This window comes from Phascolarctos cinereus, unplaced genomic scaffold (genome assembly GCF_003287225.1).
Source record: "Phascolarctos cinereus isolate Bilbo 61053 unplaced genomic scaffold, phaCin_HiC Scaffold_4;HRSCAF=312, whole genome shotgun sequence".
NCBI lineage: Eukaryota > Metazoa > Chordata > Mammalia > Diprotodontia > Phascolarctidae > Phascolarctos > Phascolarctos cinereus.
The window spans coordinates 677,478,469-677,532,932 of NW_027555847.1; the positions used below are offsets into that span (position 1 = coordinate 677,478,469).

The 54,464-nt window shown below is 43.7% G+C and overlaps 2 protein-coding genes across 8 annotated transcripts; one reads left to right on the forward strand and one right to left on the reverse strand.

Moving 5' to 3' along the window:
• Positions 1-562: 562 nt before the first annotated feature.
• On the reverse strand, positions 563-22,010 carry ARMC6 (armadillo repeat containing 6). 4 transcript variants are annotated; one of them, XM_021008813.2, is made up of 8 exons: positions 21,879-22,010; positions 19,655-19,812; positions 13,869-13,951; positions 8,930-9,503; positions 7,767-7,912; positions 5,723-5,854; positions 5,029-5,166; positions 563-1,817 (listed from the first exon to the last, which is right to left on the reverse strand). In XM_021008813.2, exons 2-8 carry the CDS (start codon positions 19,770-19,772, stop codon positions 1,605-1,607), a joined length of 1,404 nt encoding a protein of 467 aa, XP_020864472.1. In that variant the 5' UTR covers positions 19,773-19,812; positions 21,879-22,010; the 3' UTR covers positions 563-1,604. The 4 variants fall into 4 exon arrangements, with proteins under 4 accessions (XP_020864472.1, XP_078010265.1, XP_078010266.1 ...); XM_078154139.1 differs by having other exon boundaries at positions 19,655-19,851; XM_078154140.1 differs by lacking the exon at positions 21,879-22,010 and adding an exon at positions 19,918-20,390.
• Positions 22,011-22,041: 31 nt separating this feature from the next.
• SUGP2 (SURP and G-patch domain containing 2) lies at positions 22,042-48,679 on the forward strand. Of its 4 annotated transcripts, none has more exons than XM_021008811.2 (11): positions 22,042-22,132; positions 23,892-24,024; positions 26,300-27,961; positions 30,509-30,626; positions 33,245-33,744; positions 35,607-35,718; positions 38,103-38,605; positions 40,355-40,416; positions 43,490-43,626; positions 45,015-45,135; positions 45,336-48,679. In XM_021008811.2, exons 2-10 carry the CDS (start codon positions 23,901-23,903, stop codon positions 45,133-45,135), a joined length of 3,339 nt encoding a protein of 1,112 aa, XP_020864470.1. In that variant the 5' UTR covers positions 22,042-22,132; positions 23,892-23,900; the 3' UTR covers positions 45,336-48,679. The 4 variants fall into 4 exon arrangements, with proteins under 4 accessions (XP_020864470.1, XP_020864468.1, XP_020864471.1 ...); XM_021008809.2 differs by lacking the exon at positions 22,042-22,132 and adding an exon at positions 22,303-22,472; XM_021008812.2 differs by lacking the exon at positions 22,042-22,132 and adding an exon at positions 22,303-22,472 and having other exon boundaries at positions 48,434-48,679.
• The last annotated feature ends 5,785 nt before the right edge of the window (positions 48,680-54,464 follow it).

The following is a 54,464-nucleotide window of genomic DNA, read 5'->3' on the forward strand; positions in this document are numbered from 1 at the left end:
GATAGGGGTTAAGTGACTTGCCCATGGTCACCCAGCTAGTGCCTTGAGGCTAGATTTGAACTTGGGTCTTCCTGACTCCAGACCAGTGCTCTATTCACAGTGGCACCTAGCTACCTTGACACTTTTCTACATAACTTATTATTATGTACTTTTGTTTGTCCTGTGAATCAAACTCCAGTAGACCAGTCCGACAACCAGATTTGAAGAACAATTCCTTAGTGCTAAACAAATGTGCTGAGGTTTAGAACTGCCACAAATGAGTTGGCATTTGCTTTTGATGCCATTATTAACCAGTAGGCAGAGAGAGTAGGGCACAAGGACAGGACAAGTGGGGTGGGAAGGCTAGAGAGACCAGGTCATCAGTAGGACAGCCGGGCTGGGAGTTCAGAGGTACTTGGGGGAAGGGAAAGGAAAACCAGAGAAGCAGACTTCCCCAGCTCTAGAATGCATGACAGCGCCGTCAGAGAGTAAGCCTAGCACCTGGCGCGGGGGCTGCTCTCACAAGCTACCTGGCATCCCCAAGCTTGGGATGTAGGACATAACCAAATACCCAGCCTGGACAGGCAGTCAATTAACATTTATTAAGCACCTATTATGTGCCCCAGGCACTGTGCTAATTTCTGGGAATACAAGGAAGGGCAAAAGAGGAGCTCACAAGTTAATATGGATGATGACAAGCAAACAGGTAGTTACAAACAAGCTCTATATCGGATAAATAGGAAATAATGTACAGAGGGAAGGCACCAGGATTAGAAAGGGTTGGGGAAGGCTTCCAGTGAAAGATTGACTTTTAGCTGGGAATTAAAGGAGCTGCAGATGAGGAGAGAGAGTGCATTTCATGCATGAGGGGACGGCCAGAGAAAATGCCTGCAGTGTTTGTTTGAGGAGCCACAAAGTTGGGCTTATGGAAGATTATGTAACATAAATGTACAGTCAGCACAGTTTTATGATTTTCTCCACCTTCATTCCCCAGCAAGGTAGAGGATGAAGGGAGGGATCCAAGATGGAGGGCTGGCAGGGCGAGACCTGATGTGATCAGGGGCAAGTGACTGGAAAAGAGGCCAGCCACGGGGTGATTCTGCAGTCTCAGGAGAATGAATGGGGAGGCAGGCTTTTACTGGTTAGCCTTCAGTATCTAAGAAGCATTTCTCAGACATCATTCTTTACCCTGTTTTAAGCAAGTGGAGGTTGAGTCGAAGTGATAAGGTGGTCTACTGACTGGCTCTGGCTGTCCACCTTCACAGGAACATGCATCTTGGCCTAAAGCAGAAGACACACAAGGCCACCAAGAGACTGTCATATTAAAACAAACAAGACACGGAATGGCCAAAATCACTCCAGGAGGAAGGGGGCCCCGCTGTATCCAAACCAATCTGCTCTCAACTATGGCCTTCAGAAATGAGCAGGATAGAGGTGGTACCAAAACCACATAGAGGGGGCCAGGGTGTTCCCTCTGGAGCCAGAGGTAGAGAAGACTGTACTTCTGGGCCACTGGAAGGTAACAGACTCTTCCATGAGGCCTCTGAGCAGCACTGTACCCTTGCAGCCTCAAGTTCCCAGGTGAGATGTGGAATGTTCTGAAGCCTGCTGGTGCAGGCGGGGCCTCAGAGAGCCAGGTCTCCCTTCTCGCCTGTCCAGAGCTCCCGAAGCTCCACCTTGCAGCCCAGGTCCCGAAGGGCAGCCTTGGCCACATCATCACATTCCCGGTGTGTGGCTCGGGCTTCCATGATGAGCCTCTCTGCCCCCATGTCCAGGATGGGTTGGGAGAAGGCCTGTGTGCGGGCTACGAGGTTACGAATCAGCAAGCAAGCCTGTTTCTAGAGAAAGAACAAAAGTTATTGCCAGAGAGCACAGAGATATGTCAGAAACTAGAAGGGGAGGAGGAAGATGGGAAGGAAAAGCCTAGCCCTTTTGTTCTCATCTACTTCTCAAAACATCAGACTCATTGCCCCAGCTATCCAAGGCAGGACAGATAGTAAGCACTATGAGTTATAAGGTATCTTGGTTTGGGGAGTTCAGAAGAGGCAAAGATCTATGACTAGTGGGTAGAGATGAGTGAGGGATCTTGAAAGGTTTCATGGAAGAGGTGGATTTATTCTACCTAGATCTAGAAAGATGTGTAGAATTTCCAACAGGTAGAGAAGGGGGTATGGAGGGCATTCTGAGGCTGAAGGAATGACATAAGCAAAGATATTCGGGCCACCACTGGGAAAATCGGGGGCTCTCTCCCTATTTCTTCTCACTTCAATGCTGTTGCCTGTCCTGGCCCAATTACTGTATAGGGTTTTTTTGGTTTGTTTTTGTTTGTTTTTTTTCCCGCTTTTTGGTGAGGCAATCGGGGTTAAGTGACTTGCCCAGGGTCACATAGCTAATAAGTGCTGGGTGTCTGAGGTGGGATTTGAACTCAGGTCCTCCTGACTCTAAGGCCAGAGCTCTATCCACTGTACCACCTAACTGTCTCCCTTATAGTTTTTAAAAGTTTTACTGATGCCTGTTTATTATTATATTCATTTCCCAATGCACTCTTGGTCCCTCATTTTCTTGCACCCTGCACTAACCCTAACAGTAATCCAGCCTCTGCTCTGCCACTGTCTCCTGAGGTCTTCTAGGTCCTATCAGCCTCCCTGTCTCTATGACCTCTGGGCTTTGCCATCTGCCCTGCGGTGGCTGCCCTCTCTTTTACATGCTGTCCCCCTCTTTAGAGTGTGAGCTCACCAAAAGCAAGGACTTTCTTCTTCTCTTTGTACTTAGTACAGTGCTTGGCATAAATTAAGCACTGAATTCATTCATTTACACTTTACAAGGCAGTCCATTCAACTTCTACACAATTTTTTAAAATCACATTCATCTTTAAAAATTACTTATTTTTTTAAGAGCACAACTATATTTATTTTTCTGTTCCAAATTCTCTTCCTCTCCCTACTCTTTAGACAATCCTAAAATATTATTAGGAAGTTTGTCCTTAAGTACTGAGCCAAAAATCCACTGTGGTCTACCATTCAACTTTCCTTGAGTTACTTCTAGGGCTGCTCTTTGTGGCTAGCCTCCCACAAGAGCCTCTTTGGTATGTGAAGAGAACCACCATGGCCCTTTTCCCCTGGAAAGCTTCCTCTTCTTCAGGCCCAGCCTCCCCAATCCCTTCGGTCATCCTCTCCTGGCACAGCTTTCTGGCCCCCCACCATTCTGGGTCCCTTCTTCTGGCTGAGCTCCAGTCAGTCAACGGCCTTCCCAGGACTCCAGAGGGGTCTGGCCAGGGTAGGGACAGCCAAGCTTTCACCTCTTTCCCTCTGGGCATTAGGCCTCTCTGAAAGCAGCCTCAAACCATGGCAGCTCTCATAGGCACTCACCTTGTCATGCCTTCCCCAGCCTGCACTTGGTTCATTTGGTTTTTTGATCAAAGTCTATGACTTGACCTCTATACCTAATTACATTCCCTCTTATTAGCCCGGGTTCATTATTCTGGCCTGTAAAGATCAAAAGGACTGGTGTCCTACGTACTAACAGTGACCCCTGAAAACAGCTGGGCCTGCCCATCCTTGGCCCCTTGGCTAAGGTTCTGCAGCTTTTTCGATGCTGAGTGCTTCCTTTCTCCAAGTCTCTTCCTTCTCCAGTTCATCTTCATATTGCTTCTGGAGTGATATGATTAGAGCAGTCCATTAAGATTAAGTTTCAAAACAAAACTGAACAAAAAACCACCTCAGGAGCTCTTCATTGGCAGCTACTGGACAAAGTAAGCACTCCTGGCCTAGCATCCAAGGCCCTCCAGCATCTGGCTCGAATCTACACCTCCAGCCTTATCTCCCGTGCCTCCCTTTCACATACTCTTGAGTTCCAGCCGAACTGTATGACTCACTGTTTTCCTCTGGCACTTCCCCATCTCTGCACGTTTGCTCATGTCCATCCCCACCCTCCATCTCTGCCAGTTCGAAGCCCTTTCACCACGGCCTGGCTCAGGGGCCTCCTGCCTCCTCCCTAGCTCTCTCTCCTCTAATCTCACCTACCAGTTTGTCCTAGGTCCTCCTTTACACAAATGCCCTGTGGACATGTGTGCCTCCGTGATCACAAGCTCCTTCAAGGCAGCTTATCATTTCTTTCATCTTGGCAGTACCAGCACCAAACACGTATGAAACGCTCAGATTTTGCTGAGAAGCTGTGGTGAGGTCAGATGGCTGGCTGGCCTAGAGTCGTAAAGACCTGAGCTCAAATCCTGCCTTTGTACATCCTGGTTCTGTGACCTCAGGCAGGTTACTAGACCTCTCATGTAGACATGCTACTGATCTGCATTGGTTGTCAGACTTTCATACCAGAAGTTCAAACAAGCAACGAAATTCCAGATCCCAACAAAATGTTACTACACTTGAAGAGACAGCAGGCTGCTGTCTCTGTGGCAGGAAGGGGTGAGGGAGAAAAGCCCCAAGAGGCTGACCCAGAGCTGACCACATAGCTCCATCAGGCAGAAGTAACAAGCAAGCCTGAGGCTGAATGCAGCTAGAGGGATGTGAACATTGAGATAGTTTAGGCCCGGGCTTCTTAAACTTCTTCCACTCACAACCCCTTCAGCACTTCTTAAGCTGTGGATTTCAACCCCACAGTTTAAGAAGCACTGGTCTAGGCCACAATGAAGTAGACACGCGACTTTGGACTACCAGTGTGGATACCATGGAGCCTAGGGTAGGGCTGGCAGGGCAAAGCTCCATTCCTGAGAATGTTGAAAAACTCAGTCCCTATCAGAGACCACTAGACTCACAGCCTTTTTGCTGCCACATTCCCCAGGTCTTGGCTCTGTCTGTTGGCAGCAGTATGGGTGTAGAAGTGGGAGAGGTGAAACTGGAGGAGGGAGACTCCTTTCCCTACATGTGGTGGTGGTATTTTCAAGTCAGGAATATCATTATCCTAAGCAAAAAGGGGCCACCCCTATGCCTACAGTTCCATGGGGAAAGAAAGAGACAGAGGTCAGCATCATTGCCCCTTTTCCTGCAAAACCACATAATCCACTGGCGGCTGTGGGAGCAGGAGCTGGCTGCCTACCTGCACGCTGACTTCCTTCGGGTGGGTTTTCATGGCCTGCAGGGCTGCCAAGGCGCCCCCACCCTCAACAATCACCTGGCTATTGGCCGGCTTGCGCAGGGCCAGCATGCACAGGGCTGCACAGCTCTGCTCACAGATCTGCAGGGATCAGACACAGGACAAAGGAGGCAGTGTTTCATCGAGCTACACAAACCAGACCGATGACGACACACACACACAAACACACGTCCTGGGAAATGCAGACTTTTGCTTCTAGTTCTCACAACATCGCAGTGAGGAGGGGAGTCCCCAGATGATTCTCTCCCTCTGACAGATGAGGGAGGATTCTGACCTCGGTCTTCAGATTTCCAGCTCTGCACTCTCCTCACCCTACCACAATGGCAGCCTGGCCTTTTCTGGCACCTGGTGTTCTTGTGTTCCCTTTCTAACTCCTGGCTCTTGCATCCTGACCCCAGGGGGTTCAGCCTCATGCCTCACCGAGACCTTGAGCTTGGGAGACAAGGCATAGGTGAGGCCCAGGGTCACAAGATTATCCCAGGCCAGAGCCCAAGATTTCACCATTCATTAATCCCTTTATGGGCCATTTACACATAATGTCCTTTCTTTGGGACCATCCAGGTCAAATTTTGGCTGCCTAAGCACTGAAGAAAGCCCAAGAAGATGCGACAAAGAGCTCAGCTGTCACGGTTGGTACCTGGGGACTGGAGAGATGCCGGGTCATCGCCATCACAATAAAGTCTGTTCCACCTGCACTGACGATGGCATCCTTTACATCATCATTGCCAGCGATGGCTCGGAGAGTGCCCAGCACCTGCCGTACCAGCTCCTGTGTGTGGTCATCAAAATAAGCACATCAGAGGTAGAGAGCACTGTGTTCAAGGTGGCCACCAAAGCACAGCAGTTAAATTCAGCTCCAGAAACTATTTTGATGTTCTTGATCTCAGAATCCTAAATATTTAATCAATCGCCATATCCCACCCTGCTTACCCCCCACCCTGGCCATTTTACAGATAAGGAAAACTGAGGCCCAGAATGGCAAAATAACTTAACTTGCTCGAGATCCTATAGTTAGTAAACAGCAGAGTTGGGACTAGAACTCGGGGCCTTTTCAGAATATTTCATTATCGCATAGCTTAGGCCCCTCCTCCATCGGAGCAGACTGCCTTGATAAAGATGTCTTCTAGAATTGATGAAGCCCTCCCTCCCTAAGCGTAGATCTAGAAGTGGAAGGGATCTCTGTGGTTATGCAGAATGATCTCATTTTACAGAGGAGGTAGCTGACAGGTCCGGCGTGACTCCTGCCAGGGCCAGGGCCTTCCCACCACCTCTGATGGCTGTCTAGGCCCATGCCTAGACCTAAGCCTTTCCTCCTTGTTAGGACTTCCCAGAGCTGCTTCTGCTGTTGTGGCCTTTGAGAACTGACAGAAGCATCTTTCAAGAAAATCTGATTTTCGTTGCTGTCTTTCTTTTTTGTATCACCTTTATTTCTGGGTACATTTTTCTTGCCTCCTATAGACAAGCCATGTCACACCACAAGAAGATCCCAGTTCCTTCCAATGCCTTTTAGCAAATAGATAATTGGAAGGGGGAACATGTGATTTCATCAGTGCAGATGAACTGGTGAGGGCACTTCCTCCACCCATGCGTATCAGTAACAAGAGACTCTCCTGGGGCAATCTGCCTAGGGCCATGAGGCAGCATGTGGCAGAGGTGACGTGGAACCTCCATCTTCCTCACTCCCAGACTACCTCCTTACTGGCTCTGCCAGACTAAACCCTGGAAACAGGGACTCGATGACTCTCGTTTGACTTGGGGCTCACGAAGCACAACAGCCTTGTGCGCTTGGCAGTGCCCTCTTTTACAGAGGAACTTGTGTACCCAGAAGGTGAGATGCCCTGTCCGAGGTCCCATAGCTGGACTCCAGTGGAGGTCTGCCGACCAGAATCCCAGGGCTCTGGCCACAGTAATGGGCACACGAAGGGAACTCTTGTAAAGTGGAGATGGTTTAGCGAGTTGGCCAGTCTGAGAGTCACCTGAAGGGGGTTCAAGGTGGAGTTTGCTCCTGACCCTGGCCTACTCTTCCCTCAGGGGTCAGTGGGAAAGGACAGAAAAGGTCTAAACAGCACAGCAGGCTCTCTGTAAAGAAGGACTGCTTCGTCACATGCCCAGATGCTGCTGCCCAATATCTTGACACCAGCAAGTGGTCCTTGGGCGAATTATTGTTTTTATTTTTTGTTTTGGCCATCTTGTCATTATGATTAACATGGAAAAGGAGTGAACAGACATTGTTGTCCAGATAGTTGAGACCCTCAAACCTAGCACTGCTTCACATCTCAGAATCTGAAGCATACATGTGCATGGTTCACATTTCATTTCACACCTTTCCCATCATTCTCCAGGCGGTGATGAGGTCATGCCTATTGCCCCACCTGCAATAAGGGACAGAAGCTGGACCTTGACATCATTACAACCCAAAGTGAGGAAACTCCCAGTGCCCAGGCTGGTCTTCCCCTTCTCTGCAAGGACATTCTTAGAGTCCTTGTGGGTCACTAGTGACCTACCTACTCAGAGTTACTCAGCCAGATGTATATCAGAGATAGGCTGTGAACCCAGTTCTTTCTAAAACTATGAAACCAGCTCTCCTGCACTACGTGACACTGCCTCTCCTTGTTCAAACTTCCAAGGCCAGATGGACAAAATGTGCAAGGTCCCCGAGAGACCACCTTGGGACCACTCACCTGGTGGTCGATGCAGTCAGCCAGAAGGGCCACCATGATGTTGAGGCCCCCTAGATCGACGATCTCCTGACAGAATTCATTCCGAACAGCCAGGCGGGACAAAGTACCACACAGCTCACCGAGAAGAGTCGGATTGTCTGGGAATGCTGCCAGAGCAACGAGAGATGAATGCTTCTGTGCTCAGGAATGAAGACCATTCAGAGCAGTCTCTCCCCAAACTGAGGGGATGTGGCCTTGGCTTAGCATCACAAGGGGCAGGTACTCTTAAGGAAAAGCTACAGTTTCTCTTTCCCAGGGTCCCTTCTAATGAAAAATAGCACAGGGGCTGTGGGATCCACTCAGAACTACCACTGACCCCCTGCTTAGCCTCACGAATGGATTTTTAATCAGTGCCTTTAATTCAAGTGTGAAAAAGGATTCATTCTCCCACTCAGGCTAGCCAAGAGTCAGCTCCTAGGCACATTCCTCATTATTCTGGCTGAGGCAAATACCTGCCATGGGGCAATGTCTGAAATCCATTATCCCCAGAGCAAATTCCTCCAGCAAACTGACTGACACTGGATGAGCCTCCAGCTTCCTCCCACAATTCCACAGTCCCACTCGGAGAGGACTGAGCCACTTTTGTCTGATACCCATCGTAGGGAACCACAGAGAGCCAAACTCATGCAGGGAAAGGAGGAGTGAGCCTGTTCCCACAGAGGTGTGGTAGGAACCTGAATCTCGGGCCTCAGCTCCCCCTGCTGGCTATGAGAGGTCTCCTGCACTCCCAAAGCAACAGGCCAGTTAGGATGAGCACTGTGACCTGTGGGCTTCACCCCTCTCCCAAATGCAGGGGCTTCCACAGTTTCTACTACGTGGAGGCTGGAACCTGCTGTTCACTGATCTGTTGTAGTTGTTCAGTTGGGTCTGACTCTTTGTGACCCCATTTGAGGTTTTCTTGCCAAAGATACTAGAGGGGTTTGTCATTTCCTTCTCTAGCTCATTTTACAGATGAGAAAATGGAGACAAACAGGGTTAAAGTGATTTGCCCATGGTCACACAGCTAGTAAGAGTCTGAGGCAGGACGTGAACTCAGGTCTTCTTGACTCCAGGCTCAGCGCTCTATCCACTGTGCCACCTAGCTGCCCTGTTTACTGATACCAAGAAGCAAACTGTCTTCCTACCTTTGGCGGCTTCTATGAGAATCTTTAAGCCCTTATTCTCTTGCACTATCATCTTGGCATGGTCGTGGGCATGGCCGAAGGGCACTCGGACGTCATCATCAAACGTCATGATTCTCAGAGCGGAGCAGGCCTCCTTGACCACGTTGGCCCTGCAGCTGTGCCTCTCAATGGCCCCGGTTAGCAGAGGCAGGATGCCCGCTCTCACCAAGTTCTGCCGGTTCTGCTCGTGCTTGAGACAGACGTGCCGAACGCAGCGGAGCCCAGAGCACGTCACTTCAGCCACCCCCGAACGCTCCTTCAGTGTGGCCACTAACAGCTGTAGGCCCCTGGAATCCAGCAGGTCTGGCTGGCCTTCAGTCAGGGCAGCCAAGGCATTCAGGGCCTTTACCAAGAAGTCTTGGTCTTCCGTCACAGCTCGCTGGCAGGCCGAGAACACAACAGGGTATGCGCCCTTCTGGGCAGCCAGGTAGCGGCTGGCAACCTGCCCCCGACATTGCTCACTGAAGCTCACGAGGTGTTCCACCACCACCTGGGAGGCTGCAGAGTCGACAGACTTCTGGAGAGCCTCCAGCGTCTGTGAAGCACAAGGGGAGACAAGTGGACGTGATGTTACCGTCCTTCTGCACTCGGGCCTCCAGATCCCCTCTTGGAATGCCTCTGTACTATTCTTTATAGACCCTGTGTTTGCTTCCTGGCATAGATTCATTTCCCAATCCCCATTAGAATATAAACCCCCTAAAGGCAAGAACGGTTTTGTCTTTGTGTCCCCAGCACCTTGCCCAATGGCTAACAAATTGTAGGCACTTAATAAAGGTTTTCTTAAACCAAAGACTAGACAGGCCTAGAGTAATTTTCATTCTTCCATATTTGATTTGTTACTTTATGAGCAAAGGATACTTTGCCCAAATTTATCCATCCAAGAACAGAAGCCTGTACAAGGCAGTGCGCTGAGGGCTGAGACACAGATACCCTTCAGGTATGTCCTAGAGTCAGTCACCTATCTTCATAAATCCAATATACGTTGAGAGATATACAATGTGCTATTAGACCAGAAGTGACCTTAGCTTCTCACTCAACAACTTTATGGAGAAATGAGGCCTCTGAGGCCCAAAGAGACTCCCTACCCAAAGTGGTTTGGCACGTCCTAGTCGTCCCTGAAGCCAGAAATACAAAGAGAACTTCCCAAGCTCAGAGAGGCATCAGGTGCCCAACTCAGATGCCTAAAAAATGTGAGTTTGTTGCCAACTTTTCCCCCTAAAGACATTCCAGCAGATATCAATGTTTACTTCCAACTGCTGATTCAAAGACGAATAAAGAACTCACTAAAATCTACAAATCTTCTGGCTAAAAACATACTCAAGAATGCTAGAGACAGATGAATGAAGAGAAAGTGGATTTATATCCCACAATGCCAGAGGAGAGAGGCAGTGGCCAAGCCCCATCTCCAACTGCCTGCTGAAAGGACTCGGCATCATCAGGGTGTGCCGGAACAAGGGGAGAGGTTAGCCTGCCCCTCCACCCCAGCCAGGCAGGGCAGCTCTGTCCCCAGCAAGATGGGTACATAGACTTCTTTTTCCATGGAAAATTCAAGTCAGTTCAAGGCTTTACTGGACTAGGTGTGTTCAGTCCTACCCTAGATACTATGGAAGAGCCAAGAAATAAGACCACTCAATGCCTCTTTACTGTTTTTCTTTTTCAGGAGCGGGAGGAGCACTTGTACAATCTCATAGTGATCTGTATTGGCGTCTTCTCATCCTTCTAGTAGACCAGAAGAGGACTGTCTTAGCTTCACTTTGTATAATGGCCATGACTCAGTGCTCCAAAAGTGGTGTGTGCTTAAAAAATGTGTGCTCAGTTGTCAAATCACTTACAACTGCCTATCATGGAAGGCTTTCAGAGGAGGTGGTGTTTACATTGTGTCTGGAAGAGATGGGAGGAAATGCATTCTGGGCATAGGGAACTATGTGAGCAAAGGCCCAGAGAAAGGAAAAGGTGTTTGAGGGATGGCAAGGAACCCAGTCCGGCTGTAGCACAAAGTGTGCGAAGATGTGTGAGCTAAGGCTGGGAACAGAAGTTGGTTCCAGGCTCTGGAAGTTCTTGAATGTCAGGCCATGGGTTTTAGATGTTCAGTTTCAAGGTCACCAATATTAACTACCTTCTTCCCTAGGGTCATTTCTTTTTTTAAACTTTAAAAAAAGGGGGAGAGGTGTCAGCTAATAAAAATTCATTTTCTCTTCCTTCCATCTCCCACTAAGGAAAGAAAAATAAAACCCTTCTAACAAACATGCATAGTCAAGCCTTCAAATTCCTATACTTGCAAAAAATTATGATTTGATCTATACCCCTGAGGTCATGTTTATGCCTTTAAAAACTACAGGATCAGGGTGGAGCCAAAATGGTGGAGAGAAGGCAAGGACTCACCTGAGCTCTCCTCCAGACCCCTCTAAAGACCTTTAAATGATGCCCTAAAACAAATCCTGGAGTGGCAGGACCCACAAAAGGATAAATGAAACAATTTTCCAGCCCAAGACAACTTAAAAGTTTGGCAGGAAAGATCTGTCGCACCAGGGTGAGAGCGTAGTGCAGTCTAATACAGGCCACACCAGCACAGACCAGGAGCAGGCCTTGGGAGTGAATGAATCAGCAGCTGCAGTAGCTGCTTCCAGAGCTCAGGAAAGGGAAATCATAAGGGATTCAATAAGGTTAAACTGTTCACATTCCTACATGGCAAGATGATACTTGTAACTCATATGAAGGAGTATATATAGACAGGGGGCACAGGTATGAGTTGAATATGATGGAATGATACCTTTAAAAATAAAATTAAGGATGAGAAAGAGAAATGCTCTGGGAGAAAGGGAAGAGGAGAGGCAGAATGGGGTAAATTACCTCACATAAAAGAGGCAAGAAAGAACTCTTACAGTGGAGGGGAAGGTGGGGGAGGTGGTGGGGGATGCTTAATCCTTACTCTCATCGGGATTGACTCAAGGAGAGAATGACATAAACATTCAGTTGGGTATAGAAATCTATCTTACCCTACAGGAAAGTAGGAGGAGAAGGGGAAAAGAGAAACGGGGGTGCTCATAGAAGGTAGGGTTGATTGAGGGAGGCAATAGTCAGAAGCAAAATACTTCTGAGCAGGGACAACGTGAAAGGAGAGAGGGAGAGGGAGAGAGAGAGAGAGAGAGAGAGAGAGAGAGAGAGAGAGAGAGAGAGAGAGAGAGAGAGAGAGAGAGAGAGAGAGAGAGAGAGGAATAAATGGGGGAAACAGGATAGAGGGAAATACAGTTAGCAATTTTTGAAGCAAGTTTCTCTGATAAAGGTCTCATCTCTCAAATATATAGAGAAATGAGTCAAATTTATAAAAATAAGAGCATTCCCCAATTGACAAATGATCAAAAAATATGAAATCAGTTTTCAGATGAAGTAATCAAAGCTATCTATAGCCATATGAAAAAATGCTTTAAATCACTACTGACTGGAGAAATGCAAATTAAAACAATACTTAGGTACTACCTCAGACCTATTAGATTGGCTAATGGGACAGAAAAGGAGAATGATAAATGTTGGAGGGGATGTGGGAAAATTGAGACACTAATGCACCATTGGTGGAGTTGTGAATTGATTCAACCACGATGTAGAGCAATTTGGAACTTTGCCCCAATATTTACAAGCAGCTTTTTTCTGGTGGCAAAGAACTGGAAATTGAGGGAATGCTCATCAGTTGGGGAATTGCTGAACAATTTGTGGTATGATTGTGCTGGAATACTATTGTGATAGAATGCCAGATGCTCTCAGAAAAACCTGGAGAGATTGACATGAACTGATGCAAAGTGAAATGAGTGGAACCAGCAGAACACTGTACACAGGAACAGAAAAAAACTGCGAATGACTTAGCTATTCTAAGCAATATGATGATCCAAGACAACTCTGAAGGACTTATCATGAAAAATGCTATCCATCCCCAGAGAAAGAACTGATGGAATTTGAATACAGATCAAAGCATACTTTTTAAGATATTTTTTCTTGGGTTTTTATTTTGGACTATATTTTCTTTTACAACATGACTAATATGGAAATGTTTTGCATGATTACACATGTATAACCTATATCAAACTGCAATGAGGGGGGTGGGGAAAGGAGGGAGAGAATTTAGAATTCAATTTTTTCAATGACTGTTGAAATTTGTTTTTACATGTGATTAGGGAAAAATAAAATATTAAATGAAAAGAAATGAATTGTTTGAGCCTGAAAAAATAAAAGTACAGGACTGGGGGAATAGCTAAGTAAACTGTGCTACATGAATACAATGAAGATTCACTACACTAAGAAATGCAAAATATGAAGAATTCAGAGAAGCACAGATTTACATAAATTGATAGAGCAAAGGAAGCAGAACCAGGAAAACAACAGTGCACAATGGGCTACAATGTCAGTGGAAGGAACAATAAAATGTAACTAAGTATCATGAAATGAAAATGACCAAACTTGTTCCCAGAGGAGAGCTGAGAAAATGTACTTCCTTCCCTCCACGGCAGAGCTGGGGAATATGGCTATGGAATATTGCATATACTGTCACATACAGTCAATACTGTTGATTTTGCTGAACTGTTTTTTTTTTCTTTTTCAATTTTTGTTACAAGGGAAGGTTTGCTGGACAGAGGAATGGGGATATGTTCAGAAACTAATATGATACAAATCTAAAAGGCATTCATAAAACAAAAAATAAAAGGGGCCAGCTTTGTCCTTTGGCTGTGTCCTGACGAGGCCAGCTCCGTGAATTCTCAGTTCCAGTCTTCTTGGAAAGCAAGAATTTAATACTGAAACTATTCAGCATCATCCTAGGCTGGACACCAAGGGAACTCTATCAATACTGTTATGGGCTGCTAAAAGCTGGCAATGATATTATCATTTCCTGCAACTATCAGTTGGCTCCTACCTGCAAAATTTCATGTTTTGGCCCTTGGTCACCACAAGCAGATGCTTTGGGTCTCGCTTTTACAATGTTGGTCAGATCAACCCCTACAGAAAAGAGGGAGAAACAAACACACAGGAGAGAGAAATGAGCTTCCAATTCAATTCCAACATTTATTAAATGCCTCCTTATCCGGGCATGGAGAGAGATACTTTAAATAAGGTCTCTGTCCTCATGGGACTCAGAGTCTAGTCACAGAAACAGAGCACAAACACAGATAATCACAACACACCATATTAAGTGATAAGTACATCAAAAGGATGCAGAAAAATAAATTTAAAAGAAGCATGCACAGTTTCAAGGGGATGGAGGTCATCACTTACTGAGGCAGGTATGGATTATTAGGGAAGGCTTTCTGGCATTTGAGATGGACTTCACCAATTGAGTAGAAATTCACCAGGAGAAAACAGAGTGAGGGCATTCCAGAACAGGTGAGCCAGACAACAAGTATTTATTAAGCACTTACTATGTGCCAGGCACTGGGCTAAGTTTAGGGATGCAAAGAAAGGCAAAAACAGTCCCTACCCCCCAGGAGCTCACAATCCAATGGAGGAGGCAACATGAAAATAATCAGGTATATACAAGATATATACAAAGGAGATAGAGGGTAAGAAGGCACTAGCAGTTGGAGGGACTGAAAAAGTTCCTTGCAGAAGACAGACTTTCTGTTTAGTCTTGAAGGAAGCAAAGTAAGTTAAGATGGGATGGAGCATTCCAGGCACGGGGACAACCAGTCCAAAGGCCCTCAGACTAGAGATGGAGGGTCATGTTCTAGGAACTATAAGTGTCCAGAGGAAAGTAAAGTGTGAGATGCCTGGAATGATAGGGAGAGACCAGGATATGCAGAGTTTTAAATACGCAACGGAGAACTGGATATGTGATTCTGAAGGTAATAAGGAGCCACTCGAGTTCCTCGAGCAGCAGGGTAAGTCAGACCTACCCTTTAGAAAAATCACCTTGCCAGCCAAGCAGAAGATGGAATGACGTGGAGAGAGACTTGAAGTAGGCTAAAGCAATAGTACCCGGGTGGGGACGGGGTGAGTGGAGAGAAGGGAATGTATGTGAGAAATGCGAAGGAAGGAACACCAAGACTTAGCAATGGATTTGGTATGTGGGGTGAGGGAGAAGAGGCAAGGATGACACCCAGCTTGAAAGCCTGAGCAACTTGGGGGGATGGCGGTGCCCTTGAGAGTACAGGGAAGTTCAGAAGAGAGGGCTCTGGGAGAAAGATAACGAGTTCTGTTTTGGACATGCTGAGCTTGAGCTGCCCATGGAACATCAGTAAAACATAGGACACCTACAAACACCTTGAGATGTCCAAGAGGCACCAAAGACTTGTGACTACAGCTCAGGAGAGAGACTATCGTTGGCTATATAGATCTGGGAGTCATCTGCATAGAGATGATCATTGAACTTTTGGGAGCTGATGAGATAATCAAATGATACAATAAGGACTGAAAAGAGAAGAGGGCCCAGGAAAAAGCCTTGGGGGACTCCCAAGGGTAGTGGGCATGACATGGATGAAGAGCCAATAAAGGAGACTGAGAAGTAGCAGTCAGACAGGAGGAGACCCAGGAAAGAGGAGGATCATGAAATCCCAGAGAGGAGAGCATCCAGAGGGAGGTGATCAAAAACGTCAGACGCTGCAGCGAGGTCAAGGAGGACCGGGACTGAGAAGAGGCCAATAGATTAGTGGTAACGTTGGAGGGAACAGTTTCGGTTGAATGATGAAGTCAGAAGCCAGACTGCAGAGGTTTAAAAGAGAGTGAGAGAAAGAAGCAGAGACACCAAGTGTAGGGGACTTTCTCAAGGAGTTTAGCAGTGAAGGAGAGGAGAAAGCTAGAAGACAGGATGGAATGGATCAAGGGCACATGCAGAGGGGCTGGCCTTGATAAGAAGGGCCACCTCTTAAGGTGAGATGTCTCGATGATATCTGAAATGGGAGCTCTTGGTGAATAGTCGCAATGTTTTCACTGATATATGAAGCAAGGTCTTTGGCTGACAGGATGGGGACAAAGGGGAACTGTGGGAGGCTTGAGGGAAAAGCAATAGCTGCTGCAGAAGGTGGGATTGGGAGTCAATTAGGAAGGGACGGGATATTTACTGTGCATCGGTGAGAGCCCCGGTGAGATTAGAGATTAGTGGGCTCAGTCAACAGTTTCATAATTTCCTCCAGCTCCTATATGGCAGATGTTACTAGGAGAAAAGGGGAGCTGCCAAGGGAAGGGGCTTGGCAACAGAACAAGAACTTTTTGAGGGTAGAGATGAGTTGATTCATGAAGAGGTGAAGATGGAGAAGAGAGGAGAGTGTATCCAGAAGAGGAGTGATGGCACAGGAAAGAAATGAGGGGTCAAGGGATGGGAGACCACCGTTAGGACAAAGAACAACAGGGTTAGAGGCTATAAGGCACAGGGAAGGATGGAATAAAAGATGATGATCAGATAAAAGAATCCCGAATTTGTCAACAAGGGAGTGGCAGGTCTGACTCAAAAGACTCTTCCCACTGTGCCACAATGCCTTATGGCATTAAGCCAGAGAAGATGTCTGAGTGAAACAATGGTATGACCAGATTTATCCATAAGAAAAATAATTTAGCAAGTGATACGAAGGACGGATTGGAGAGGGGAGAAAGTGGATGTAGGAAATCTTACTAAGAGGCTACTGCCATAATCTAGGCCAGTGGTGTCAACCTTAAAACACATAGAGATCCCAGCATAGTGACCCAGAAAATCACAAATTAACATTACCTACTGTATTTTTATTTATTTTATTAAATATTTCCCAATTACATTTTAATCTGGTTCAGTGGGAGTGAGTTTAGTATCTCTGTTCTAGGTAGCTGTTAACAAGAGCTTATACTAGAGGACTGGCCATGAAAATGGGGCAGGAGGGGACAGTGAGTGTCTTGGTGTAACTGGTCTGCCTAATTCATGTTTTCAAACTCAGCACGGGTAGATAGAAAGAGTTTTCCATCTCCTCACCTCTCCAAGGTTCTCTTTGGGCACAGAGGATCAAATAAGATAATGTATATGAATTATCTCAAGAATATGACCTATTATGATTATGATTCTGTAGCAAAGGCTTCCTCTTGGGCTACAGAAGGTGCCCAGGAAAGTTCTCTCTGCAGAAATGAAGAGGAAATCCAAGCGCAGTTGGGCAATAATGACCTGTAAGTACAGCCCTGGAGTGAGTGACTGAAGCCTTGGGAGAGTGACGAGCACTGGGCAAGGGTGAGGGCCTACCCTAGGTTCTTTTCTTGGTCAATTTGCTTTAATATTTCTTGTTGTCTTATGTAGTCATTGGCTTTTATTTGGTCCATTCTAATTTTCAAAGTTTGTTGCTTGGGTAAGCTTCTGTACTTCTTAAGATAAACTGTTAATTTCCTTTCTAATTCTTTCTCCCATAGCTTTCATTTCTTTTCTAACTTTTTTCCTCAAGTACTCTCATTTATAAAAATATTTTAATTTTTTTGTTTTCTAAATTCTTACTTTATCTCTTCTAGGAATTCTAGTTGAATCTGTGCCCAAGCCATGTTTTATTTTGAGGCCTTTGCTGTAGATTTTTGTAGTCAGGCTCTTCTGGGTTTGTGCCTTGAGCATCCCTGTCACAGTAATAGCTTTTTATGGGGAGATTCTTTTTTTATTTGCTTATTCTTCCAGCCTAATTCCCGACTTTAGACTTGATGCTAGCTACCCCAGGCTCACTTTCCCTTCTAGTGTCTTGTCGGTGAAAGAATGAGGTAGAACAATATGACTTCCAAGGCCCCTTATGGTTCTCCCAGTCTGTAATTCTGTGCAGTGGGTCTTTCCAATTGCCACCATCACTCACAAGACCTCGCTTCACATTTCCCTAAGAAAAGAGAAATGATTCACTATGGGCTTCCTCCCCTCAACAATTTCTCCATTATTCCATCCTTTACCCCAGGCTCTGATGAAGAAGTGACCCTTTTCCTCACCCAGGCCAGTTCCTCTACATGTATCTTGCCTCTCGCAGATTAATCCCACAGTCACTTCCTCTTCCATCTTTAATCTGTTTGTCTACTAGTTCTTTGTTGTTTACAAACATGTCCAAGCATCTCCTATCCTGAAAAAACCTTCACTAGATGCTACCATCCTCTCAAGGCTATTGCCAACCCCCTAGAAAAAGTAACATAGACTCACCGACACCACTTCCTTTCTTCAAGCTTTTCAACTCTTTGAATCTGGTTTCTGAACTCATCATCACTCAACCAGAACTGCTCTGCCAGCAATCTCTTCAAGGCCTTCTTTTCCTTTCTCATCCTTCCCAGTCCCTCTACAACAGCTAAGGCTGCTGACGAACATTTCGTCCTGAATCCTCTTTACTCTTGGAGTTTTCATGATACTCAACTTCTTTCTCAGTTTTTCTCCTACCTATGTGACCACTTCTCACTCTTATTTGCTGGTTCATCATTCATATTATATACTCTGTCTACTGGGGTTTCCCAAATTTTTGTTGCCTTCTTTCCCTCCCCATGTCTTATTTAGTGACTTCCTCAACAACCAGACTTAAATGATCATCTCTATGCACTGACATCCCAGTTCTCTACATTCATCCCAAGTTTCTCTCATGAGCCCCAGATATGCACATGCAATTGCTCATTAGACATTTCTAAACAGAGCTTGGCAGCCAAGCCACCTCTTCCACACAGCTTCCCTGTTTTGGTCAGAGGACCACAGTCTTTCCGGTCACTCAAATTTGTAGCTTTGAGATCACCTTCTTCCCTGCTCCCCACCCCTTTTATACCTGATCAGCTGCTGCATGGGGCCTCCCCAACATCTCTTCCCTTCTCTGTGGCAACAGCCAGTGCCCTAGACGAAGCCTTTAGCAATCTTCCCTACAACTACCCTCACCTCCTGATTGCTCTTCCTGCCTCTGTCCTCTAATCCATCTTCCTGACAGTAGTCAGAATGACTTTCTTAAAGTGCAGACCTGACCATGTCACTGCCCTAGTCCATAAACTCCCTTGTCTCCACATCGCCTCTAAGATTCCCTAGAAACGCCTCTGCTGGGCTTGTTTGAAAGGCTTCACAATCTAGCTGTTGTCATCACATGACTCTACTTCCTGCAGTCTCTAGTCCGGCCAGGCTGATCTTCTTGCTCCTCCCTACCTGAGACATTCCATCTTCCATTTCCTGTCTCCAGGCTTTGGTACAGGCTGATTCCCCTACCTGGAATGCACCCCTTCCTCCCCCTGCCAAGCAGAGACTCTCATTTCCTTCAAAGCTCAACCAGCACCGTCAGCATGGGGCCTTTTCTAACCTCCTCTCCCGCCAACTGCCAGTGCCCTTGCTCTGAAATTACCGCATATTTATTTTATGTGTCCATTTAGCTTTATGTGTCATCTCTCCTGATGGAATGGAAGCCTCTCCGGAGAAAGCAGAGACTGCTTTCCTTTTGTCTTTGTGTATCCAGTGCCTGCCCAGCACACAGTAGGTATTTAACAGATGTTTGCTGATGACTGACAAGTTAGATCTTGTATCTGAACCTGAGCAAAGGATGAGTCCTCTGGAGGCTTGGGTTCTTTGTGCCATTGAACATAAACTGACAGTGAAAGGCAACCCCTGAGTCAGGCACACAAGACAGTCTGTCTCCCACCACCCAAGGGGCACGGCTCCTCATGATACCAACTGCACTCACTGTATCAGGGAGGACAGGTGACACCTGGCATGGGCATCCACAGCAGGCCAGTCTAGACTCAGAGCCATCCACAAGAACAACAGGACAGTACCTTGAGATTCAAACTGCTGGATGGCTTCTTTCACAGCCTCCTCAGGGTCCATGTCAAATTCCATGATGTTTTCTTGTACCACGTCATCAAAGGTCTGTTGGCTGATGCGTTTGGCCATGTTGACTTTGGGCAGACTCCTGTGATTCCAGTCTCCAAAGCTAAAAATTCAATATAAACTATTGGATGACTGATTAAAGCTAAAGATAAAAGACAACATGTAAGAATCAAAAAGGTAGGCATCTTGGACTACATCAGAGACCTACCAGGTCTCAGTAGTGTATATTAAAGTCACCTGGAACATAATCCACTTGCCACCATTCACAGCTAGAACCCCACAACACCTTATCCAGCATATCCAGTGAGGCTGGGATCTACCTCTGATGCTTGAGTCCATTCTGTACATAACAAAACACAACTCACTTACTACCTGTGTGCCTGGCACATAAGTGCTTATGGACTTGACTTGTATGACCCAGAGAAAAATCACTTATATGACAAGATGACCTCTAAGGGCCCTTCCTGTTCTAAAGACAGGATCCTGTGATCTTACACATTTTCAAGTTTTATATCCATTAACTTCTCTCATTTAAGGATCATCAGCCGTATGAGGGAGGGAGGTCTTCTGGATATGGTCATTATACTTTGCTGGGAAGGGAGAGAAGCAACTCCAGGGGTGGGAGCCTGCGGCCACATGTGGCCTTTTAGGTCCTTGGGTGCGCCCTTTTGACTGAGTCCAAATTTTATAGAACAAGTCCTTTTATTAAGGGGATTTGTTCTGTGGAGTTTGGATTCAGTCAAAGGGCCACACTCGAGGACCTAGATGTCACATGTGGCCTCAAGGCCACAGGCTCCCCACCCCTGAACTAGACTTTGTTTTCACTGATAGAGAGAACTCTTAATGAAGAAACAAACCCCTTCTTCCATGCAGACCTGTACCTGCCTTACAGCCTTACTGGACACAGAGAGCCAGAGGGAGAATACCACCCCTTTGACAGATGAGAAAACTAAGGCATAGAGAAATGATAATGACTTGCCCACGGTCACTCAGCTAGTAAGACATCTGATTTGTACCCAGGACTTCCTGACTCTAAGCCTACACACTCTCTAGTCTGTTCTATAACTAGGGACAACTCACTCATTTTTTCCTCAGACCACTTGATAAAATGGGGCTAGTAATAGCTGCCTTGCCTTTTTCACACGGTTGCTATAAGGATCAAATGAAGTAATTTCTATCCATGACACCAATGTAAGGCATTGTTATCTTTACATTTCCCCCAGTGTCTAGCAGGAGCCTAGGTATACAGTCATAAGAAGAACTTAAGTTTATTCAGTTCAAATGCTGCCACCTTGCCTAAATTCTCCCAGCAGGAAGAGTCTGTGTGACAGTTTTATAGTCACAGAACTGGGAGTTAGTAAGGACCCTAGAGATCACCTTGTCATATTCTAATTGGTATTCTATTTCTTTGTACATGCCTCTTCTGGAAGTCAGGGAATATGTCTTAATTACCTCTTAATTTCCTCCTTCCACAGAGGAGGTGTCCTGTGTACCTTTGCAACACATTTCCCCTCTGAGACTCCTTCCAGTCTCTAGACCTAAGATCCTTGACTGTGAGGCTTAAGTCCTTTTAGAAATAAACAAATAATTCTATTAAAACAACGTGTGAATCTATTGAATGGAGAGGTTCCTCTTCCTTGCACTTTTACTGACCACATAAAGAATAAAAAAACGCATAAATAAACTATGGAGAGAACAAACATTTATTAAGGGGCCTACTATGTGCCAGGCACTGTGCTAAGCATTTTACAAATAGTACCTCCCTTCTCTAAGCCTCAGTTTCCCCATTTATAAAATGAGGCAGGGGTTCAAATCTTGGCCCTGACTTGCTAGAAGCATGGCCTTGGACAAGTCACTAAGTCTCTCTGTTTCCTCATCTGTAAGAATGAAGGGAGAGGAATGAACTAGCTTTCTAAAAATCTGTGATGCCACGTGTGGCTCGGTAACCTCTCAGCCTGGCGCTCTTTCTCTAGAACGGTCTCTTGCACTCGGGCTACTCCACCGGTCCCCATTTCCTCCACTGATAAACTGAGTCGGGGAAAAAGAGGATGAGCTGAGCAGGGTTTCCCTCCGGAGGCTGGCTCGTGCGTGGCTCAATTCCGGTCCTGGCCCTAAGCCAGCTTCTCCCCACCCCACCCCTCACCTCCGCGGTGACAGCTCCCGCCTCACCTGATCGCTTCCACAGACAAGGCCACCCACGCCCGGAGCCCGGCGGGCGCCTCTGACTCTTGGTGGCCACCGTAGCAGCTGGGCTGGCCCGCGCAGACGCACTAGCCTTCTTTTTCCCAAGCAGGAGTCAGGGGGGAAGAGGCAATGGCGCAAAAGAAGGACTAGGGAGTGTAAGGGCCGTCAGCTACATAGCTGCTACACCGCACGGCCTCTCACCCCGTGTTGTCAGCGCAGTAGAGGAAAGATTCGTCTTGGTGAGCTTTCCCAGAGAATAGATTCACTGAGGAACGGCTGGGGGATGCGTGGCGCATGCGCGACGAGTCGAGGCGGTGCTTGAGTCAGGGAAGGGTTGGGGAAACCGTTAGCTAATTTGCATGCTCCCGCCTCGTCTGGGTCACGTGGGTATCTAGGGGAGCGGTTTCCAGCGCATGCGCAATTCTGCACCTAAAAGACGGGGTGGGGGGGCTGGGGGTAACCCGGTGTCCGGAGCCACCGAAATCCGCTGGACCCCCGAGGCCTGTGACTGTGCCGCGCGGTGGTGGTTCCACACAAGGTCTGGCCCAGCCCAGCGAGCCGTCCGCTCTTTGCATCCTAGTGAGGGCCGGTAAAGGGCCTTGGGTGGGAGGAGGAGCAGGGCTGGGGGTGGGGGGGCTGTTTTTAGGGGGATGGGGGTGGGTGTGGGGGCTCGTTGGGAAGAGCCTTGGCCCGGAGCAGAAAGGAGCCAGGCCTGGGCCAGAGAGGAGTCCAAGAAGGCCGGGGCCCTTCCCCTCCCTCCCAAAATCTTGGGGAGATGCGGACCCCTCGCTCCTCTCCCCCTACCCCAGCAGTGGCACCTTGAGCCCTGGGGCTTCCTCCCCTTCGGGGTCCCCAGGCCTGGGAACCTGGGCCTCCGGAGTTCATCTTTCAATCCACTGATCTTGGCTTCAGGCCCCGGTACTCTGGTATCATTTGCTTTTGTCCCTCCCTCCTTCGCTTTCCCCTAGCCCAGCAGCCTGCACAGGGCCTTTAATAGAAGAGACCCTTAATACCTTTAGATTTCAAGGATCCATTTTTCATCAGTGCAGATGCTTCTTCCATTTAGACAATCCTCCTACAACTCAGCAGGCAGTGTTTGATAGTAGCTGTGGATCAGAAAATGCATTACCCTGTGGCCAGCCTAGTCATGAGCCTCATGCAGACCTCTTCCCCAAGCTAGTCTTTAGATGACAAGCCATGGCTGACATGTAGTGGACGCCATTTCAGCTCAGTAGGACGTGGGCACAGCATTTGAAAATTCAGGATAACCCTGGAAGTGTGATGAGACATTGGGCTACAGGTGGATGCCACCTGCCTTAATCTTTAAGCCCTGTGTGCCCACACCTGAAGGGAAAAAAAAAAGTCTTTTCAGAGGTGAGACCAAATTGTTTTGGCTCTGCTCTGTAAGGGTTTCAGCAAACATATATTAAGTACCTGCTGTGTGGCTGAAGTAATATACAAAGATGAAAGTGGTACAGTCGCTGACCTCAACAAGCTTCCAACATAGTATTAGTTAAGGACATGATACCTTGAAAAAACCAGACAAGTCATATAATACAAGGTAAAATGTGAAAAAGTCAAAGCTGAAATCTAGATTAGAGTTCTAAGAACATTGGAAGGAGATCATTTTTAACTAGGAGTATAAGTAAAGGCTTTATGGCAGAGGTAGTAGAGGGACTGTACTTTGAAGAGATAAAAGGATTCTAATAGGCTAAGGTAAGGGATCAGCTTCCAGAAGTGGGAATGTTTGCACAGAGTCAGGAGACTCTGGGGAAAACTCAACACTTTTTCCATTTTGTCATGTCCAGTGTGTTTTACAAAGAGGAATAATGTGAAATAAGGCTGAAAGGCTTGGTTTTCTCTTGTGTTAAATGTATGCCAGGTTAATACCGCACAGAAAATACAAGTGGTATGAATAAGCGTGAAGCTTCTGAAGCATTCAGCTAAAAGCACAATAGAATGTAGGATCTTTTGTGTTAACATGTCTCTTTCTTGTAGCTGGGGTGAATGATGGCATCTAGGCGAATCACTAGGGAAACTTTTGATGCTGTCATACAAGAAAAGGTTAAGAGATATCGCATGGACCACAGTGATGCCATAGAAGACACTCTCCATCAGTTTAAGTCTCAAGGTAAACTAAAAGAGGCTTTGGGGGATGGGAGGAACCAGAAGTTCACAAACAATAGCATACATTTCAGTAATATCAGAAGGTCAGAAGGTCACTTCTTTGCCATGACTTTGTGAGGTGATTAGTGCATGTATTGTCATGCTGGTTTGCAGGTGGAGGAAACTGAGGCTCGGTGACTAAGTGACCTGTCATAAAGCCAGAAGCAAAAGACCTAGACTTCAATTCTGGGCCTTCTCATTCCAAGTTCACTAGTCTTTTCTACCACACATGCTACCTTTCACTTGAAGGAAAACAAATTTGTTAGTTTTCAATTACAAGACATTCATATTGAAATTCTTAGTCACAAATCATTAATAATATGAAAGATTGCTCTAAATCACTAACAATAAGAGAAATCAAAACAACTGAAATTTCACCCCATACCTAGAAAACTGGAGAAGATGACAGAAGATGAGAATTGTCAGTGTTGGAGGGGCTGTGAAAAGACAAGCATGCTAATACGTTGCTAGTAGAGCTTGACACCCACCGTGCAGCCAGCATTTATTAAGGGCCTGTTAGTGACATTGCACTAGCTGCTGGGGAGATAACGGGACAAATGAAACCGACCCTGTCCTCAAGGAATTTATAGTCATTTTGGGGGGAAAGTACATAAGTATGTACCAAGTAAAGCTTTGGGGGGGCTATCGACAGCTAGGGAGATCATGAAAGCTCTCATGTGGAAGGAAACAGGATTCTAAGAGGGAAAAGTGAGGTGAGGGTCCATTTCAGGCATGGAGAATAGCCAGCCCAAAGCAATGAGAGGGAAGGGGGGGTTTGAGGACTAGCAAGAAGGCCAAGATGTCCGGACTATAGAGTCCCCATTGATTGGGGACTGGCTAAACAAATTGTGGTATGTGAATGTAATGGAAAATTAGTGCATCAGAGAAGCATGGGAAAACATACAAACTAGAGAAAGGCTAAACAGAACCTAGTGTATATACAGTGACTACAGCAATGTAGTGGAAAAAAATAATAAACAAAACCAAAACCAGACAAGGTTGGCCTGGAAGGAGAAAGAAGAAAATTCACTCCCTGCTTTGCAGAGGTAGGGTTGAGGAGGAGGAAACTTCTTGTAAAATAGTTTGTCTGCTGTCAGACTTGGTTGCTGTATTGGTTAGTTTGTCAGAAAATTGTCTCTTCCTCCACCCCCCCACCCCCGTTTCTTTTTTATTCTTAGTTACAGGTGATGTCTGTCTGAGTAGAGGAGGGGAAAGAGATATTTGGAAGTAAACGTGATATAAAAACAAAAACTAAAAATAAAATTTTATTTTTTAAGCCAACTCTGAAATTTCATCTAGCAAATTAGTAAAGACAACAAAAGATAATGTTGGAGAGGGTGGGAAAAAAACAAGCCCCTTAATACACTGTTGGTGGAGCTATGAATTGGTCCAACCATTGAAGAAAGCAGTTTGGATTTATGCTAAAAAAGTGACTAAAATGACCATATTCCTTGACCCAGGAATCAAACTGCTAGGTATATATTTCAATGACAAAGACAGCTACATATCAAAATACTTAATGCAGTGCTTTTTGTCATAGCAAAGAACTAGAAACAGCAGAATCCCATCTATGGGAATGGCTAAAGAAATTACAGTACGTATAGAATTTAAAGAAACATGGGAAGGCTTATATATACTGATGCAGAATGAAGTAAGCAGAACCATGAAACCATATTTACAATAATTAAGAGTATAAATGGAAAGAACAAAAAATAATCAAAACTGCAAGTTCTTTAAGTATAATGACCAAGTCTGGCCCTAGAGAAGAGATGGAAAAAATGCACCTCCCTCCTTTCTTTGCAGAGATGGGAACTATGAGTGTGGAATACTGAATATGTCAGATTTAGTTGGTATGCTGGTTAGTTTTGTTGAAGCTTCCCCCCTTTCCCTCCTCTTTTTCTCTCTCTTTTTTCCCTTTTTTACTAGGGGATGAATCCTTGGCAAGGGAATAGGATGGGATATATTTGGAAATGAAGGTGTAAAAACAAAAGATAACATGTTAAAACATTTTTAAGAAAAAAATGCTTGACAACATTTGCATGTTTCTGCTCAGGGTTTATAATAATAGTTTAATTCTTCACCTAGAGACCTATTCAATGATTATGCATTGTTAAACAAATAGAAACATATGTGAAACAAACATAGACATTCTGTTCCAGTATGGAAGTTGGTGAACAAAAAGTATTCCTTGAACCTAAAGTATAAAGCTTTACTGTTTCCTTTTCAATGGTTCATTTCAGGTCATTCAAGGTCAATCCCAAGATCAAGAGCAGACAGATATGAAGACAGTTTTCATGATGATGGAAGATACTCTCATGATCCAGTACATCCTCGTGACACTTGGAGAGAAGACCTCAGGGATGAGGTATTTCCTGGACCTTCATTTAGATCCAACAGTCCTCCCATGAGTGAAGAAAACTACTACCAGGAAGATTTTGGTCGGGATCGGGACTTTTCTCGTGCAGACTCTCAGGACAGGGACTTCAGCCGGGTTAGCGCCAGAGACCGGGACTTTGGCCACCTAGACTTTAGTCATTTTGGTTCTCAGGAACCAGAGTTTAGCCACTCAGAGTCTTGGGAGCATGACTTTGGCCACTCAAGTTCCCATGAACCTTCTTGGTCTCATGAGAGTGACTTTGGTCCTGAGGTTTTGGGTGACTTTCGATCACCTGGTCTTATGGAGGAAGAGTATGTGGACGTGGACAGTCAGGAGTATGAGTTGGACTTTTCAGGTGAGGGAGATTATGAATTCCAGCAGTCAGTGCCTAGGGGCAGGGGCCGGGTACGCAGCAGGGGCCGTGGTAGCCGGGGTGCTGTTGGCACTGCCGACCAGGGTGGCATTCTTCAAAGTAAGCGGGTGACCAGAGGTGCACTTAAAACAAAAGTCATTAAAGGGGATGTCAGGAAAATTCCCACCCTAAGAAAAATGAACACTAAAAAATTGCCCCCTATGGTTCCCTATCGAATTATTCCAAAAACTCGAGGTACTAATCGAATAAGAAAATCTATTCTGAGGCCTGATCTGAGTCCTGGGGTCACCCAAAGGACCGAAAATGTCCAGCGCCCTCTGCGAAAGACTCTGATGCGCCCCAATCAGAAGATTAGTAGGCTACCTAGAGGAGAAGTCAGTTTTGACCTAGTTGACAGTTCAGACATTTTTTCAACATTTGGGATAGAGATAATCAAATGGGCTGGATTTCATAAGATAAAGAATGATATGGAATTTTCACAGCTGTTTGCAGCGCTCTTTGAGTTAGAAACTGAAACCTGTGCGAAGATGCTGGCCTCCTTCAAATGTTCTCTGAAACCAGAGCACAGAGACTTCTGCTTCTTTACCATCAAGTGTCTGAAGCACTCTGCTTTGAAAACCCCCAAGGTTGACAATGAGTTCTTGAACATGCTTTTAGACAAAGGTGCTGTGAAAACCAAGAATTGTTTCTTTGAAATAATAAAACCATTTGACAAGTACATGATGAGGCTCCAAGACCGTCTTCTAAAAAGCGTTACTCCCCTGCTCATGGCTTGCAATGCATATGAGCTGAGTGTTAAGATGAAGGGTTTTAGTAACCCTGCAGAGATGGCAGGTGCCTTGGAGACGACCAATTCCCTCTGTCGTAAATCTTTGGCACTCTTGGGCCAAACGTTTTCCTTAGCTTCCACATTCCGACAAGAAAAAATATTAGAAGCTATTGGCCTCCAAGAAGTAGCTCCAATTCCAGCAGCCTTCCCTAATTTTGATGATTCAACATTGTTTGGAAGAGAGTATATAGAGCATCTAAAAGCCTGGCTGGAGAAAAGTGGCTATCCCATCCAAATGAAGAGGGTGGATACTGGTTCCACAGAAGGGGTGGCAAGTGTTCCTTCTCCAAGTTCAAATATGATAGCTGAGGCTCTAAATGGAGGTAAGTGAAGAGGCAAACACATTTGCGTATATGTTTAGTCTTTTCATTTTAAAAAATGTTTATTGTTTCCTATTTAGGAGATAGAAACATTGCTTGGGTTTTGTTTTTGTTAGCTTTATGTAAAACAGATCAAGACTGAACGTACAGTGATTAATGTTAATAATTCCCATTTCTATAGCAGTTTAAGGACTTACAAAAGACTCTTCACAACAGCCCTGTGAGGTAGGTTGTGCAGGTATTATTACCATCTCCATTTTTACAGATGAGGAAACTGAGGCTTGCCAGGCTTGCTTAAGGTTAAACAGCTATTGGGTAGCAGCCTTGATCTTCTGATTGCAAATCCTGGGCTCTTTCTGTTATACTATGCAGCCTCCTTACTACACTAAGATCAGGCCTGCCGGTGGTATAACCCCTGTCTTCACCCTCTGTTGCCTTATCAAGACTGGTGAAATTGTCGAATCCCAATCATACAATGCTTCCCTGTTCCAAAAGGCCGTTTTTATGTATGTACAAGGATTCCACTGATATAGCTCATAAGATCAAGAGCCAGAAAGGATTTGAGTGATAATCTAGCCCAGGGCCACATTTTGCAGGTAGGGAAGCCATAGCCCTGAGACTCAGTTGAAGTTACTTTGCCTAGAGTCACACAGGTAGTGAGGGGAGTGCTCTGGCCTCTTCAGTTCTCTTGGACTTGCTTTTCTAAACTTGAGGTTGGGTGAACCTTCCACCAGTGATGTTCTCTTCTGGTTTCCAGAGCGTTTGTGAGTCAGGATCTAAATCCAACTGTGGACTTCTTCATCAGCTCCCTGTTGTTCTAAGATAAAATACAAACTTCTTTGTGATTTCAAACCTTCACACTTTGTTTGCGCTTCACCTCTCCATGCTCCTTGCTTCCCTTCACTCAGTGTTCTGGACAGCTTGGTCTTTGTACTGCGTTCTGCCTTCTCTCTCCCTCCTCCATGCCTTTGCCCAAGATCTCCCTCATCCCTGCAATGTACTCCCTCATCATCTCTGCCTCTTAGAATTTTTTGCCTCCTTGAAGGCTCAGTGCAGCTACTACCTCCTATGAGAAACCTTCCCTGATCACCTGGTTATCAGTAATCTTGCCCTTCTCAAATAATTTTGTGTTTACATATCTGTTTATATGATGCATCCCTTAGTAGACTATAAGCTCCTTGAGGGCAGGAACTGCTTTTGACCTAGAGCTACTTTTAATAAATGCTAGTTAAAGTTAATTGGAGAAACAGTGAGGTTCTTGTTACATTCAGAGCTACAGATAACACAAAGATAAAGAACTGCCCCTGCCTTCAAGGAGCTTATCATCAAATAAGAAGGTTGAACATATACACAAATAACTATTAAGAAGTAAAATATAAGTGGGGAGTGTTAATCTATGGATGTGTATACACCGGACTTCTTAAGGTGATGGGTGATTTCACTGGTGTGGACATTCCCTTTACTGATGAGGATCCCAGCCCCTCCATGCCTTAACAGACCATCTCAGAAGTTGTGTGATCAGAATTCCATCTCTACTAGACATACTTAATGTCGATGCAGCTTTTACAAACCTTAGTTCATTTGGCCATTGGACAGCAGATACACAGCCCATGTCCTGGCCCGTTCCCTATGCCTTTTGAAAACACGTGGGTGTAGATGCTACAAGAGCTGGTGCTTTACTCTTGGTGTCATTTCCAGAATACCTGGGCTCACCTGGATGCTGTTGTGAGCATCAGAGGAGACCCTCTGAAGAGGCAGACACGAGGAAATGAAATCTGGTTTAAACCATGGTCAGCACATAAGAGGACGACAAAAGATTGAGAGGCCAGATGAAAAAAAAGATCACCTTTAGCTGGGCCGGATCAGGGAATGCTTCCTGGAGGAAGTGGCATTTTCTTGGTGACAGGATTAAAACTTTTTAAAAGCGAGTAAACACATTGAAAATTTCCCTGCTGAAAATCTTATTGCCCTCAATTCTGAATAGTCAAAAAATTAATCTATTTTTTTTGGAGGACAGATAATGAAACTTATCTCCCTCCTGAGAGAGAGAGAGAGGAAGGGGGTTAGTTGAGCAGAATGTTGCATACCTTGTCAAAACTGCAGCAGGTAATTGTGTGTGTGTGTGTGTGTGTGTGTGTGTGTGTGTGTGTGTGTGTGTGTATGTGTGTAACAAGTTTTCTTTGTTACAATAAAGGTTTCAATTTAGAGGGGAAGAGGGAATGTTTCCAGAAATGACTGATTTTATTTTAAGCAGCAGGAAAACATTTTAAAACAGTCATCTTATCCTTTAGTTTTGTGGCTTGTCCCTTAATAATTATGCTATTTAACTTGCCCTGGACATTCTAAGTTTTTGAATGTCCTCCTGCTGTTAAAATGCCAATCTCCAGTCCCAATCCTGTTTCAAATGTTAGGCTCTTAAGAATGAGAACATTAGTGGTTCAGACTAGCTGAACCTAGAGTTGCCTGGAAATCCTCGTCAGATAGCGTTGGTTTTATGCGACCTAAGCATTCCAGTGCCTCTGTCAAGCCCGTTCTGTTTGTCTATTACAGTTCCTCAGCGAGCAGACAGAAAGGTTGTTGAGACAATTGAAAAGTTTGTGAAGAGTGTAACTGAAGGCAACTTGTCCCCAAAAGAAAGAGCAGCACTAAAGAAGAGCCCTACTTATTGGTAGGTATTTAAGAAACGCTCAAGCACATGAGGACCTTCTATCACCCAAACACTAAGACATGAGAATTTCGAATAGAACTTTCTGAGGTTTGGTTAGGACCCTTCTTTTATATTGGAAAGATATTCCTCATGGGGAGCAAGGCCTTCAATAAAGGATATATATTCCTTTATTCTGCTCTGGATATTGTAATGAATGGAGAAGTAGAAGAATTCTTCCAAGTATCATCCAGGAAATTGCCCTTTCTCATTGAGTCATTTCATTCAGTGCCCACATTGTATAAGGTCCTGGGGTAGGTGCTGGAGAAGATATGAAAATGAATCAGATGGAACCCTGCTTTCAGAAGATTTACAGTCTAGGAGCTAAGAGAAAATGCACAAAATAGAATACAAAATTGAATTCAATAAGTATGTAAGGGAGGTATAAAGAATTTTAAAATTCATAGGAGGGAGAAATCATTTCCATTTGAAGGAATCAGGAAAGCTTCATATGGATGTGGCTTAGGGTCTGGGTTTTGGAAGCTAAAGAGTTTGAGGGGAGGGGTAGAAGGGGATGTTGTACATTCCAGAGGTTAGAGAAGCTTGTGAGCAAATGTACAGAGGTGAGAAAAGGTGGGATAGATTGGGGGAACTATATGGGATGCAGCTGGGGAGAGTAGTGTGAGAGAAGGCTGACTTAGAGATCATCTGGTCCAGCTCTGTGATTGTGCAGAAGAAAGTGAGGCCAATGGTGGGACGAAGTGACTTAGTCAAAGCCAGGTAGTGACTAATCCAGGCTTCGGACCCAAGCCCTGTGGTTCCACAGCGGCACTTTCCTCCCGTGCTGGGCTGCAGCCCTCTCACGGTCCTCGTGGGCTGGGAGGGAATCTAGTGAGGGCTGCCAGTGGCAGAGCAGGGCTCTTACGTCAGAGTTCCTGGTGCCAGGTCTAGTATTTTTCCCACTCCACCAGACTGCCTTGGGTTGCCTTTGCTGCCTCTACAAATGAGCAGGGTAGGTGTTGTATGCATTCTGCATCGGGCATTGCTGTTATGTTTCAAAAATGCAGTATTATACACAGGTAGAACCTATATCGAATTGCTTGCCTCTTCAATGAGGGGGATGAGGAGGGAGGGAGGAAGGGAGAGAATTTGGAACTCAAAGTTTTAAAAACAAATGTTAAAAATTGTTTTTATGTGTAACTGAGAAAAATAAAATACTAAACAAAAATGCAGTATTATTAGTAAACTAGACTCCATCTTAATGTCAGCACAGTTTTCACTCAGTTATTTTATGAAAGGAGGGTAAGATGTGAGAATTTAAAAAAAAACAATTTTCTGAGATTGGTTTTGCTGTGCAAAGTGTATCTATTAGACCATGAAATAATGCAAAGATTCCATAAAGGTGACCATAAAAGTATGTGCTGCCTCTTCTCATTTGTGGGATTTTGTACTCTGCCTAGTGTACAACTTCTGATCCGCACTCTGGTGTTTAAGCCTGTCAGTGTTTCATGAATCCAAGTCAGTTTTAGAAGAGTAATGTCTAATAAAAACATTTCCTAAGATAGAGGAAACAAAAATCAGTAGCAAAATTCTGGTGTAACATTTATAGGAGACTGTGGATCCAAGATTAATTTTTTTTTTAATTGAAAGAGCCTGCCTTTGGCAAGAGACTTAAAGGCAATTTGATGACTGACCTCAAATAACTGAAGGCTTATTGCACTGAAGAGGGTTTAGGCTTCCTGTGCTTGTACTCAGAAGGCACAGTTGGGACCAGTGGGGTGGAAGTTGCAGGGAATATTTCAGATCCACATCAAGAGAAATTTTTTAACAATTAGAGCTTTTCACAACTAATCTAGGTTTCCCCTAAATGTGGTTTCCCCTAAATTCTCCATCACCGGAGGTCTTCAAATCGAGGCAACCAGTAGTTGGAGATGGTGTGGAGGTTTATTTTTGACATGAGTTAAACTAAATGACCTCGAAGATCCCTTCCCAATCCTGAAGATTCTAAGCAATCTTGTCATTGACAGGCAATTTGTTATATTAATTTTGAGCATGATCTTAATGAACCCTCATTCAGTACCCATAAGTACCTACCGCGTGCAAAATATTGTCATATACTGGGAGAGTTACAAAAACAAGACATGGTCCCTACTCTCAGGGAGTTTTACAAAGTTTGTTGAAAGAAAGACTTGTAAGAAGTATATAGTAAGGCACAGATACGTGAAATTATAATAACATAAGTGTTCTGTGCAACTGCCAGACGAGATTGTACTAAAATTGTCGTTTTCTCTAAGGCAAACTTGACACACAGATCTGAACTAAAATTTATATGTAACTAACATTCTTTCCCACAGAGGAAAAGATTACATTTTTGAAAATAAAATAAAATTTTATTTTAAAAAAATTAACCAAAATCTTTCCCTTCCACACACCCCTCCCCGCATTGGGAAAAAAGAAAGAAAAAGAAAAACTAAGCCCTTGTAACAAATATGTAAAATTCTTTTAAAAAATAAAAGGGAACAATTAATTTAAAAGTCATAAACCATTTTACAAATATAGAATAGAGAGGGTATAAGTAGGATGTTTGTGAACAACATAATATTGACCTAAATAAGTATTTTAATGTATTCCTTCCTCCTTAGGTTCTTATCTGATGAGGATAGTCTGGAGTATAAATATTATAAACTAAAGTTGGCAGAAATGCAGAGGATAAAAGAGGTTAAAAAAGATGAGGAACACCAGCCAACTTCCGAGGAATGTGCTGTGAGAGCGATGCTGTATGCAAGGAGGGTCCAGAGCCTGAAGAAGAAACTGATTCCCCGGAAGAGGCTCGGGCTCTTCTCATCCTGGGGGATCAGCGGCTGGAAGATGAGAAAAGCAACTGTGGGGACACAGACCGTTCTTTCAGCAGGGACCATGCTGAAACACCAGGTCAGACATGCCCATGGGGGGTTCCAGGCAAAGCCTTCTGTGTCTGATGTAAACTGCCCCGAGAAGAACTTGCCATCAGAGGAACCCGGACCTCTTCCCTGTGACCCCAGCCCAGGATCTTTGACCTGCCCTCCAGGAACTGCTGAGACTGAGGCCTCTCCTGCCTTGCCTGAGTCATCCCAGACAACCCCACCTTCCCAGTTTGCCAGTGGTAGGTGAAGATTTCATATTAAATATCCAAAACCAGTGGGACCTAAAGAAAGACAACAGCAAAACTGCTAATAAAATAATTCTGAGGGATAGTTTTAAGCAACTGGGGATTAATTAGCCTTATTCTGCTTGATCCCAGGAGGTGGACTTAGGCCCAGTGGAGGGAGTTTTCCAAGGAGGCAGATTGAAGCTCAGTTTAATGAGGAATTTCTTAACAACTAGAGCTGTTTAGCAATAGAATGGGGCAGCCATGTGTGGTGTAGAAGTAATACTACTAATAATAACTGTTTTCTGTAGCCCTTTCAAGTTTATAAAGTACTCTGCTCACAACAACCTTGTGGGGTAGGTAGTACAAATATCACTATCCCCACTTTACAGATGAGGAAATTGAGAATTAGAAAAGTAAAGTAAGCTACCCAAAGTCAAACAGCTAGTGAGTGTTAGAGGTAGGATGAGGCCTCCTGACTTCAAGTTCAGTGCTTTTCCTACCTCACCAAGTCAAGTCAAGAAGCATTTTTAAGCACTTACTATTTATCAGGCTCAGGCATGGTGCTAAGCACTGGGGATACAAGGAAAGGCAAAGGCCCTGCTTTCCAGGAGTTCACCAAGTTCCCTGTCACTGGATGTTTGGGGTAGAGGTACCATTTAAAAGATCTTATGATTGAAAACTGTCAAGGACTTTAGAGGTCATCCAGTGAAGGGTGTCATGAAGAAGATTCATGGAGAGGTTAGACTAGATCAGGGGTCAGCCTTCTAAAAATGTTTTAGAATACTGGTTTATTCAATATTTTTGGCTAGGGGTTAAGTGACTTGCCTAGGGTTACACAGCTAGTAAGTGTTATGTGTCTGAAGCCGGATTTGAACTCAGGTCCTCCTGAATCTAGGGCTGGTGCTCTATTCACTGTGCCACCTAGCTGCCCCTTTGGTTTATTCAATTCTTAAAAAAATTTTATTTATAAAATTTATTTATTTTTCTCTAGAAGCCCCTTAGATACCCTGAGCACCAGGGCAAGGTTCCTGAGCAAGCCCTCTAGCCTTCTATCAGTACTTTAGTACAGTGAATTTACCAGGTTAGTTGTCACCTTGAATGGCAGGAAGCCCAGAGGGGATTGAGGTATGGGATAGATGGGAAGAGTTAAAAAAAAAAAAAGCAGAGCTGTCATAAGCCCTGAAATAAGGTTGTAAAATCACAGTTCTAAGGAGAGGATGCTCCAGTGGGGGCTCTTTCAGTTGGGAGTCACCCTATGGGATGGGCAGGAGGAAGGGAGAGCTCTAGTCCTGAGCTTTGGTGCTGGAAAGGAGACCAACAGTTGCCTGTGGCTTTCCCAGTGAATGAGGCTATAGGAGTGGACTCATAGGATCACAGATTTAGGGTCATTAAGCCTGTCCCCCTGTGGAGACAGGTCCAGGCAGCCTAAGTGATTTGCCCAGGGTCGCACCAGTGCTGATGTTCAGCCCCAACTTCTCTGACTCCAAAGCCAGTAATGCTCCCATTGTGCCTCCTGCCACAAACTCGTCATGTTCTCTTCCTCTCTTCCCTTCATTTCTATACATACGGAAAGCTCCCCATCCCCAGGAGCATTTGAACTCTTAGAACTCCAAGCTTTGTCCTTTTATGACCAGGCTCTAACACAGGGTCTTGAACAGAGAATAATGTAAATTACGCTTAGGTGACTTTGATTGTTTATTTTGGCTAAAAATGCTAATTACGTATTCCAAGAGCTCTTGGCCTTTGGATCCCTTAGTTGGATTACCTCTAAGGTCTCTTCCAGCTCTACTGTTCTAAGGACTTTTCTCTCCCTGACCTGCTTTGGATTCTCTGAATTCAGGACTAATATGTGATAACTGTTTTGCATTTTGCAGTTGACGCTAAGACAATGGATACTGCTGAGAAACTAGCTAGATTTGTTGCTCAGGTGGGACCAGAAATTGAACAATTTAGTATAGAAAACAGCGCAGACAACCCAGATCTGTGGTAAGTAACCACTGTATCTTCTTGATTCTCGAAGAATAAAATACATTGAAACCTTCCCACAGTTCCCTCCTTGAAGTCCACCTTGTGAGGTCGTCTTCTAAGTGAGGTGCCTTGCCCAAAGGTCCTTTTGGGTCTCCCATAGTTCAGGTCACTTTGTATGAATGATCCCTGGAATGGGCTTGCTTCAGTTTCCCTCTGTACTGAATGGAGTTTAAAACAATCTTTCAGAGGCCACACAGTGTTGTGGAAATAGTACTTAGGCTTGGAATTCTTCAAACCTGGGCTTGCCTTATAAACTGTGTCATAACTCTGTGACAGTCTTGGCCTCAACATCTTCATCTGTAAGCACAGGAGATGACTTTTAATGCCTTCCTCTTTTCAGGAAATGGGGTCTGCTACTGTCATTATCATTCCAGGTTCTGAACCACTGTGGTGACTCTTTGACATCTAGACTATAAAGACTATGTAAGCACTGATCGTATGTAGCAGTGTCATGTGTGGCCGCTGATTGTTGATTGTACATGCTTGGGATGGAACAATGGTCACTGGCGTCTCTTCCATATGATTTTGTGCATTGAAAGCCATGCACATAACACTACTGTTATGATGTCAGTGGGCAGGCATTACTCAGGCCTTTCCAGGATTCCAGAATGTTAATGCCAAGAGAGTTAATCTCAGGGGTCATCTGGTCCACCTCCCTTCATCTTACAGATGCAGAAACTGAGGCTCAGAGGTGAATTGACTTGCCAGAGATTACACAACCAAGTGGCAAAGCCAGGACAAAAATCCAGATCATCTCAGTCTGTTCCTTTCATTCCCAGTCCAGTGCTTTTCCCATTATACTGGCTTTCACCGAGTCATGGTACATTATTATACCAATCTTGCTTATTGCTCCTCAGTGGCAGTGTGGTGGGGAGGAGGAGGAGGAGGAGGATGACAGTGATGGTCACTTACATGTGTAGAGGGCATTAAGATTTACAGTGCACTTTCCAGCCAGATAGTTTTGTTGACCATTCTTCCTGTGTAATTAATAAATTTCATTGCCTTTATTATGCAAAACTGAGAGGAATTAGACATAATAACAGTTTGCCTTTCCATAATGCTTTCACAAGACTCTGTTAAATAGCCAGTGTTTTGTTTTGCTGATGAGGAGACCTAGCATTGGTGCCTTTTCCACAGCTCCCCAGCTGGTTAGTATTGGAGCCAAGCCTTAACCCAAGGATTCTGATTCCAGCTCCAGCACCTTGCTTCTGTATCAGCCTGCCTCTGCTTGTAAAAGAAGCACAGGTTGTGGAATGGAGGTGTCAAGAGACTTGAGTACTGACAAAGCCATTTAACCTTTCGGTCCTACAGTTTCCTTATCAATGGAAAGGAGATAGTGATAGCTGCCTTACTTGCCTTGCAATATGTTTGTGAGGATCATATAAATTAGATTTGGCAGCAAGACTATAAAATAGCACCCTAAAACTGTACAGTAGCAATTCACTTACCTGGAAGTCACGTATTCCTGAGGCTTAACTGCCCAGAATACAAGAAGGAGCAACAGCAACAAGAAAAGGCTTCTGGGAAGCCAAAATGCCCTGTGATTAGTATGATAAAATTCACTCAGATGAAGCTGCTGGAGCCTCGATTCAGGGCCTGCTGACTCTGGGACCTTTCAGACACGCTTGTAATACGCTCCTATTAAGGTTCTGGCTTCAATGACCCGTGAGGTCCCTTCTAGCCCTCTCATTCTGTGATTCCGTCTAAAACCATATGCTCCTATTCTGTAGGAGCTCAGCTTCCAAAAGAGAAAGGGCCATGATAGAAATAGAGATAGCTAGATGGTTGGATAAAGCATCTATCAGACGTCTGATAGTACTTCTCTAGATCTCTGTCTTAGCAGGAGGATGAACAATTATGAAGAAAAGTGGAAAATGAAGGACTTTTCTTTCCTCTTTTTTTTTCTTTCAGAATATTGGCACTCTATTCCCAGTGGGATAAAGTTAGACTTCTTGGGCTTGCTTTATTTATCAGTATTATTGACTCTTTTCAAAATTACAGAATGACAAAGCTGAATGGACCTTAGAGGTCATCCTAATTCAATCCCCTCATTTAACAAAAGGACATACTAGAGGTTAAGTGACTTGCCTGAGGTCTCACAACCAGTGTATGTCAAGAGCTGGGTCTTACCAGGACCAGTGTTCTATTTCCTATTCTACCCTTTCCTTCATTGATCAGATCCATTTCATCATTAAGTCTACCCCTAGAGCCTCTAATCTTTCCCAGACATATTTTGGCATATATGCCATCAAAGGAATGCCATCCCTTTGTTCTCCAATAAATTATTTCCAAAGACATCCTTTAACTCAACTGATGGAATTTCAATTTCATTCTCAACCCAGGTTTCTACATGACCAAAATAGTCCTGCCTTCAAGTTTTATAGAATGAAAGTGTATGAACTGTGCCCTTCCATTAATTTCACAAAAACCCCACTAAACCTCAAAGCAGGAGAGGGTATGAAATCTGGGAAGGCTTCAGATCTGGGGGAAGAAGAGGAGCAGGAGGAAGAAGAGCTTGAGGGAGAACATTCTCAACAAGGGGCTGAACTAGAGTTAGAACTGGGACCTGAGGAAGAAGAAGAAGAAGGTCCAGAAGATGACACCTCAGCTCAAGAAAAAACCTCCAGAATTGGAGAAGAAACTGGTAGAGCGTCTCAGTCAGAGGGGATCCCCTCTGAGGAGGCACAGACCACGGGAGCGGAGGGCGATGGTGCCACTTTAGCAGCTGTGTCCCAGTCCTCTGCTTCGAGTGCCTGTTTCCCTCGAAAGAGAATCAGCAGCAAATCACTAAAAGTTGGCATGATCCCGGCTCCCAAGAGGGTGTGTCTTATAGAGGAACCTAAAGGTACCTGACGTGTCTTTGCATTTGTCTCTCCAGCAAGGTGTGCCCATTTAGTCCATGAGAATGATGTTGTTAACTCCAGGACTGTATGCTCCTAATGATAAAGTGACACAGTACACTTGTACCTTGCTTTACTACTGAAAAGTTGTTTGTGAAATTAAAGTTGTTTGTGAAATTAAATTCTTGTAAATTGAACCATATTTTAAATACACTAGGAAAACACCCAATTTAAAGGCACTTCTTAGATTAATTATATAAAGCAAAAACCTCTGCGTTACATGAGTAATCACTTTATATTTTCTCTTTAATAAACTCAGATTTTTGCACGTTGAGTTTGTAGGGGTTACCTGCAATTTTTCTGTGGTTTGTGGCACATTACGAACCCACCTGAAAGTGTTCTTAGTTACTGATTTGTAGGTGGGTGCTAAGATGTCTTAATGGCAGGGTGGCCAGACCGCTGATAGTGAAAATTCCACACTTTAAACTCTATTGTTTGGCATTCTCTTAATTTGACACTTTGGCACATATGTAGTACAGCAGTCATTAACTGAACAAAGATTTAAGTGCCAGCTGTTGATAGAGCTAGGTTCTAAGAGAACTACAAAGCTGGACAAAAAAAGCCACGATCCCTGCTCTCATGGAACTCGCTACCTGGTAGCAGGGGGAGACACCAACACAGATAACTGTAACATACAATATATAGTACAAGATAAATTACCTGAGAGGTACAAAGAAAGGCCTGCAAGATGGGGGGTCATCACGACTGCAGCACTGCCATATTATCAGGAAGATTGAAAACCACGTGGGGCACGTCTTGTGCTCGGCGTGTTTATTGTTCCACGTGTTCTAATAGCGTGAAACTCAGTGGTGCACGTATAGCATGTATGTGGGCACCACATTTGAGGAAGGACACTGACAAGCTGGAATGTATCCAGAGGGCAACCAGGGTGGGGCGGGGACTCAGAACCATGCCTTGGAGGATTAGTGCAAGGAACCAGGGATATTGAGCCTAGAAAAGGAAAGAGTGATACAGTTGGGGGCACTGGATCAGGAGAGAATTCATTTTCAAATACTCAAAGGGTGTGTCATTTAAAGGGGCTTCAGTTTGTTCTCAGGTCCCAAGGTAGGTGGAAGTTACAGGAAGGCAAATTTCAACTCAGTACAAGGAAGAGCATCTGAACAATTTGAGCTTTCTAAAAGTGAATTGGGCTGTCTCTGGAAGGAGAGATTCCCCATCCCTGGAGGCCTTACAGCAGACCCTATAGCATCACCTTTTAGGGATATTGTAGAAGGAGTTGGGGGTTGGATTAATTGACCTCTAGGGTCCCTTGGGCCTTGAGGATTCTAAATAATAGCTTTGAAGATTGGATGTACCTGACCAGGATAGAAAGCAGAAAGCTTGTCTTTTATCTCGGAGAAGCTGTTTTAGATCTCAATATTTAATGTGAAAAGTAGTAACTAGATAGAACCAAACAAATTTAATTACCACTATATCTTCGTATTTTGATGTCACAACCTTCCAGAGCTATGGTGGAGTTCACATGGCCCCAGGGATCAGAAACTTCCTTTATTAAGTACCTAGTACATGTGTTAGGTGCTAGGTACTTAGGACCCTGACCCCCTCCCTCAGGAAGCTTGTGCTTTTGTATACTGTATAGAATTTGCAGTTATCTTAAACAGTTTTCTCTGTAAGTAATGTGGAGAAGAGATGATTATCCCCTGATTTATTTATTTTATTTTTTGGTCTTATAGTTCATGAACCTGTGCGAATTGCTTATGACAGGCCCCGGGGACGCCCCGTGTCCAAGAAGAAGGTGAGGTTCTGCCAACGTGAAACCTTCAACAATGATGCATCCATTTACAGTTTGGAAAATTCACATTTCAATCAGCTGTTAATTGAACAGGTTTTTCTTTCCTTCCTGTTTAAGAAAGCTGTTTTTAAGAACAGTATATTAAAAAAAAAAGACTTCATTGAAGTGCTCCTGGGATGCCTCATTGTGGTGTGGTGATGACTCAGGGTTTTTGGAGTCTGCATTGTTACAATTCAAGCCCTTCAGTCCTCTCAAGCCAGAAAGGTTTGCATTATGGGTCCGGCCTAGTTACATCTGGAGAACCTCATCACAAAAGGCTGGCTTGCCAGGGAACTTGTTGGCTCCAAAAACTCATGAGTCAATCTAAGGATTGCAGTTTGCTTTGTTGCTGGGAATACTCAGATCTTTTTTGAAGTACTGTGGCATTGTGTACTGAGATACAGGTAGTGTGGGGTAATGAATAGAGAACTAGCCTTGGGATTGGGAAAACCTGGATGCAAGTTTTGCCTCTGATATTTACTGGCTGCATGTTTCTGGGCAAGTCTCTAAGATTACAAATTGAAGAACAGTTACAAATCTACATTAGTAGAAGGAGTTTGCTCAGTTATCTGCATCTTTAAAATTCAAGTCTAGCTCCCTTCCCTCCCCCCCCAAAAAAATCACGATTCACATGTAAAGAAATTGGAGTGTTAGACATGTACTTGTGATTCTCTGTAATGAGACATTATTCAAATCACTTAGCATCTTCATGAAAAAAAAGAAAGAAAACTGCTGTGCCTAAAGCCTAGAAGTTACTAAGCACAATTAGTTTCTGAAGAATATGTATACTTGTTCAACAATTAAAAGATCTGTGGCTTCATCAGTATGTGGCCTCTCCCCTTATCCCCACCATCGAAGATCGCAGTCACTCTATGATTTAGTAGATTTCCTCAGAGAGTTGTCATAACCAAACAATTTTTCAACACTTTGGGCCCACAGTGTTGGCGAGCCTCTCCATACTTAGCTTGGCTGGTCCTTAGACAATATATAAATAGTCACTGGGCCATAACCTGATAAGCCCTCTCAGGTTAGTGGATCTGCTCATATAACCTTTGAGAACCCAGGGTCATCTCCATGGCATGATAGACTTTGTTGGAGTTACGAAAGGACATTGCAGCTACACCATGCAGTACTATTCCATGGTGCATGCAGAGACTGGAATGAGACCTGAAAACTGCATCCCTCTATGCTAGAACGCTACATCTGGCGTGTAGCCAGGAAGCAGCCAGCTAACTGCCACATTCTTGCAATCACTGGCACTACCCAAAGGCTTAGGGTTCTCATGTTTGGGTCTAGAAGTTCGCAATACTCCAGATTTGGGTGTTTTTTTTTTAAATGAACTACTGTGTACCCATGGCTCTAATACTCTATAGTTGTACTGTTAGTTTTCTGAAGCTAAGTTAACAGACTTCATATTTTTCTCTGTAAATATCATCTTGTTTAATCCAGGCCATCCTTCCAAACTCTCACAGTATTTTTGGTTTCTAATTACAGGACCCAAGTATGTGGTGTATGAAAAGAGTGCTGGATTTGGGAGTCCTAGGGACCCGGGTTCAAATCCCACCTCAGACACTTACTAGCTGTGAGATCCTGGGCAAATCACATAACCTCTCTGAGCACCCACATCACAGGGTTATTGGAAGGATCAAATAAGCACTGTATAAATGCTAACTTTTATCATTATTCTTGCCACCTCATCTTTTTCAGTAAGGTTCAGATAATGGTCCTGAGGCAAATTGCTGTCCTCTTCTTCTTTTCTATTTGGTGTTCCGCAGATGACTGCACAGGTGGATAGAATAGCTGCTTTGGGGTGTAAGCTCATTCTCTGTGGGCTTACTGGAAGCATCCTTGGTGCAGTTCTAGTAGCAGGAAGGACAACAGGGATCCTGGTCCTACCTGATTTTGATTATTCTTGTCCTGATTTTCAAAACAAGAAAAACTTCTGTCCTTCTCTAGCCCTGAGACACCTGTCGTTCTTCAGTTTGTGAGCTATTACTGACAGTGGGTCAGCCATCACATTTGCCAGTTCCTCCAGTACCTGAGGAAACAGTTTGTCTGGACTAGGGGAATTAAACTTACCGGGGGCAGCTAAATGTTCTCTTCCTGTTTCCTTGGTTCTCAGTAAGCTCTCTGTTAGCCACTTTTGTTCTGTCTTTTCTAGTCAAATTAGAGAAAACAGAAGCAAAATAAGAAGTGACCTGCTCAGGTGTTCTTTCTCACCAGTAACTGTCCCATGGACGTGGAGCAGCCGTCCTACCCCTCTGTTTATCCTTCTTCTCTTCCCCAGTACAACTTTTAAAAAGTCACTCGGTTGGTTTTACTTCTCCTTGCCAGCCCTGGATCATTCTGATAGAATCAGGTCCAACCCCTTCATTTTACAGATGAAGTAACTGAGGCAGAGAAGTTCACTGACTCGTCCCGGCCACCCAACAAATACGTATCTGAGGTACTGAGGCAGGATGTGACCCTGGGTGCAATCATGGCCCTGTCTCTTGGGTCACTCAGCTGCTGGCTGTGAGCACTTCTGACAGAATTCTCAGAGTACCAGGCCAGGCATTATTCTTGCTTCCAGGTTCCCTGTGTGTTGTTTTCAAATTATAGAACTGAATATTGTGATTCTTCTTTTGAAAAGTCTCTGTTCATTTCCTTTGACTGTGAAGCTCACAGGTTAACAGAATAGCTCCCATCTCTGTCACATGTGCAGGCTTATCAAGCACTTTCCTCACAGCATCCCTGTGAGATAGGCAGTACCTGTATTAGTTTCACTTTACAGATGAAGAAACTAGTCTAGAGAGAAGACTTACCCAAGGTCATACAGTGAGTGATTAGCTGAGTCTGGGTTTGATCTGAGGCCTCCTGACCCTTCAAGCCCACACTTATTTTACCACCACACGCTGTCCCGACAGTCCTATATCATTGTCTCCCTCAGTACCCAGCACCGTGCTCTCTGCTTGTAGGGAGCACTTAATAAAGCTTTTTGAGTAAATGAAGCATATTGTAATTCAGAAAGATTTAACTTTTTTCTTTCTCTCTTCAGAAACACAAAGACTTGGAATTTGCTCAGCAGAAACTGACTGACAGGAATGTGGGTTTTCAAATGCTTCAGAAGATGGGCTGGAAGGAGGGATATGGCCTGGGCTCACGTGGGAAAGGAATTAAGGAGCCTGTAAAAGTGTATGTAATGGTAACCAACTTCAGAAATGCAAGGACAATAAAATAATAGGCACCGGTATACTGCTGCCGGGAGGGAGCAGGAGGAGGAGGTTTCACAGTTGGCCCTAGAAGGCTCCTTGATTGTGGAGAGCCAGCGTGGTTTGGTAGGAAGAGCCCAGGGCTGGGACCGTGGAGCCACAGGGAGTAACTCTCAATTCGTGGCCTAATCTCTGTGTATTACTTTGGGCAAGTCACTTTACCGTCCAAAGCTTCTGTTTCCTCATCTGTAAATTGAGGAAAATACTTGTTCCACTCACCCCAGAGAGCAGTGGTGAGGGTCAAATGAGATAAAGGTATATGAGGGCTTCACAGCTATAAGAAGAAGACTGCAGAAATGTGTTCCTGTTCAGGATGCCCAGCAGGTCACATCGTCCTCATCGCAGTTTGAAAGTCTTAGGAGAAAAGTCCCCAGGAGCAGCAGGGCTAACTCACTCTGTACTGTCAGGCGAGACTTCAGGGTCCTCTTCATCATGACAGTATTTTTTGAAGTTTTTTATGTCCTGGTTCTTGCTCTCTTTAAAGTGGGCTCATATACTTCTTGGTACTTCTCTCAGAGTCAGAGATGTTTATATATAAACCTTGTTTGTTTGTTTGTGTTTGTTCTTCCTGGCTCCGGGTAGAAGTGAAAAGAGGATTTGGAGCAAGCCCTACTTTGCTACTGTATGACCTTGGACAAGTCACTGGGGCTCAGTTTTCTCATCTTTAAATGAAGGAGTTTGATCTTTAAAGTGGCTATTTCTGTCTCCTTAATATCTGAATTAAGAATCTTAAGTTTCAGGACCCTGTCTTATTTTTTAAAATAAAAGCCGAATTAAGGTCACAAGATCTTTATAAATGTATATTTTGGAAGTTTAGCCAATGATTTGGACTGTACAGTCCATTTACCTATCTTCTTAATCTTTGTAATTTCAGTAACATTTGCTGTTTTCAAATGCCAGGACATACAAAAATGGCCCCAGGGTTAAAACCTAGAACCCCTTTTCATTTGTAGGGGGGTAATCAGAGATCTCAAATAATTTTCAAGAGCCCATTGTGTGTAGCAAGTATTTAATCAAAAAGTAAGTTTGAGGCCTGCTACATTAGGGCTACATTAAATTTCTACCGTATAAGCAAGGGATTTCCAAGTATCTCCTTACAAATAGGTAAGTACAGCTGTGAATAAGGTAAGTACATTTTGTTTTTCTCTGTAACATTTTTTCTAATGTCACACTACATATCCTCTACAGAGACAGTTTACCATATACTTAACTATCTATATATGTTTGATTATTTTAAAACTATTTTCTGTTCTTAGTCATGTAGTTGAAAAAAGCAGAGTCCTATACTAATTGTCCATTTTACTCCCATAGGGGAACTACCTCTGAAGGGGAGGGCTTGGGTGTTGAAGGGGAAGAAAATAACGAAGATACATTTGATGTTTTCCGTCAAAGAATGATACAAATGTACAGGCAGAAACGAGCAAGTAAATAGGTATGTGCCTGGGCACGTTCATTTCATGAACTCCTGCCTACACTGAAATCCTAGTTTTGGAAAAAAAATATTTCTGAAATGTTATGTTTCAAAAAACAACTACCAACAACAACAAAAAACCCCAAGAATTTGGTTTTACAGAACAAAAAACAAAAAACAAGTCGTCAGAATGCAGATCTATCCAACTTCTTACCCTCTAGGTTTGCAGAAGAAATGTGTTACAGGCTGAAAACGCCGATGCTTGACAAAGCTGCTGCCCTGCAGGCTTTCTGGTGATTTTTAGTTCACTTCGACAATGTGCAAAGGGATTTTCTTTGGCACAGTGAACTCAGAAGTTAATGTTACCCACCTACTAGTTTGCCAAGCTTCAAGATTAGCCTGGCACTTGTCATACAGGCTGACAGTCTAGGTGCCAGCTTACCTGGAAGAGACTCCTTTTGACTTGCAGAATTCATTCCATCGTTTTGCCAAGGTTTTGTCTCACCGATGAAGAAGGCCTGCATCAGAGCCCATACAGGAAACGAGATGATGCCACAGTCAGAAGAAGACCATTCCAAACATTTTCCTTGTCTAAGGTTAATTAGTGCTGACATTTTTTTTCTATTTCATTTTCCTCTTCTTTTTCAGATGCCTTCTTTTTTTCCCACTTGTTCCCTAGCCAGACTTTGGACAAAATAGTTTGTCTTCAAGGAACAACCAAGCAGCATTGATTAAAGATATAGCCCTAAGGTGGTTAATCTTGAAAGCTTTTTTTGCTGATCTGCATTAACAGCAGAGCCAGTGTATCCCTGTGGATGGGCATAGTGAATGCATATAGCGAAGGAAATTTGTCTTTGTTGCGAACCCTAAATTTCCAGAATCCTTTTTGTTTATTTGTTTTTAACCTATGTTTTAAGCTCTTTTAAGCACAAGTCTTTTTCAAATCTTTTCATGGTTTCCATTTTTGCTCCTCGGGGAAGCAGAAATGAACTAAATCAGTTTCATGTTGTCCTACCAGAAGGTAGCACTAAAATGGAATTCAAAATGTTGAAAAGCCCATTCTCAGCTATCCTATACTGTGTGCTAAAAAAAAAAATGCAGTTGTTTCTGATCTGACTGAACATTGATTGACCTCCAGAAGCTCTGTCAGCAAACCTGTCCTTTGCTTATGAGACCAAATGTAACCCAGGAATGATTACAAATCTTCCTTTCTAATTGCCTTTCTGAATTTCAGTAGAAAATTACAGTGCCAAAGCAGAGGTTCTTCAGAAGACATGGAAGTCTTTGGACTTGACAAGTATGTTTACTTATGGGCAAGTCTTATAACTTTTCAGTGTGTGTTAGACCTAGTAAGATTCTGCAGTAGTCTTAGATACCTGTGTTCAGTGGGGAACAGTGCATTAGACTACTTAACTTCTTTCTCCCCAGTTGGCAAGGGGCCTAAGAATTCATAGATTGTGCCACAGTCGTTAAAAATAAATAAAAAACATACACATTTGTGTCCTGCCCACTGCCTCTTCTGTGATGTATTTTGAAAATTAGTAAGGACTCTTCCCTTTTTTGCATGTGTAGCAATGGGTAAAGGATTATTTTATTATAGTCCTTGTGAGGGAAAGAGAAAAAAAAAATCCTGTCTTGGGATTTCCAGTGCATCTGTTTCTTATTTAAAAGACTACGCTGCAGTCTTAATCTATGTAGCACCATAGTTCTTATACCTACATGCAGAATTCTTAAGGTACCAGAAATTAAGTCCTTTATGATAAAGTGTCAGTGTTGAAGTTTTAAACAAGTGTTAAAATGCAAGACAACTTGGGATCCTCGTCAGTAAATTATCACAGCTGTCCTGCTGATTCAGCTGTAAAGCTAGAGGACTGAGCAGTCGCTTCTCTTAGGAGAATTACAGAAAAGAGAGGACTGTCTTCATTTTGGGTTCATTAAGGAATCATTGCTTCCCCAAAGCAAAAAAAAACAAAAAACAAAAAACACCTCCAGCTGTGATGACCAGGTTTCTTTTATTACCTTGACTGTCAGTAATGTGACTAAGCTAGCCCCCCCCGGAATGTAATACCACGATACTTTACCAGGCTGGACCCTCTTTTCCAGATGCTCTCTTGAAATTGATCCAAAGCAAATATACCAATAGATATGCAGTGTGTTCAGTCTTACTGGTGCAGTGGCATCTTGTTCTGCCACCTGGCAGATGCCTCTGCCTTTTGACACAGAGGAGTAAAAGTGTCAAGACTGGTGTATATATTGACTCGAGACTCAAAGACAATTCTTACTTTTCCTTTGTGATTTGGTTTGGAGATGCCAAGGAATTCAGCTCTAAAGATGAATGAACAAGCCTTCTTCAAAAAAGTCTAACAAAGCACTGGGCTGCACAGCTACATTAGAAGAATCAATGTAGGCTTCTTTGAGAAATCTGAGAATAGCAAGAATTTATGTGGCTTTTTCTGGACCCTTAACACAGAGGTCCATTCCTTGCACCTTTTTCTTAACTTATGCTTAATTGGCCATCATACTGACAAATTAATAATGGTCTTTTGAAATTAGACATTCATCAGTTGTGGTCAGTTTTCAAGTGTGACTTTATGGAAGCAATGTGATTGGTCTCTGAAGACATTTTTCATACTCCCTCAATATGGGTGTAGCTCTTTGCAGCTCATCCACAACAGCCTTTGATGCTATTATTGCCACTTCACCTCTTCTTCCATATTGACTTTTTGGAAGCACTTTCATTCTTTCAACTAGTTAAGAGTTCTGTTTACAGTTAAGAGAGTATAATTCAAGAATGTGGCTTCCCATGTTGGGGCAGTCCCACTTTCTCAGCCACCTAGTCCCTAGTCATTATTCTGGGAACGTTTTGGTTTGAGCTGAGACTGCTGGCACAGTACCATTTTGGTGTACGTGAAAATAACCTATAAAGACTCAGATTATATTCCCTCCTGATTGCAATTCATTGGAAAGGAATTTGCTTGGAGTATAACCCACTCTTGGAAAGAAACGTGAATTGTGGTTCCCGAGGGAGTCTTAAACTGCTGTCCTGGATAATTGTGATATGGTCAGTCTTTCTTGTACCAAACTTCCATTTGGGGCAAGATGCCAGACAAGCAGCACTGGTGCTAAGATTCTAGTGTGGCTCACGTCGGGTTCCCCATACTCCCTTTGTTTTGCTGAGGATGGCTTGCCACTCCTTTATGAAAGGAATCTCCCCCTGCTCTGCCCTGCTTCTGCAGGCTGAATTGAAAATGCAGTACATAAGATGTTGCACAAAAACACTACTTTGTTAAAGTTACTAGTTTCTTTTCTGTTATTTTAGTTTCCAGGGTCTCCTCGTGAAGACTGCAAGCATCAATGAAAATTTTAACTTACTTCCATGGTGTGTTTACTGTCTCTTGGTTTGTTTTTATCCTGGGTAATCTTGTAGTGAATTTTGACATGTTCCATGTAAACTGACAGTGCTAAAGCCTAGAAGATGCTTGTGATGATGGAAGTTGGGTTTTTTCTTTTTAGTTGTGTACATTGTTAATCTTTTAGCAGCTGTAATAAATGTAGAGAGAAAACACTTCCAATGGTTTCAATTATGAATTTGTGAAATGGACCAATTTTGGGGAAAGAGGCACATTTTGGGTTACAGACAAATGGAATCTGGCTTCTTTAAATAATATTTGGAGAGTTGGTTATGTGTGGAAGAAAAATAAGACTGCTTGGGACCAAGGACAGAATTAGTACCAAGTGAGAAAATGATCAGGAGGCACATTTAAGCTCAGTGTTTGAGGGAAGCACTCCAATGACAATCAGAGCTTCCCAGCAAGGAAAGGGACTGGCTGTGGGGAGAGGGCTTCAGACAGTGGCCTGATCACGGTGCTTCTGTTAGGGGGTTAGACTGAAAGGCCTATGAAATCTTCTGTTAGTCAAAACCACAACACAAGACTGCAAGAAAGAACCCTCTGCATCTTTGCTGTTATTTTCCCCTTAACATTCACAATCAAGTTTCCCAACTCTTCTGCCTGTGATCAAGCTGCTAAAAGTGCAAGTAAAGCATGTCTTGTATAACATGTATCCTCTCCGTGGATGACTTCTGAGGTTGCTTGCACAGCTCATAATAATAACGTGCTGCTATTCTGTGACAGTGTTTGTGCCTTTGTGTGAGCGGAGGTGGGCCTCTGGTTTTCATCACTGTGACCCTGAACAAGTCACTTCATCCCTGGGCACCTCACTTTCCTTATCCTTCTAATGGGGGAGTTGGGCTAAATGATCATTAAGACCCTTCCCTATGCTGACATTGTGTTCTGAATCCATTTCCGGCTCTAAAATGTTTTAGTTAAAGGATTGTCAATCCATCTCTCCCCTGTTCAACTTGCTTGTAAGGATTACGTATCAAAGAGAGAGCTCCTGGCTTAAACTAAACCAAGAGAGAGGGGAAGCACAAGACCTGAGTTCGAAATCTCTACCACTTAGCTGTAGGATTTTGGAGAAGACCAAACATTGTTGAGCTTCAGTTTCCACTTTTATAACATGCTGACAATTTATGCCTTACCCATGGCACGGAGTACTGGAAGGAACAAATCTGATAATCCACACGAAGGCAGTACTTTGTAACGAGATGGTGCCACATAAATGTCATCTGTTATTAATGCTCATAAATGACTCTTGGCTATTGGAAGAATCTCTTGGGGGCCTCCCCCCCATCAATTTTGTAATTCATTAGCAAATTAGCAAAAAATTATTTGTAGTTAGAGAATTGTAGTGCTTCTGGGGCAGCTAGGTGGCGCAGTGGATAGAACACTGGCCCTGGATTCAGGAGGACCTGAGTTCAAATCCGACCTCAGACACAACACTTACTAGCTGTGTGACTCTGGACAAGTCACCTAACCCCATTGCCTAGCCAAAAAAAAAAAGAGAGAGAGAGAGAATTGGAGTGCTTCCCCAAGTACCCTGGAATAAGACTGGACTCGGACATCTGTGGCATGTTGGACTTGGCAGGGATCCTGGAGGCCTCAGTCCCCCATTTTGCAGATGAGGAAACTGAGGCTACGTGATTCCAGGTCAAATGAATCAGTGGCAGTTAGTACTTGAACCCAGCTCTCCTAACTGATCTAACAGGTTCTAGCATATATTCACTACCATCACAATGCTGTCATTGAACCGAAGGCTCTGCCATTATCTGCAGGGTGAACCTGTTTCCTCAGTAAGATGAGGATGACAAGGTTGTCATGGGGATCAAACCAGGATCCGTGGAAGTAGCTGTAACTATAAAGCAATGCCTACACGTAAATGGGCATTCTCATCTCCCACCTCACATTTAGTTCTCTTTCTCCTTCAAGGTTCATAGAAGGCCTAATCTGTGAGCACTGCAGTTATCACACTGCATCGGTAACATTACTACAATACTGTCCACCGAGGATGGTTTTGGGGAACTTGAGCTGCTTCAGTAGTTCGGCTAATCTAGCCCCCCCCCTTCCCTTTTCACCTGACTGCATCCGGATTCCCTACATTCTTACTCCCTTTGGGAAGGCCAGTTCTTCCAAGATGAATGCCTACATGCTGCTGTCGGTCTTGCCCCTCTCTTACCAACAAATGTAGGGGGTTTTAGAATGTCAGAACTGGGACAGCCCTTAGGACACAGGATGTCAGCGCTGGGAAGGTTTTTATTGGACGTAGACTGTCAGAGGTGGAAGAAGCCTTAGAAAACATTGTCACAGCAGGGAGGGTCCTCAGGACACTGGATGTCAGAGCAGAGGAGATCAAATGACTATAGTAATCTGATAAACCAAAGACCCCAGCTTCTGGGATAAGAACTCACTATTTAATGAAAATTGGAAAACAGTACGGCAGAAATTAGGCATAGACCAACATCTCAGACCCTATACCAAGATAAAGTCAAAATGGGTACAGGATTTAGATATAAAGACTGATGCTATAAGCAAAGTAGGAGAGCAAGGAATAGTTTACCTGTCAGATCTGTGGAGAAGGGAAGAATTCATGACCAAACAAGAGACAGAGAACATTATGAAATGCAAAATGGATGACTTTGATTACATAAATTGAAAAGTTTTTGCACAAAGACAAGGCAACCAAGATGAGGGAAGCAGAAAGCTGGGAAACAATTTTTACAGCCAGTGTCTCTGATAAAGGCCTCCTTTCTAAATATATAGAGAGAACTGAGTTGAATTCATAAGAATGCAAGTCATTCCCCAATTGATAAATGGTCATAGGAGATTAAGAGGCAGTTTTCAGATGAAGAAATTAAAGCTGTAGTCATATGAAAAAATGTTCTAAATCACCATTGATTGCAAATGCAAATCAAAACGATTCTGAGGTATCACATCACACCTATCAGATTGGCTAACGTGACAAAACAGGAAAATGATAAATGTTGGAGAAGATGTGGGAAAATTGGGACACTAACTCATTGTTGATGGAGTTGTGAACTGATCCAACCATTCTGGAGAGCAATTTGGAACTATGCCCAAAGGGCTATAAAATTGTGCATACCTTTGACCCAGCAATACCACTTCTAGGTCTGTATCCCAAAGAGATCATAAAAAAGGGAAAAGGACCCACATGTACAATACTTACAGCAGCTCTTTGTGTGGTGGCCAAGAATTGGAAATTGAGTGTATGCCCATCAACTGGGAAATGGCTGAACAAGTTGTGGTATGTGAATGTAATGGAATAGTACTGTGCTGTAAGAAATAATGAACAGTAAGAAAAACCTGGAAAGACTTGCATGGACTGATGCAGAGTGAAATGAGCAGAACCAGGAGAATATTGTACACAGTTAACAACCACATTGTGCAAAGACAGACTTTGACAGACTTAGCTCTTCTCAGCAATGCAAGGATCTAAGACAACTCCAAAAGACTCACTATGGAAAATGCTATTTACATCCAGAAAAAGAACTATGGAGTCTGAATGCAGGGGAAAGATACTATTTGCTCTCCTTGTTGTTTTGTTTTGTTTCTTCCTTCTCACAGTTCCTCCCATTAGTTCTAATTCTTTTTTACATCATGACTAATGTAAAAGTGTGTTTAATATGAATGTAAAGGTAGAGCCTATATCAGATTGCACGCCATCTTGGGGAGGACAATTTAAAACTCAAAATCTTATGGAAGTGAATGTTGAAAACTAAAAATAAATAAATTATTTTTTAACAATATGATTTAAAAAAAAAAGAACAGAGGAGATCAGGGCTGGGAGGGCCCTTAGAATATTCCATGTTAGAGCTGGGAGAGCCCTTAGAAGGTAGGATGTTTGGAATACAGGATGTCAAGACTGAGAGGGACCTTAGAACACAGGACATCAGAGCTGACAGGGACCTTAGTACATAGGATGTCAGGGCTGGGAGGGATCTTAGAGCACAGGGTAGCATTTCCAATAAGATCGGAGATGAAACAAGGATGTCCATTATCACCACTGTTATTCAATATTGTGCTAGAAATGTTACCTGTAGCAATTAGAAAAGAAAAAGAAATTGAAAGAATTAGAATAGGCAAAGAAGAAACAAAGCTACCATTCTTTGCAGAGGATATGATAGTATATCTACAGAATCCTCGAGAATCAAGTAAATTATGAAATAATAAATTTAGCAAATTTGCAGGATATAAAATAAACCCACACAAATCATCAGCATTTCTATATATTACTAACAAAGCCAAGCCACAAGAGATAGAAAGAGAAATTCCATTTAAAATTACAGTAGACACTATAAAATATCTGGGAATCTACCTGCCAAAACAAAACCAGGAACTATATGAACACAATTACAAAACACTTTTCACACAAATAAAGTCAGATCTAAATAATTGGAAAAATATCAGTTGCTCACGGGGAGGCTGAGCTAATGTAATAAAAATGACAATTCTACCTAAGCTAATTTACCTATTCAGTGCCACATCAATGAAACTACCAAAAAAATTACTTCATAGAGCTAGCAAAAACAATAACAAAATTCATCTGGAAGAATAAAAAGTCCAGAATATCAAGGGAACTAATGAAAAGAAATGCAAGCGAAGGTGGCCTAGCTGAACCTGATCTTAAATCATCAAAATGATTTGGCTGAGAAATAGAGTGGTGGATCAGTGGAATAGGTTAGGTAGGCATGACACAACAGTCAATGACTATACTAATCTACTATTTGATAAACCCAAAGACCCCAGTTTCTGGGATAAGAAATCACTATTTAGGGGCAGCTAGGTGGTGCAGTGAATAGAGCTCTTGCCTTGGAGTCAGGAGGACCTGAGTTCAAATCCAGCCTCAAACACTTAACACTTACTAGCTGTGTGACCCTGGGCAAGTCACTTAACCCCAAATGCCTCACAAAGAAGCAAAAAAAAAAAAGCAGAAAAGAAAACTGGGCAAGAATTTTTACAATCAGTGTCTCTGATAAAGGCCTCATTTCTAAAATATATAGAGAACTGAGTTGAATTTATAAGAATACAAGACATTCTCCAATTGATAAATGGTCAAAAGATATAAACAGGCAGTTTTCAGAGGCAGAAATTAAAGCTATCTTTAATCAAATGAAAAAATGTTCTAAATCACTATTGATTAGAGAATACAAATCAAAATGATTCTGAGGCACCACATCACAGCTATCAGATTGGCTAACATAACAAAACAGGAAAATGATAAATGTTGGAGAAGATGTGGGAAAACTGGAACACTAATACATTGTTGGTGGAGTTGTGAAATGATCCAACCATTTTGGACAGCAATTTGGAACTATGCCCAAAGGGCTATAAAAATGTGCATATCTTCTGACCCAGCAATAGCACTTCTAGGGCTGTATCCCAAAGAGGTCATAAAAAAGGGGAAATGATCCACATGTACAACGATATTTATAGCAGCTCTTTTTTGTGGTGGCCAAGAATTGGAAACTGAGTGGACGCCCATCAATTGGGGAATGGCTGGACAAGTTGTGGTATATGAATGTAATGGAATGGAATCGTCCTGTGAGAAATGATGAGCAGGCTGACTTCAGAAAAACCTGGAGAGACTTGTATGGACTGATGCTGAGTGAAGTGAGCAGAACCAGCAGAAGAACCCTGTACACAGTAAGAGCCACATTAACGGATGACTTTGATAGACTTGGCACTTCTCAGCAATGCGAGGATCTAAGACAACTCCAAAGGACTCATGAAGGAAAATGCTATCCACACTCAGCGAAAAAACTACAGAGTCTGAATGCATATGGAAGCTTAACTATTTGCTCTCCTTTTACTTTGTTGTTTTGCTTTATTGCTTCATTCTTGTGGTTCCTCCCATTAGTTCTAATTGCTCTTTACATAATAACTAATGGGAAAATATGCTTAACATGAATGTATAGGCAAAGCCTATATTGGATT

Bases quoted from the DNA above. Each gene is read 5' to 3' on its own strand.
- ARMC6 (XM_078154140.1), bottom strand. From the start codon at position 20,057: ATGTACAGAATGGACTCAAGCATCAGAGGTAGATCCCAGCCTCACTGG. The intron at 19,813-19,917 runs GTAGGTCTCTGA...TTGAATTTTTAG, and splicing joins ATATACACTACTGAGACCTG to CTTTGGAGACTGGAATCACA. The intron at 9,504-13,868 runs GTAGGAGCCAAC...TGTGCTTCACAG, and splicing joins CAAAACATGAAATTTTGCAG to ACGCTGGAGGCTCTCCAGAA.
- SUGP2 (XM_021008811.2), top strand. From the start codon at position 23,901: ATGATGGCATCTAGGCGAATCACTAGGGAAACTTTTGATGCTGTCATA. The intron at 30,627-33,244 runs GTAGGTATTTAA...CTTCCTCCTTAG, and splicing joins AAGAAGAGCCCTACTTATTG to GTTCTTATCTGATGAGGATA. The intron at 43,627-45,014 runs GTATGTAATGGT...TTACTCCCATAG, and splicing joins ATTAAGGAGCCTGTAAAAGT to GGGAACTACCTCTGAAGGGG.